Source organism: Phaethon aethereus (genome assembly GCF_964289735.1).
Source record: "Phaethon aethereus genome assembly, chromosome: 3".
NCBI lineage: Eukaryota > Metazoa > Chordata > Aves > Phaethontiformes > Phaethontidae > Phaethon > Phaethon aethereus.
Genome location: NC_138576.1, coordinates 104,308,213 through 104,380,301, shown reverse-complemented (window position 1 = coordinate 104,380,301; position 72,089 = coordinate 104,308,213). Strand labels below are relative to the sequence as shown.

Here is a 72,089-nt window from a genome sequence, read left to right as displayed (position 1 = left end):
AATGATTCATGGATTTGGAAGTTATCCTCTGCTGCTCAGGATTTTGATTTTTTGTGTTCTTAAATATTTCCTCTTTTCATCTGGGCTTCTTTGCTGTGGATATTGAAGTCCACTGTAGCTGAGTGATTTGTGGGGTCCAATGGCTTTACACAGGGGATCATCACTGGCTGAACTTTCTGAAAGCTCAGGCTTTTTGGGTCTTTCACTGGACCAGCCTTTATGAATAACGTAGGCTATCTCCATTTTTTATATTCCTTAATTTGAAACTCGGAATAATGTTCCCCGATTCTCATTTCTGAGCAGTCGTTTTATTTGGGCGACTTGCGACTAGGATGACTTTCTGATGGTCATTCAAATTACATTCAGATGAAGTAGTTTTTCATATCTGCCTCTTAACCATTTTCATTTTACCTCTTAACCTCCTAAATCCAGACTTCAAGTTGTTAAGGTGAGGTGAATCGTTTCTGTGTCATGTATTTACTCTTGTAATGAATTTCTGTGGATACATCCAAGGTAAAGCTTCCCTCCAGAATGCCAGGTTATGTTAAATAATCTAATAAAATTCCCCCTGCTCAGGAATGAGCACAAACCCTTTATCACACTTATGTGCTACTTAGAGCCTCAAAATTAGGCTTCTTTGCAGCTTACGGGATACGTAGGATTTGCAAAGCGTGGTGGATTTAGTTCTTAAGTCCTTGAGGTCCATTTGTGAATCAACACACTTGCAAAGAAAAGCAGTCTGGTGTCAGCAGCGGCTGGTGGAGACCAGCCACCTTCAGACAGTAAGTTCACTCATGAACATAAGCAGAGTTCTCTTGGTTTGTAGTTTCTTATAATTCACACTCTAGTTACTTTTTAAAGCTTAGCTTTCCTTGCAGCAAGGCAATTTTGTTTTGAAATCAGTCCTGAGCCATCTGGCCATTATCATAAATACCAACCCAAACCACTGGTGACCTGCAGCTGGGAGAGTAAGAAGGGCCCAGAAACAGAGAGCCCCATGGTGCCAGCGGCTCAGGAAGGTGCCTTGCACTGTGCTTTAAGGCATGGTCTGTCCGTAAATATCACCAAGTGCAGGTTCCTCTCTCAATGGCCTTAGCAGGACACTGTCGCAGTCTGCACTGCAGACTTTTCTCTCTTCATGTACAATAAAAAGAAAAGGTGGAATTACTGACGATGAAGCCTTTTGCTCTGTGACTTGCTAATTTTGGTTTCCAGACATCTCTGAGGTAGGAAATTAGTCAGATGGTTATTATTTACTCATCTGCTCTGCAGTTTCTGCTGTCTTAATCATTTCAGTTGTAGCTGTGAGTGTTACCTTCAAAATAAAGGCTTGCAAGATGAGCGACTAATTGCAGTCTTCGCTCCTTTGGTTACACAACACCGGTAGGTACAAGGCTGGCAGTCATGTTAATGCCTAGGATGATGTACTTTCCCGCAGTGTTTAGAGGGATCCCCCAACTGTTTAGTCTATAAGGAGAGTTAGAAGAGATGCAGTTAGTAATACAGGGATATCCAACAGCGAAGCCGTAGCCCAAGGCCTCCTACAGCCCCTGTGCATGGATGGACCCCGAGTCCTGCCAGCTTCTGGGCTCATGGGGCTCAGAATGGGTCAGAGCTGGTCCACAGAAGTGCTCCAAAACTTCCATCCTGTCTCCCAAAGCTTAGACAGCCCTGCTGTAATACATCATGTTCCATGATTTGCCTCTTCCTAAGCAAAAGTGAAAAAACCCACCATCCTCTTTTCTGGTCCTTTAATGGTCTCTAATTTTGACAACCAGTCTCCCCCACTGCATGATGTCCCTTGCAGTCTAGTCCCGCTCATGTGAAAATGGAAAGAGTGTCGCAGTGGCAACCATCTATGAAATATTTTCTAACCATGCGTATGTCTGTGGCAGCCATTACTGTGGTATCTGAATACCCTCCAAAACCATTGCCATAAGCTCTATCTACTCACGCTTGCCTAGACATAGGTTTAGAAAGTGTGGTATATTTTGGGGCTCTCTGAAGCTTAAAGTGACTCGCAACAACGCCTGATTTGCTTGTATCATCTTCCTTCTTTATACAGCAGTTTAGTAGCTCAGTGTCTTGTTTGCTGTTGTTATCAAAGCAGCGTGGTAGAGGTACAGGCTTTTCTACAGAGATTTCACACTCACCCACAGCTGCTAGTGCTGTAATTGTTCCTTTGATAACAACTGCTGTGAGTGCCTTGTTTGCTGTCTCTATCACTGTCACATAACTGTACTAGATGTCATATCACTGGACTACTGCCCCTTCTATAAGGAGGTTTTTTCAGTAACCATTAGACTTTCTCACTCCACATCCCTGTACGATTTTTTATTTTACTTTTTTTTATAGCAACAGCTAACGTTCCCAGTGAAATATAGGGGTTGTGGTTTGAATCCAGCATGCAAATCCATAAAAATAAGTTGCCCCTGCCCTAGTTAAACAGCTGACAGTGTAAATAATAAAAAAGGGCAGCTGATGGGAGAAAGTTAAGCCATCTCTGTACTACTACATTTCTGATGCTACTAGCATTTCGCATCCCTCTCAGAATTGTTGGCAGGATCAAGATGCTACAAGGGTGTAGGTGCTGGTTCCAGATAGGCTGAGAAAAGGGGGGAAAAATAAATTCATCAGTTAGCCAGAGAGTTTCTCTTTATAGCAATATGTACACAAACTGTAACCCAAGTATCACACCATCATTAAGTCCTAGCCACTTACCTCCCTCATTAGTTCAAGGATTGTGGTGCCTTTAATCTTTGTGATCTGGGTCATCGCAGGATTCAGGCTAATGTTTGAGTCAATACGGGGCTTCAGTTTCCTGCTCCTACCACTGTGTGCTTTGCAGTCTGTCTGTTCTCACTTGAGTTGAGTAAATATGAAGGAAGTCAGATGTTGCAGCTTGGCTATTTTTTCTTTAAAAGTCACATCGGCTGTATTCTTTCCTTGGTTTGTCACTAGGTTGTTTAAATGACCAATAGGGCAAGAGGAAACGGCCTCAAGTTGCACCGGTGCAGGGTGGGGGTAGATTGGATATTAGGAAAAATGTCTTTACCAAAAGGGTTGTCAAGCCTTGGAACAGGCTGCCCAGGGAGATGGTGGAGTCACCATCCCTGGAGGTATTTAAAAGACGTGTAGATGTGGTGCTTTGGGACATGGTTTAGTGGTGGACTTGGGAGAGCTAGGTTAACGGTTGGACTCGATCTTAAAGGTCTTTTACAACCTAAACGATTCTGTGATTCTGTGAAGTAATCAGGGATCAAAACCCCACTGTACTCATCCCTGTGCAGCCCGTTGCTTCCCCAGCTCCCAGACATACAAGCTTGAAAGTTTCAGGCAAAAGCAAGTTTTCTTGGCTGGGGTTGTAGATTAGTTCCCTGAGCAATGTTTTACAGCAGCCTGGTACCTGCCCCATCTGCAAGAAGGACATCAGTGAAGTGCAGACAGTTCTCCAATGCCCTTCTCATGCTTCCCCTCTCAAAACCCAACTGCTTCTGCAGCTGACACAACCAGCAGAGAATTAATCCTCAAGTGTACCAGTCCAAAGAGTTGCAGGAGATCTCCCTGGACAGTCAGACTGGTAGTAACATAAACAGACTCTTCTTCCTACTCATTTTTAACAGCCTGGGCCCTCGGACTCCTCTTCAAACTGCTGGTGCTGGCCGTGGCATGAAGACGTATACTCAGAGGTGGTGGCTTCGGATGGAAAATTCCCTCCCTTTTTGCCTCCAGCTTGTGGTTGCCTCAGAGAAGGATGTGTTAATGCATGTACAGGGGCTGGGGGGATGCTGAGTCCCTTCAGGAAGCGTGGAGTTGTTCCAGTAGTGATCTTCTGTGGTCGGGAGTAATTATGTCGCTGCTACTAGAGAAGCAGTAGGGAAGATAGATGTACTCACGTAGGTACCTTACCCAGTTTTGTGGGGTGGCTGTTAATTTCTAATTCAAATATCTGATAAATCTGAATGTGCAAGAGCCTCAGAGAGAACTTTCATGGGGAAAAATAAGGTCTGTCCTTAGGGAAACCTCTTTGCAATGGAAAATAGGCTGATGAGGCAGTCTGATGGTAAGAAGAAAAACTATACCTTTCTCAAATTGTATTCATTCCCTGCCTTCCTATATGAAAATGCAGGAATAAGCAGGTAACAGTATTGCCTAACACCCACCTGTCCTGCTGGAATAACTGGGCTCGTGTTTGCCTTCTGCTGCAGCTGGTTTGTTAACCCACCTGATAGGAAAGAAGAGGAAGTGACTGTTAGAAGGAAAACGGGAATATAGATGATCATACCCATTGGTTTGATCTGGAAGTGTTGCAAGAGGATTGGGAGGAGTCCAGCCTGGAATAAAACCTGGGAGGAGGTTTGGAAGCTGTGGAAGCACACACAGAAGCACAGCAGAGAAGGCAAAGGGGAGAGTCATGATAAAAAGATCCCCCCATAAAAACCCTGTAAGAAGTGATAGTGAAATAAGCATGTTCAAGTAAAGGTGACTTTACTTGGGCCTTATACCTAGTTGACACTGAGGTTTTATTAACAAGAATATGATTTTTTTCTGTTGATATATGTATTGCCAGTAAAAACTGCACTCTGCATACAGAGCTATAAAAAAAATTATGCCAGTATACTCTGTTTTGCTGTGTGTAACTGGACTAAACCATACCAGTCAGTATAATTGCTACTATGCCGGAAAGGCATTATGCTGCTCTGTGTTAGCGTAATTAAAGCAGCAGAACTTGTAAGCATAGACGAGTCCTTGAAGACCTTGGAATCTTGTTTGGAGTCAGGCAGAGCTGCTGGTCTCATTTGTATTGCATTGCTTTTAAAAATATTTTTCTGTTTTGGTTTTTGCACAGGAGTATTTCCTTATTGCATTATAATCCCTTTCAGAGTACTGTATGCACTTAACAGCGTATGCTGCTTTGTTTCTGAAAGGTTTCTTTTTAACGTGCGGGACTGCTGAAGCTTTGAGGAGAAATCCTGGATGACTTGTTTAATGAGATGTGGAAAGCAAACTGTAGGAATAAGTGGACTTCGCTGGACTGTAACTTCCCTAGATCCCCGTGGAGTTTTGATTGTCCAAGGTATGTGAGAGTTTGCTGTTAAGAATACCCCAGAAACGTGAAGTTCCTGAAGGAAATAGTAATCATCATCACATGCATCCTAAACCCTAGCAGCTTCTGAGATTTCAAGCATTTACACTGCACCCCTTACTTCAAAGGAAATATGCCTGAAGGGAGTATTTCGATGATTCACAATAAAGTCCATAAATATTATAAGGCAGTAAAAATATGTTCCAAAACAATTAATAACATTAACATTAATAACCTGTCTGAAATACTGTAACTTCAGCAAAATGGGGGAAGATTCTCACCTCCCTCATCCTTTGAGAAAGGCAGAAGCACCCTCCTAAATACTAGGGGAAAAAGTAGCGAAGGATTGTCATGCCTCAGCCCTTGGGAAAGATAAGCTAGATCCAGAAAGTATGAGAGGCATTTCTACACACGTCAGTGCAGAGAGGGGACATACATACATTTCTCTGAAGCACTTGAAATACTTTGTCTGTTTAGGAGGATTTACAGCAAGAGTAATAAATGAGATGCTGGCTAAGAAACTTGTGAAGTAATGGGGAGGGTTTTAGACGGAGCAAAAAAACCTTAGGGGTCGTACATATATGTACAACCATCTTTCTCTGAAGAGACTGAGAAATGGCTTTGTTCTGTGGTCCAAATACTGCTAAAAGCAAATGGACCCTCTGTTTGCTCAAACGAGAAGGATCCTGCTTCTCTAAGCGAGGATATTTGGATCCTGCCTGGGAGGCGCGGGAGGGCTTTGCATGCCCAGCGTCTGCTGAGTGCACAGCTGGATACCTGCGAAACGCGGGGTGACCACAGGCTCATTTCCATGTACACTACAGCATTCCTTCGGGAGGAGAGGCTCTTAATAGGTCTGTTCATAATGGACGTGTAAGCATGCAAGCTTTATTACCTGCCTCTGCCAACTCACCGGGAAAGTATGCCATTCCTGCACCCACGGATATGTAACCAGGGCTGTTAAATTATCATGCGGCTGCGCTGCCAGAAACACTGGCTCGCTCTGTCCTTGGGCTTTTCACTGATACACACAAAGCAGGAGCCTCTTGCTCCTCTGAATTACTACTGGTTTTATTGCAGCCGCTGGAGAAAGGGAAGGGCAGACCAGGAAAGAGTTGGGGCTCTCGGCTTATGAAGAACGTTGAGGAGGCGCTGATTTTAGTGCAAATCTGTGACTTACAAAGTCTGTGCCTGCAACCTGTATGACATCTGAGATATCATAATCCTAAAAAAAACCCCCAACATTTAAAGGACTTTCTGCTAACACCATCTGTTATAGTAGTTTAAATGGTAGGATTTAGACGCGGAGTGTTTTTCTCTGCCCCTTCCCATGCTCGCAAACTAATGGTCTGAGACAGACCCGCAGTGTTGCCATTTCAGTGCCGTGCAGAAGAAGTCTCATTACAGAAACACTATCACGAGCTTGAGAGGCAAAAAAATACAGCAAAAGAAAGTTGAGGGATTAAGAAGGAAAAAAAGAGCACAAACCCCAGCCAAACCAAAGCCACAGGAAATGGAGTCTGAATGTAAGAGCAGGATCTAGACAGAAAGGGATTTGGCAGGAGAGAAATCGTTGCAAGGACTTCAAGGAGAAATATAAGGCCCAGTCCTATAAAACTCGTGCTCATGATAAGTCTTTATGCCTGCAAATGAACCCATTTGCATGATGCTACTACAGCCTGTAGGTCTAGGATGTTAGAAAAATGCTGTCTGCTAAAAAAAGGATAGCAGCACTGAAAAGGGAACAAAAGGCAGGAGCAGTGCAAGGTATAGGGAGGAGGGATTGCTTGCTTTAAGCTCGCTTCGGCTGGGCAGCAAGGCTCATATCCACAGGAACAAGTAGGAACTCTTCCTTTCCAAATGGGTAGGGTGTTTGTTGGGAAAACAGTGCCGCTGGTTGTGACAAAAAGGGGTACATTTCACATATGCTTATTTGCCAGTTCTTCTGTTTTGGTCAGGACACTCCTTGTGATGCTGGATTCCTTCCCAGCTTCCTGTAGATTTTGGAAAGCCTCCCATTCAGCTGCCATGTAGAAGGCTTTGAACTTAAAATGGGAACAGCTGAAATGCACCCAAAGCACAGGGGGGACCCTCGCAACCTTCTCCCCGTCTCTTTCTTCCCCGTCCGGACCACCAGGAAGCTGGCAGGCGCCATGCTGGCACTAGCAGTGCTGACCGCGAGGAAAAGTGGGGTTTGCAGCGCAAGGTGAAAACTTTTGAAGATGGAGGTGTGGATGTTTCATTGGAAGCCAGTGCCTGATTAGTTTTTAGGATGAAATTGAATCTCTCTGTGGAAAGCGAAGCACTAGGCTGCAGGGTCTGATGAACAACCACACCTCTCCCAGAGCCATAAAAGTGTGTGGAAAGGCTGCAGAGAGACGTACTGCATTACTGTGGAAAAAACAGGTAACATTAGGATTTTTTTGTAAAAAATCAACAAACTACTTTCCCTTCAAGGAATAGAAACACTGATGAAGAAAATGCCATCTGTGCATCAGCTCCCCTCTGACTATAAGTGTGTCTTAAGTCAGGAGAGAAAGAACTACAAGCTACTTAGCTGATAAGCACGAGCAATTAATTTAGCTGTGGCATGCAGCAGGTAAGTCTTATATCAGTGTGAGCTGTGTGCAGCTAAATCTGGCTCATAAAACAAACATAACTTTGGGCAGCTACTCGGCAAAGTCCTATCCTGCTTCATCCCGTTTGGAAGCATAGTCATGGCACTGATACATAACGTATTTATTTGTCGATTTGTCTGATGTTTGCATATAGGGTCTGAACTAGAAAGACAAGGAGATACCCTGGGATATAGTTAATGTTGCCCTCAATATCCTTGATACACCCAGTGCTGTGTTTGCCTATCATGGCACGTTTCAGAAGATCTCCTTCTCGCTAGCCTGAGGAGCTGCAGAAAGTCGTTGGTGTGAGAGCACGTGACAACCCACTTTCTTCACTTCCTTCCTTACACTCTTGAGTACAGCTGTGGTCACCAGCATAGGAGCAAAAATAATGCCTACTTTTTTTGTCCTTCTTTTTAATGCCTTTATCAGGCTTCTTCCTTGACGCAACAGAATTAGACTTCAGTTCTGCTGGAGAGACCCTCACGGTTGCATGGACACCGCAGAGCTGCAGCAGCCTGAGCAAAGCATTGCACCTCATGGCTTGGGGAGGTATAGCCGGTCCCATACGTACCCCTCAGTTTCCCTGGGGATGGAGGTTAGAACAGCAGATTTCAGTAGCAATGTAAAAAAACAACCCAGCAGCTTACAGGGATTTCTTGCAACTTCAGAAGTGGCTGCTCAGTAATAAAGTGTGTCTCACTAATGAGGGGTTTGGGGCACGCAGGAAATTTAGACGTCACAGGGCCAAGCACTGCGTTGTTGGTGGGTTTATGGGATTTCAAACATCCAGGATAAGAGCTTTGTTCCTCTACAGAATACATGGGGGAAGAGAGAAACATCTGAGTGAACAAATGGGGCAATTTAAGAATAGTTACTTTTCAAAATTTTACATAAATATAGCTACCCACCCTTTTTTTTCCTCCAGTGTATTTGAGAAATACATTCTTTCAATCTTATTTAAAGATCAGCTTGGTTCTCCTGGTCAGAAAACTGCCTTGTTGCTAAAATGCTAGACCTTGCACAGAGGTAATGGGCTAATTTACGGACAGGAGGTACCGATCTTTAAAAACTCATCCTTAAGAATATATCAAGTTTATTGACACAAGCCCAGCTTAGGGAAATATGCTCTAATCTGTCTTTTCCTTCGATAATATGGAAAGAAAGAGTAGATTTCTGAAATGTTTTATTGTCTCCTTGATGACACCCAGTGGACCCTATCCAAATACCTGAGTAAGGGAAGTAAGTGTATTGCATAACTTGGCCGGTACCAACGCGTTGTCCTGTTTGTATCTCCCACCAGTTCATACATGTTCCTGAAAGAGCGCACATGCTCCTGGCCAGACAACACACCACTGAGCAGACTAACACAAAGCTATCCAGGAGATTCATGGGCCTGTCTCTTACTGATATTTTTGAGGATGCATTTCGCTCCATATCCTTTAGGAAATGTTTAGGTACTTGCTCTACCTCACCCACCCAGAGGAAGCAATTCTGGCATAGCACAGAGGTGCTAAAGCAAGTTGGGAAGGGAATATCCAACTCAAAGCAATCAAATTCAACAGATTATTCTTGGATTTTTTTCCTCTGGGATCTCCTCTGCTGGTCACTTGTATTTATGTATGTATACAGCATCCAGGAGGAGAAAAAACTCTCCGCTGAAGAGGTTTCTGAACGAGAAGAGCAGGCAGGATGATTCACTAGGAGCAACCACTGACAGAAGTTGCAATGTAGTACTCGAGCTTACTGTATTTAACTGCATGGGCCGAGTCCTGATAACTGTAAGGATATCTTTGCTGCTACACCAAACTGGGAACTGTTTGAGTCAGCAGCATTGGTTACGTTCAATATAAACACAGTAATATCACCCAATATGTCATGAGGGAGAGGATAGTTTATTGAAGTAAATGATGCAACAGGAATATTTTTGTGCTATTACCCAAAGAGAAGAGCCAAGCTGTTGCTCTCTGTGGACAGATGTGTCAGAAGTGCCCTTTGCTCTTCCAGCACATCTGCCCAGGAGACAGCCATCACGCCATAGGCCAGCTAACCTCACCCCCTCTCAAGGCTTTGTCTTAAAAACAAGTATTAGTCATGTGAGAGGTTTGAATACTTTTATTGGAAAAAGTGCATAATTAAGGACTTTCTAAAGCATGCAGTATATCCCTTTCAGACTACAAAGCATGTGAAAGATCCATGGTCAGGGATTTATGAAATGATTTACTGTGTCAGTGACCACTTAGATATACTTCATATCAATGGATTATTTTTCTCTGTCACAGGAAGAACATTTGTTTTTATCTAGGGCCAAAACCTGGAGTCATTATTCATTTTATTACTTAGGCAAAATTCTCATTAAAGACTTAAGTGTTTGGCTCAAGGCTCAATATTTCAAAGGAGAACATATTTAGAACAGAAAACAGCAGAAAGATCTTTATAAACATCCGAATGTCTCTTTAAACTCACTCTACAAACACATTAAATCCATAGCGATGCAAACAGAGAAAGTTAATTCAGCTGTAATTCCCACCCTTCTTCCGTGTCAAAAGCGGGACCTGTTTACTCCTCGTGAAGATATCTTTGTTTATGCTCTCCCAAGCTAGCCTCAGCACCTCTCCTCTTCCCACCTTCATCGGAGGTGAGCCCTGCTAGCCTGCTTTACAAGCCTGCTGTGATGCTTATTGCTTTGGCATCCAAAAAGATCTTGGATAGCCTGTAAGTAAAAACAAACGAGAACGATAGAGCCTTTCAAGTGCGCTGTCAGTGAACAAACGATGTGGTCACTGAGGGAGCCTAAAATGAAAATAGAGAGCGTACAGATTTCAAAATGGCCTGAGGGCCCCCGGAGAGGTATTGAAGGAAAATAGTGCAAACCTATCAGCAAGCATCGCTGATGTGCACTGGACATACATATTCTCGCCTAACTCAATTAGGGAAGTTCTAACTGTATAAATGCAAAGTGCCAGATGATTCTGCAGGTATGTTTTCAAGTTTAATTAGATACTTTTAGAATATGGAAGTGGCCTACCCTTTCATCAGTCTTTAACTAGATTTGACAATTCCTTAGGGCAGGAATTATCTTTGGTTGTGGTGCCCATATAGATGACAATTAAAAATTTAGTAACCTATGTGAGAACTGGAAACGACTGTAATTTGCTTTGTTTTTCTGGAGTCTTTAAACTTGCTTCTGCACACTGAGACTACAGTAGCAATACATTCGTACAGTGGCGAGCTATAAGATTTCAGAAGTTAGTTTTCAGTGTTAGAGTTTCCTCATCTAAATTATACCACCTTATATTCTGAAAACACATTTTTCCTCTTCATCCGTATGTATAAAAGCGTAAGGATGACATTATTCTCTGAATTCTCAAAATTAAAGTCATGAACAGGAGCAATTTAAGGAAGGAGTGACTTAAGTTCCAGCTTCCTGATGGCAAAGACAGAGAACGGTTTTCTTGAGTATCTAAACCAGCATGAGAATGAAGCAGCCTAATTCACCTTCACTTGGTACAGCTTTAAGATTTTGAATTCACATCGTCCCAGGTGATCTGTTGCCCAATAGCGCAGAAAGCTGGTTTATTATTCCGTGGTGTATTCCCCCTAGTCAAAACAGCTTCACCTGAAATGACACTCTTGGCTGTTCAACCAGGGATAAATGTGCATAAATACTAATTTAACTCCAACTGCAGGGCGAACCCGAGCAGACCTCAAACACTAGTTAACAGATGTGAGGCAGATTCATCATTCAAATAAAACGTGCATTTTTTAGGTAACCTTCCACTCAGGACTGTGTAAAGGCCATCGGCTATGGTCAGATGAGATCTTTTCCTCTCCCATGTTCCCCAAACAGTTGTTACGCGTATGGACAGTTGATTTGCCCGTAATTTTATTAACCTGGACGACACTTGCACATTTCAGGTATTCCGAAATAGGTCTTTTCTATGCGACCTGGGAAAATGTGTAACAGAGAGAGATTACTGGCCTTCGACATGTGATTGCCATATTCAACATACACCACACATAAAATACTTCATGTCCTTTTACTCCCTTTTTTAAGTTGCAAAGGCAAGTCCTCAGGGCTGTTGAAATGCCAGATTTAAAAAAAACAACCCTGCCTGTGATGCATAATTCTGCCTCTTTGTGCATCTATTAACACAGTCACCAACTGCTAGTTTTTGGCAAGCGATTGGAGCTATTTGCAACTGCCAGACGCATGGAAAGGGATTTTCCTGCTCGAGGCAAGACGAGCCTCGCAGGAAGAGGGCACGTGCTGCCGGGGCCGCACAACCACTGCGTGACGATGCCGGGCTCCCGGCTTCACGTCCCCTGGGAGAGCAAGCGGTAAACCTCTGGATGCAGAAAAGGCACCTGAGTCCAGGGCCTTGCCACCTGGGTTGTGTCCGTACTGAGGACGCACAGGTACGCAGGCAGCCCTCCTTAGAGCTCCTAAGCGTGCGGTGCCTGGCCGCCTGCTTTCTGTCCTCCTTGCCGCCCGAACGTGCGTGGCCTGCGCGAGCACCGCCAGCCTGCCCAGGAGCAAGCATGGCCGGCCTGCTGGGCCACTGGCTGTACCCGAGGTGCTTTTGCAAGCTTGCAGGAGAGATAGTAAGTGAATTTAGTTTCCAGGGCAGCCTCTAGGTCACCCGTAATAGGTCACTCTCAACAAATAGCGTTGACACGGAGCTGGAACGGCGGCGAGTGAATGAAATCTAGCTCTCTCCTATTTGAGCAATGGAATTTATTCCCAGCTCTGACCTTGTGCAAACTCTGTTACCATATTTATCATGCGGAAAGAATGACGGCGGCCGCGGCCGGCAGCGTGGGCAGGAGACCTCCTCAGCAGGAGCCGCTCCCAGCCCGACCCGCGCGCTGAGGAGCCGAAATGCAGCCGGTGGTGCCGGAGGAAGGCGGGAAGAGGGATGTCCTCTGCTCTCCCACCTGACAGCAGGGACGTCGCAAAAGGCTCCAGAACCCGAACGGCACAGGGGGTGCGGAGCTGCGCAGGACACTGGGCTCTGCTGCTCCCTGGTGTTTCTCTTCCCCCGTCCCCTGGGTGCCTCTGGGTGCAGCAGGGCACTACCCAGAGCTGCCCCTCCAGAAAGGGGTGAGGAGAGCCGGCGCGCCGCGCCGTTCTCTCCCCTGGTGCCATTGCAGCCGAAGGCCGTGGGCCAAGGAGGCTGCAACTTTCCACTCACCCTCACGCCTGAAATCAGCAGCTGCACCTCTGAGACACGGGTTTGAGGTGAGAGATCCTGTGCTTGCTCTGCCAGCTTCTCAAGGGGCCAGAAGGAAGGGGCACTTCTGCATGAAAGAAATCTTCCCTTCAAATCCGTATCTCGTGCTGGCACGGGCTACTTAGCTACTTGTACAGAAAGCTACTTGTACTTAGCTGCTTGCACACTTCAGGACATGGTTTAGTGGGCTTGGTGGTGTGGGGTTGGTGGTTGCACTTGATGATCTTAAAGGTCTTTTCCAACATTAATGATTCTGTGATTCTGTGAAACTGCCCATTCCTGCGCTCCCTTCTCTCCCGAGTGCCCTTCTCTGCTGGGAACATACTTTGCCAGAAACAGCGACTGACCTCCGCGAGCACACAGGGAGCATCACGCTAAAAAAAGAAAGCAGATCATGCGAACAGAGCTAAACTTCCCACAAGGTGTCATTTTTCTCCCTTTGTTACTTTTAAATGCAAATACATCACAACAGAAAGATACAGAGAAGGTCTAAGAGAGCAGGGGAAGGAGCCCTTGGGACCCGTCTGCTTTGCATTCAGACATCCCGAGCCTAAAGGGACATTTGTGCTAAAGGTTATTTCAAAGCAGCTCAAAGGAGAGGCTTATTCTTACTTAAGGATTTTTGGTCATCAGCTGTGACGCATCTCAAATCATTCACCTCTGGGCTTTATCTGAAATAAGTCCGTGTTTTTCCATGCTGCTGCGCTGGAGGAAGGAAACCTCCTATTTTGGTCGAAGCGTAGGTTCTGGTAACAGCAGTGAGAATAAAAGCAAAGCGCTCACACCGCTGCTTGGCAACCCGCAGGGACCCTGCCGGAGCCAGGCATCCTCCCGGGAGCACTGGGACAGGATTTGCTGTGGACGAGGGCTGCGGGGAGGGATTCCCTGGCCCAAGCCCGCTTTTTTGGGTGGCTTACGGCAGCACTGCAAGAACACGCAAAGAGCAAGATGGTTTTTTTAGTGATTAAGCACTTGCTCGTTTGGGCCATATGACTTTTTCTGCATAGCTTCAGCAAACCTGAACCAGTATAATAAAATGTCACCATAAAGAAATCATACTGTGAAGCGAACTCCTTTTTATTGTCTTAGGATGTTGATTGGGTGAAATATTATTTAAAGACCCTACTGTAGTGATCCTTCACTGGATTTCCCCTCACTCACAGAGAGATCCCAGAAAGGAGAGTTCGCCATGAAGCATTTTTTTTGGCATCCCCAGCTCTGAGACAGGAAGCCTGTCGTTACATCAACTCTTTCGATTTGGGAGGCAATATACTTTCTCTTTGTTCCACCAGCTACCCTGGAGCTGTACACTGCATCTCCATAGATGTCCCTCTGTGCAGTGATTTTAAAGCATTTTGCAGGTGGGAGATGCCACCAGCATTAGATGAAATAGAGAGGAATAACCTCATTACAAAGGAGGAGAAACAAGGACAAAAATGTCAAATAACCTGCAGAGAACTTGCTGCCAGCAAGAATGGGTTCAACTCAAGCCTCTTGTCCTGTGGACATCCGCAGGTATGTGGCCACCCCGCTTGGAGCCTTGGCTCCTCGAGGTGTGCCTGGCATGAGTACCAGTATATACCAGTACATGGTGCTTGAGCTGGTGGATGTGATGACTCAGGTGCAGGCTTGCTAAGCAAAAATCACTATCTGTGATAGGTCTGAACGCAGACCGCAGACCATAACTTCCTGCTATACGTGATAGGTACAGAAATGTAAGAGGCTAACAACAAACTGCAACCATGGTAGAGGATAATTTCATTTTATACTATGGCCCGATGAGCAAACCTTTTCTTTTTCTGTGGGTGTTTCGGTCTTTCTGTTTCAAGGTGGGGCTGGGTGGTCCTGCAAACTGCGCTTCCCAGCCAGCCATTTGCATCATGATTGTGTCAAAACCGGCCAGAGAAAGTAGAATTGCAGCTGAGATACAGCTGAGCAAGATTAAACTGCTCTTTTTGTTTGCACTGTTTATCTTTTCCCTTGCCAATGCACTTCCCCACATTCCTCTGGTGCACTTTAGAACAAGTAAGCCTTTTGAAATGATTCTTCTAGCACACAGAGAAACCACCTCAGGCAGTCATCAAAAAGCCAGGCTCAGTTTAAGTGAGGCATACTGGCAAGAAAGAACAAAGGTGAAGCTTTTTGCCTTGAAAAGTGTGAAGCTGACTGTTGCAGTGTGCTGCAGAGGAGATTTTATTTAGCAACACACACACAAATACGGTCATGTAAAATACCGTAGAAGACGTTCAAACCCTACTGGCAGCACTTTCTTGCTAATGATGTGGTACAAATGGTTTGAGGCTTAAATGGGACAAGAATAATATAAGAAAATTCGTCTGCTGCTTTTCTGCCTTTCTGCTGGCTTCACACAACACCGTCTTCATCACTCCTTTTGGCATTAATTCCCCTCTCCATAACATGGGCCTTCTACTTCCCCCATGCTCTGGCCCTTCAAAAAGCTTTAATAAGAACTGCTGCAGGTCTCTTATATTTAAAGATGAATATTGATTGTAGAGCTATAAAAAATATATTGGTATTTACAGTTGAGCTGGAAAAGTATGCTTCTAAGGTATCATTATTTTGCCATGATACGATGCTGCAGAGACTTACATATTAATGTTTGATTTACCACAGCATGACTTCAGTGGTGGAAAATGAGCAATGTGCAGGTGCGTCAACACAGGTCACTGAGAAAGTAGCAAATGTTTTCATGCATTCATCTGTCTGATGATTCGATAAGTCAGTAAGTTCTGCCTTTAAAATAACATAGAAGAGTTTCAGAGGCTTCAATTTGAAGATGCTAGTCTTTTCAGAGGTGAGATTTTTGTTCTCATTAACTCAGCCTTGATAGTTTCCTTCGGTCAAAAAAGTTTCCGGTTTAATGACAACAATACCCGGACTGGACGCCCGGCCAGGAAGGCAGGTGAGAGCGGTGGAAACCTAGCTACAGTTATGCTAGGAACTGCCATCAGTGGTACCTGGGCTTACAAAGACCCTACGAAAAAATTATTGTTCTGTGTGCTGAAGCTGTTTGGAAATAAGTGTATGGAAAATAAACAGCTTTGGTTGTGCCCAGTTTGGTTAGGAGTGCTTCCCCTTTCAAGAGCTATTCAAATGCCAATCTATTTTTAGCATTCCAAATATTTTTACAGCACAGTTTTGGCATGCATTTTCATACTGTAATTTGGAAGGACTAAGTTAGAGTTTTGCTTTTACTTTTTAAAGTGAAACCAGAGGCATAATGCAATGCCCTTTTCAGACAAGAGCCTGCCAATGAGTGTGATTTGCCTTGTAGTGGGAGAGAGTGTGAGTATAAATTAGAATCTAACACGTGAATTACAGTGGGCAACACCTTCCATTAGTATAAACGAGCAGAGCTGCAGTGTCGCTGGATCCATATCTGCAGGAGTGATATGGACATCCTTTGTCTGTGCAACCCACATTGGCCATGGCTGGCAGGTCCCAAAATAGCCTAATTTTCTGCTCCTGGAGAGAGACTTTCCCCTGGCTGCCCCATGGGACTCAGTGGATACATCCTGCAGACCCAGAGCTAACCCATCAGGGGAGTGCTTTCCTCTTTTGCCTAGCAAAAAGTTCCTAGTGGGTCACCTTCACATGAAAAATTGCTTGTCTCTGCGAGTCTGTGCAGGGCGAGGTCCCGATTTTGGCTCCCTACAACTACCCCTGCTCTACTTAGTGAATCAGGCCTTAATGTTGAAATGTTCACTGGTACTAAACGTCCGTGGAAGACAAACTCCTGCTTTCAAATATCACTGGAGAGCCTGCCTGAAAGCTCAGGGGATGAAGGCTCCTCAAGGACTCAGGCGCTCCTGTAGATGAGTGGGAAGATGGGAACCAAAAGCTCCAATTTCTGATTCCATCACGTCCTGCCCACATTGCAGTGGCTGATGTTCCCCTACTTTATTCAGTGGTAATGCTATCATTTTGGGTTTTTTAAATTCACCAGGATACAATGTGAAACAGAGGTGATCTGGATTGTGAGCTGTCAGTGGGCTGCCCGTCAGTCACGATGGATGTCTTGTGCCTTGGTCGCCGTCAGTTGGTATTGCAGGAGCAATTGTAAAGGTTTATTTGTGCTGTATCACAGCAGCTCAACCCAAAATGGGAGACTCTGTTCTGGTGTTGACAAGTTTGGCGAGCCACAATATTTTGATGGTAACTCTTAACGCCTGGTCAATGCAAGATTGCATTAATCTTGCTATGGTAGTGGGGTTTGCAGTGCCCAAGTGTTGCTGAGCAGTGGAAGAACTGGCAGATGTCAGAGCAGAAAGGGGCTTTTCTACAAAGGATAAATCATTAGCAGCGTTATAGCAGATTTGGTAAATGGAATGAGAAGTTGAAGCAAAGCTAAAATACCGCTATGCAACCAGAGGTGTTCAGGAAACCGTTGCGTGCTCTAGCTTTGTATAATTAAACAGCAGCCCTGTTTTGACCCAGAGATGGTTAATCTTCAGCAGCAGATGAGCCACTTTGTTTATAATAGGCAAAGGCAGCCTGCAAGGGGCTTTGGTTAGATGCAGAAATCATACTGTCAACAAGAATAATACTTAATTACTAAGAGCTGGAGTCCTTGGCCAGGAACAACACATCTTCACGTTTACGCCCTTGTGATCAGAAGTTTTTTAGGAAGTTTTTTAGTTTTTTAGGAAGAATAACTGGAAAAGCAGTTAGTGAGCAGCTGAGACTGCATTCTGCTGAGCACCGATGGTGAAAGGACATATTATCTATCACAGTCCCCAGCACTTTAATCATTGAGTGGAATACACAAAAATAGCCAGGAAAGTTGCAGGCTGTGCTGAATGGGTTGAAAGGTTATGGGAACATGTTCTGGCACACCCTCATGCTGTGGTGAGACACACGACGAGGGGGAAAGGGAGGGAGCATTTTGTCAGGCCCAGGCAAAGGGTAATACACTCTTGTTTCTATATAAACCCTCTTCTTTCTTTCACTCAGCATCATTTTGCTTCCTGGAGCAGAAAGAATTTCCATTAGTCATTTAGGGTAACACTTTTCTAATGCATATAACGTGGAGATGTCTCAGCTGCAAATCCACGGTTCCGTTCAAACACTGGGAAAAAGCTTTAGTATATTACACAATGAAGTATTTATAAACACAGATGACTTGAGTTTAAGAGGAACTTTGGCCGGCTGAAAAATAAACCAATACAAGATTACAACACGACAACAAATGAGCCAGGCAAGGAACCTGCCTGTGGCTCTTAATAAACCACCACCATTGCAAGAAAAACCCAAGGCCCATCGCGGGAGTGGGTAGGCGAGCCGGTATCGCGAGGAAATTAGGGTGAAGAGCCACTTGGTTGGCTACCTGTGCTATACATTAAGAAAACAGCCCATAAACCCCAGTCATTGTGCCACAGTTAATATCGAGTTAGCTGCCTTGCTGCCAGACCAGCCAAGACATGAATACTAACGCTGCCCTCAGCTGCCATAGAAATCGTCTCTTTGCATACGAGCAACGAAGACCTTTCGTCCTTAACTCACTTGTGCCGGGACTAAGCCAGGAGCTCCAGCTGCAGCTGCAGTCAGGCAAGCTCTGCTCAGCAGCACCGAGCTCGCAGCGTTATGTTTAAAACTCGCTCTTCTCCGCCTCCCAGGGAGAAAATGAAACAGGAGGCCGCAGGTTCGTTCTTTGGTAGGGGTGGCCCCAAGGCGGCCATCCCTGCTGGGTGCGCAGCCAGGACGTGCTTTGCTGAGCGCTACAGCTGTTCGAGCGCAGCGGGGGACCCACAGGCCCTCCCCGAGGGGCCGCAGGGCAGCGACGGGGACGGAAGGTGGTGGGAGGCGGCACGGGCGGTGGCACGGGCTGTGCTGCGGCTGGCGGGGCACGGGGAGGCAGGCACAGCCTGAGAGACGTGCTGGAGCCGGCCACGCGGCGTCTGCGGGAAATACCCCCCATTACCGTGGGCCTGCGTGCGGTGGGAAAGTGGAACAGCACAATTTTGTACAAATTCGGAAGCGAGCGGAAGTCCTTCTCACTCGACAGGAAGGCAAGGGCTCTGCCACCAGGCAGCAGCAGCAGTTCCTTCAGCCTCGGACGGGCAGCAGCATGTCAATAGCCACACCACGGGTTGTGTTACGCACCGCTGGAGCCCTTCTTAATGTCACTCTTTTCTACCTGGTACGGCCGGGGATGCCAAGACAAGAAAATTAAGAAATTCATTTTTGTGCAGAGAAGTTTTCCTGCTGCCTGCATGCATGAGAGTTTCCTTGGTTTTCTGCCATACCACTCACCCAGCCGTCTCGCATCAGGATATCTGGAAGGATCGCCTACGTGGTGGAGTTACTGCAGAGCTGGTACCTCAGATTAGCCATTTCCGAACAACTCTGTGCAAAACCAGGCTTATTCTCTTTGGTCAGCTGAAAAACTTACTCTGGTTGATCTTAACGCTCTGGCAAAACTGACTTCTTGCCAAGAGTGGATTAGGTTGAAGCAGACCAGGGGGAAGAAGAGTACCTACACACAGAAGGATGAGGAACAGCCTTCAAACTCACACCCTCTCTTAATCAGGGTGAACGGCAAGCGTGGATAACTGTGCCATTGCACAGAGGAAAACAACTAGAGTATAGAGATGGGAGTCCGATACGAAGGCGCAGCATGGGCCTCCCAAGCCTTACTCTTCTAAGTACGTAACAATTGGCCGAAGATTAATTTCTCCTGTTGGTTGCATTTCTTATGCAATGTACTTTGTTCTTTTAGTTTTATTCTTATGTTGATTATTTTTCCCCTGCTAACTTCTGCAAGCATCAGCTTTCTCTTTATCACTCCAGTCCTTCTTCTTAAAACAGTTGCGTGTGTACAAACAGCTGATGCCTTATGTTGCAACACTTCTGATTTTCACCCAACCACCTTGCCGTCAACTACCTGCAGCAAATCCGAGTCTATTCAAGCAAATCAGAGCTCGTTGCATTTATGTCAGTCACATGTTGTTTTCAAGAATCCAGCGGATCTCTTGATCTCACACGATACACACTGTCACTTCCTCCATCAGTAAATCCATGAAAACTAGCAGAACAAAAATAATGGCGACACTGAATAATTCAGTAATACACTCCGACAATATCTGCTGAGCTCCTGTCAACACAGCCTACTTTGTTGTCGCTGCAGCACACAGTGGAATTGGCTTTACAGTCTTATGGACTATTATTGGTCTGGGTTTTGGATACTTAACACCTTTTGCCAGAACAATAACAGAACAATAAACTTAAGTTTTTGTCATTATGATGTTACAACTAGAAGGATAGAACCCCAACCAAACAAGAGTATACTGATACTTTCTCACAGTGATAGGTAAGTCGATGTAAGAACAATCAGCTCTACTCGTTCAGTTTAGTCTTTGCTGCTTGGATTTGTCTCCATCTCCTCCTCTGCCATGCTCACAACACCACGATGTGAAAGCACACTTTCGAGGCAACCGGGGAGTTACATAATTTATGACCCAAATAAAAAAATCCAGGCATGGTACAGAGTGGATGGTTAATGGTACAGAAGTGGAAGATAATTTACCTAATGATTCAGCCATTCTTCTTGGGATGGGAGAAGTAAATCATAAAGCTGCATCCTTGAGGTGAAGGAAGACACAGAACGGCTCTGTGTTATTACAAGTGGAACTACTCCTGTGGCACCTTAATGTGAAGGAATGAAGTACTTCCTTCGCTGTTTTACTCAAGTGTGAGAAATATTTTGGGTTTTATATGTAGAATCTATTTAGCTCATGAAGGAGGAGAACAAGAGGTGGCTCAGTCTCAGGTCTGGGCTTCCTACATACTGGATAAAAGATCTATGTAGTAGAAATATCTTCAGCCCAGACCAAAAAGTGAATAATGTGAGCTAACAGGTGAAGGCAAAGCTAAACAAATTCAAAATGTCAGTCAGTCAGAATCTTTTCACAGTATTTCACCTCTAGAATAATTTATGTACAACTGTAATGGACCTGTCATCTCTTGAAGCCTTTAAATCAAGACTGAGCAACTTCAAAAATAAGAACTGCCGTAGCTTAAACAGAGTTAAAGATACGATGTTGAAATTATTACAACAGCATATTTGGACTTCATTATACATAATTCTTTCTGGTCTTTAGGTCTATGTCTAGTTGCACAAGCCTGGAGTAATGGGTCTTCCTGTTGTAATCTAGCTGTACTTTTAGTCCCTGGAATTTTTCCATCATGCGCAAATTAAGATGGAAAGTTACTTATTCTGATTAAAAAATATATATAATTCAAATTGAGGCTTAAAAATGAAAGGTAATCATCGGTTATAATATTGCTTTTGCCCTTCTGGGTTCATGCTCTCCTCGTATCATTGTGCATATTTCTATAAAAAAATTGACATGAAATGTTTCTCCTTAAGTTATTTTAAAAGAAATTATGTATGAGCTCCTCCATGTTTGCTTTCTCCTCTTCCTTGCTCTTCATCATATTTGGCATTTTGTGCAGTGCAGATGGAAAGAACTTGGTTATGGTCAAAGCTGTTCTTTGAAGGATGACAAATGGACACTATATAGTAGCAGAATGTATTTATTTTGTTTATTGTAGACTGGGCCATACACGAATCAGAGAGGAAAAAACGCAAACCATTGGGCTCTGTTTTTCTGCGTAGAGGAACAGAAGGTGATAATTTCCACTCACTTGGAAAACTGTTTTGGTCAGCTTCAGGTGGGAAAGAATGAAATTTGATTGTAATGGACCTGAAAATGAACACTATTTCCCATTTACTGCCAGACCAGTATTGGCTATGAAAAACTCTTAATATTTGACCTTGAGGAACCTCTTTAAGAGGCATTCTGGATGCATGGACTACACATAAACCCTTGAATATGGTGACACCTCTAGCCAGCTACCAAATGCTTTTGGCAAATCCCTGGCTGGAAAGCATCTATTTCTAAACAAAACTTGTTAAGAAATTATAAACCACATACAGATAGCACCTAGAACATTTTTGCAATGCCACAACAGCGTGTTTTTCTTTAACCTCTGTAGGTCAGCTTACAGGGTGGTGTGGACACTCAAAGGTACTATGGACCATCCAGGAGATTTCAGCCATGGTCAATGGCTGCAGAAACAACGGTGCCAAAGGAAGACTTTAGTGCTCCCTTATCCACAAGAAGCTACCAACTTGACACATCAAGAGATAGTTGACAGAACAGTCCACTCGGTGGCAATGCTGTCCCCACACCCTCACTTCTGTCCCCTTAATGGTTTTGGTATAAGTAGCTGCTGAGTCAGGGAACTGAGGAAATTATATTTTTGGTTTTCTTTGTAGTTAGCTTCCCTAAGGGATTCTTAAGTCAGTGCTGTTACCAGAAAAAATGCTTGCCAAGACTTGCTGACCATGCACCTGTACAGATCCTGGGAGTGCCTCTTCAGTTTTGACAAGCCAGGTTAGCTCAAGTCACTGTCAAACTGCTATTAAACTAAACTGGTTGACTGCTCATAGCTGAGTGAGAGGCATAACTTCCAATAAAGCAGTAGTAATAACTATTGGAAGTAGTACCATCATAACCTGCCGTGGTCATTCCCAAACCCCACTTGGCAATTAGAGAGTAAACACGGAGGACAGAGACAAGACATCGGTAAGCAATATCATCTGCATGGAAAAACCTGCAAGATACATAAGGTGGGATTTACATACACACATAGGATTTGGGAATAATATCTCAAAAGGCTTAATTTGATTATAAAACATGGAGCACAGAGTTTTTGGAAATCCTTCAGAAGGAAAGGTAATTCAGAGGTATGCTTAGTTCAGCAAGCATCTCAGGTAAAGACAGCACTGGTTACCTTAAATCACTTGACATATGATTTATATCAGCAATTCTTCTATGCTTTTGCAATCATGATTTTATCATGATAAGGTCAAGGCAGCTGGACATAGAAGAATGTAAGTTTCAGTTAATTTTCCTAGGCTCTGAACCACGTCGACATCAGCCTAAGATGAAAGAAATTATGCCTGGTGCTCCATAAAACCAGTTGTTCCACTAAACATGTACTATTTCAACGGAGAAAACCTCACATCCCCACACAAATATTATTCATCTAAGTGATAACCCATTAGTGTAAATCATCTCTAGGTAGCCATTTACAAGATATAGGAGATAATGGTTTGGCTGCAGAACATTTCTGGAGAAGAAAAATATTGTGAAAGAAGTGGAGGAACATGAAATCCTATTGTTGAAATGTCTGACAATTCTCATGTCCTTCAATAGGGTCCACATCTCCTTATTCTGCAACCTGTTATTTACAAACTACATGAAATCCTGCATGAAAAACTGGCTGTAGGCAAGGCAGGTTGTACCCTACACAGTTGGGCTAATAATTAAAATTAAGACAGAATTTAATCCCAAACCTACTTATTTTAGGTTCTGTTTCTATTATTTCCATCTACCTCAATATCCAGAAGTAGGTTAAAATTAAACTAACAAATTTTTTATATTCTTATTTTGCTCAAGAGACTAGATCTATTCAGATAACCACTTTTTTAAAATACAATTTTTTTAAACAAGAGTTATTAAAAAATGCCTGAAGCACTACATTACCTTTCCCATTTGCCTAATGGCATCTCCTCAAAGCTCATGGGGTGATGGCCTGTAATTCAGTAAACAGGAGAAAGTTGTTCTGGCCACTGTAGGTACTGGAGTGCTCCTGCTAAAAGATGCAACTTGGTGATGACTATTTTTCTTTTTTAGAAAAAGAACACCACATATTTACTTTGCTTTGTAGCTGTAAGAGACCTTTCACAAAAGCCAGTTTCTCTCAAGTAATTTATTTCCTCACAAAATACAATCTACAACATAAAATACAAACCAGCATGTTTTCCTCTAACCCCTTTCAGCTACCATACTATTCAATGCTACTGTAAAGTAGGTGTGAAAATTTCAGATGGAAAACGTGAGTTAGTTGGATCACAGCCCCTTCAAATACCTCAATTCTTTTGCTATAGAAAAACTTAATAGGGATTCAAAGGTTTGTTGTTTGTTTGTTTGTTTTTTAAAGTTCATAGGAACTATTATGCCAGGAGACAGAGTAAGTGATCCAATGTAAGATAACGATCTTCTAGTAGCTCCCCCTGGGGAGAGCATGACTGCGGAGTTAGTATCATTAGCCAGCAGGACAGTGATCTCATTTCAGTGACCTCGTTCTATCAGCATCAGTGACGACTTACAATGGCAAGGCATTTAATATTAATATGAAAACTCTGTCAAGTGCTTTCTAAAATGTCAAGTGCCCCTCCCCCAATTTACAAGCTATTATTTTATAGATACTGTATTATAAAAGTGTTAGGAAGTTATATTATAAGCAGTTATTAATGCCTTTGCTACAGGCTGAATCTGTAAGAGGTGACCGAGCAACTGGCTGTTACGGGACACCTATTGGGATAGATCAAACTAACTTTTCTAACGCACTTTGCCAGTATTTAATTTCAGAGAAGTGACAAGCTGCTGGCCTCAACAGCTGCAGTGCTGATGGTTCAAGAGCCATCCGAGTCAGTAAACACAGAAGTTTTTAAGACTGGGAGAAGAAAGGGGATGGCAAGAGGAGTACAGGCATTACATACTTGATTATACTTTGTCTCCTCTTCGACTATAATCACCATTGGATGGACACAGGGTGTTTAAAAGCCTTTTATATTTACTTAACACATTCATAACTTCCCTGCTGGAAGTGGGTAGTCATTGCAGTACTAGAGGAATAAATGTAGAAATGCCGTTCAACACAAAGGGGCTCAGATCTGCTTCCAATAAGCTTCTCTACACACATTCCAACACTTGCTTTTCAGGAGGGTGTAATGGTTTACACGTTATTCTTAAGCAGAGGAAGTTTCAACGGCAGATTAGTAACATAAACTGACAAGCTATATGTGCCTGTCAACAATGCACAGCAGAGCTGTTGCTGTCTTTGGACTATAACAGTTGCCGTGTAAAAAATACTCCACTTTATCAAAAAAAATTCCATCATCTGAAGTCAGTAAGAGTAAGTATTGTGCAGATTTTCCACACTCAGTTGACTTCAACTGTTAACAGCTTTAGAAACAGAAGAATAAACCATCAAGTTAATGAATGTCTGACAACAAACTGTGTAATCCCGGCGCATCGTTGTCAGCGTTGCTAAATCTTGTCTTGATACCACAGTGTCAACATCCATCAGGTGCAACTGCCACATGCTGCTTCAGTCATTCTGTGGCTTTCTATGGAAGTATGTGCAGATCTTCCTCATGGAAACTGAAGTGGTTGCAGCCTAGGAAGAAAAAAACCCAAAACTAACAAGAAACGTTTCTAGATTAATAGTTCATATGCTGCAGGAGTCTTAACATCTCCCCTCCATCATTGCTCCAGTTTGTTTAGCTTCCCAAGTAAGATAGTAAATTAAAGGTTCTTTACTATAATCTGTTTGTCTCACAGATAAGAGGCTTACTACTTAGAGGAAACACTGGCTAAAACCTGGGTTTGTCTTACTGCCATAAGAAAAGCACTCTGGCTGCAGTTTCAGCTTCCCCACAGCAGATAAGAGAGCTGCAGCTTTCCAAGGTGTAGCAGTTCAACAAATGCTGCTGGTATTCCAGGCACCTCCTCAGGCTTTGAGTACAACACAGGAGCATCCCAAAATCTGAACTAAGAGCATTCTGGGCAGGAAAGGTAATTGTCTTATCCTAATCTCTCTCCAGGGCAAATCTTTCTGTCCCATGTTTAAACATGTACAGCATAAAGCACAAGTAGTTGTAGGTTTCCTATAACCAAGATTTCTTGGTACAACCACAATATGAAGAGTTCAGCTGCTATGGATAACTTAAGGAGTGGTGGCTTGCCCACTTTGTATCTGACAGAAGTGCTGGAAGAGGTGAAATTGGGTAAGAAATGAGATACCAAAATAAGCCTTAATGATGCCAACAACTTCCAGCATCAGATATTCAACTGAGAGTACAAATAAAATTTGACAATTGAAAATTTACCTAACAGTTACTGAAATAAGGCTCAGTCAAAGACACTGTAGGGCTTGGAGTCCAGTTTCAGAGATGAGTCAAGTTTGGTTTGTTTCAAAAAACATAATTATAATTTCTCAGCTTGCATGTTAAACACTGATGCCCTCATGGCAACTTTTTTAGCTGCTTTATAAGCTTAACATTCAGATCCTAGGATGATCTCTGTGCCCGGCTTCTCGTACATCAGAAGTAGGATTTTGTAGGTCAAATCCTGCCCTCTGACTCTTCTACAATTCCTTTGTTTTCTGCTAGTTTTCAGTTGAAGGAACTGAAGGCATTATTTAGATCTACGGTTTTAGCACGGGTAACAAATTCTTTTGCTACCTGAGCTAGAGTAGAATTTAGCTCTTTCTCCCAATGCTAAAGTGGCTTTCCAGTAACATAAACAGGCAGATGTGACAGTAAACACATAAATTGTAAAGCTGCCAGGAAAGGTGCTGTCATTATTGTGCTCCTCAGAGTAGAGCTGTATTTCAGATACTTCAGATCCTTCTAACATCCAGCTGAGGACTGTGAGGATCTCTGAGCTCCTGTGTGCTCTAAGTCCCTTTAAAATGAGGGACATCACCATCCTAAAAATTCTCTTCTTGCATGGAGGGGATTAGCAGATAACAGCATTACTGTATCTGGCTTATTAGGCCAGAAATTATCCCTTTTGGCCATAATCAAAGGAATCAGATAATTCTTTGAATGCCTGAGCAGGAGAGAACAAACAAGGGGAGAGTGGCAGCTAGGGATAATTTCTTTCATGACCACTGTCACTGACCATCCTACTTACAGTTTTCGGCGAAGTGGCTGCTGCTACAGCCTCTTGTCGTTTGGCACTGGGACTGCAAGACGACGAGGGGCTCTTTGACGTGGTCTGGCTGCCAGCTCTGCCAGTCCGTAGCTTCTCTCCCAGAGCAGACAACCAATTTTTTCTTTCAGGTGAACTATTCTCCTTATCTACTACCTCAGTGTCTTTCCCACACGGAGATCTGAAAAGATGGGGAGGAGTTTGAATGCCTGATGGATTAATACGGCTTCCAGGAAAGGAAGGCTCTTTTGGGCTGCAGCTGGAGCCTTCACAGTCGTTATCCAAGTTAGCCAGGCTGAGAGAGCCTTCATCACAAGCTTTTTGGTCTGCAGCCAAGTGGCATAAATTCAGCTTGGATTTCTTAGCCACATGGTCCAGTTCAGTCACACAGCTACAGGCCTGCAGACACTTCTGTCCCGCATTGCCCTCCTTGCTGCAGTCAAGCCTTCTCTTTGCACGCTTTTCAAACTGCGAGTGTGGGGCTTTAGAAGGGCAAGCTGCTTCCAGGAGACCTTGGGTGACTTCTGCCAGGGCTTTTCTAGGAGAAGGAACCTTTTTCCCCACTTCTGGAGGAGAAGAGCATGGAGTCCTTGTAACCCAATGTTTAATGGACATTTTGGAAGAAGGGATCAGTTTGGGAGAAGCGCATGGGCTGGCTCCACTCCGCTTGGCTGGGGTGCAGGCTGTGGCTGTCTGGGTTTTGAGAGCGCCCGTCAGAGTATTTGTAGACAGGGGAAGGTCTCCAGAATAAATGGGAGCACAGGCAGCCGGCCGTGGCGAGGAAATGCACGGGCTGCCCGCTGTGAAGGCCTTGGCAGGAGTACTCTGCGGGCTAGCTGGCGGCCCTGACAGGGGAGAAATAAGTAGTCTTATGAGGCACACAGAACAGCAGATTAAAGACAGCCCTTTTATAAACATCCCTTCCAACTGGGAGATGCATTCAGCAATGACCCTGCTTCTCAGACATACCCTTTTGAATTAAGAGGTTGCATAAATCCCTCTAATTTTGGTTAAACTGGTACAAGTCCTATGTAAAATCCTGTATCATATTCATAAGTATAATACAGTACGTTTGTGTAATGTCTGACGTCTATTCCTTCTGTAACAAGCACTCTTACATGAGCTACAAGCTGAGGGACCGGTGGACAGGCAAAACAGATCTTGAATCTTCCAAGTTTATCTAGCCTTGCTGGAAGCCTTGCAGTGGCTCGGTGCAGACAGCTCTGTACTGAGACGCTGCCTGAGAGCAAGGCTGGTCCGCACCTGCACTACCATCTTTAACGGCTGCAAAACTCAGTGGAGGGACAAAGGTACTGTAAGCAGGTCCCATGGCTAATCACAATACCAAGCCTCACTCTCTAATGCCTTAGCGTATGGGTAATGCTCCTAGTCAGGCAGTAATAGGTGCATATTTTAAAGATGAGGAAAAAAAAAGAGTGACAATAGGAAAGGACATACTTTCATTCTCTTGCCTTTTTGCTGGAGGATTTTCTGCGATGTTATGTTAGTGTGAAGATGGTAGTTATTTACCACACCCAGGGACATGTGAGAAACTCTTCACCTCCTGAACAAGGACTTAAATTCCAAAGAAAATAAAATCTGCCGCTGTAGCAAGTTATTTCTTTAAAACAAATGATTCCCAAACAGATATTTCACAGTGGCTTTTGAGCTCACTAGACAAGATGTAAACCCGCCTGCTTTTAAAAAAGAGGTTCTGAATACCCAGCTTCTTAAAACAGCAGTCATAGGTAGGGGTATAAGGACCTCACTGGTAACAGTGGGAATCATACATAGCAAAGATCTTGGTCTACAGCAATATTAGAGGCCTTTTTTTAATTTATTTTTTTTTTTTAAATTTTTTTTTTAATTTCTGGCCCCCTCCAACAGAGAACACGTTAGCGGGTTTGTTAGATGCCTGCTTTCTCATTCAGCTAACTTGTGGTGATGCAATTAAATAGGATAGCACCGTAGTTACTCTATTCATTTCCACTGCTGAGCACAAGAGCACTGAACATTTTCCATATAATGGGGGTTTAATCTGAACTCCTAATTCTCAACATTAGCACCATACTATAAAGCACTTAACTAAAACAACAAGAAGTCTAGTGTGAATAACCTGACATTTTCTTTAGGATGCTGGGCTGCCTCACAAATAACATGTGGAGTGACCATCTACATGATTCTTTGATTATATACTGTACTAAGCCTCTTTCAAACCTCCCTTTTACTGTATTATCTAGTTTCCAATATACAGATACTGGTGCATCGGAGCAAAACTAAATAGGTTCCCATATTAACAGATCCCACTACAAATCACTCTAACACATAAACCAGAGTTAAAGGCTCCTTTCCTGATAAAATATGCTATTTCATAACAACTTGCTTCAATCTGGACTAGGAGAAAGTAACAGCCAAGATTAGTTCTCCTAATCTTTACTTTAGTGAGCACTTACAAGACAATAGTATCTCAGCTGAGGAATTATTTGCACTTAAAAATCTAAGCTCCTAGAGGTAGAAGAGAAGTAGCAAGCTTGGCAGCTTTTGATCTCTAATGACCATCTACAAATTCATACAGCAGAAATATTACATGACTAGCTGGGTAAGAGCACTCTCAATCCCAAACCAGTCTGAAAGTTATACTGTGGAGACACTGGGTAGGAGGGAAAAAGCTATCCTGAGAGTTGGATGGGTGTCACGGCAAGAAGCAAACCCAAACCTGAGGAAAAATCCCCAGACTTGAGGTAAAGAATATGAAGATCAGGATTTTTGGTAAGACTGCATGCATTATTCAGGCTTCTACTAAGCCAGTTCCAAGCCGTTTCCATTTATGCTGCCACTGCACGTAGTACAAAACTATAGATACCTGCAGTCAACCCACATAACAGCAAAGCAGGTTATTTCAGATGTTTCCTACCTTCCCAGCTACAAATCTTCTAGAGTGATATTAGCAATCTCCAGGTTTAAGAGTCACAACATGTCCAGAAATTTGGTTACACAAAAACATAGAGAACATAGTGCAACTTAGGGAAACCACAAAAATAATTGCCAAAAAAAGGAAGCTGTGCTTGCTACACTTGACGATACAGGTCAACAGTCAATCCACAACCTCAGTCTCACAATTTGTTCCACGTAAATGGGTGGGGAACTACCTAGATCTCATCTCAGCAGGTCTGAAATAGTACTTTGCTTGCCAGCTCTGAATCAGTCTCTGCAGATAACTCCTATATTCTAATAGCACGTGCTTTGTGTTCAAGAGCCAAGGTCAGCAGGAAGCCTGCTGTTGTGTTTGCAGTGTCTGTGTACTTCCTCTTCCCTCCTGTGTTACTTTGATGCAGCAAGAGCAATGACAAATAAGTTAATTTTCTAATATAATTGCCAAAGCTGACTTGTAAAGTTTTAGTGTACAAGCTACTTTAGGTTTCAGGCTTCTGGACTAGACCTATGCTTACTTCTGTTTTGCTGAAATTAGTACACAAAGAGATTTTTGTGCCCTCCCTGAAGCAGAGTGTGTGCACACACAAACCATTTACCATCTACGGAGCAGAGCTGGCACTCTCCCTGCTATTGTCCTGCAAACTTCCTGCAAGACTGTTACTCACTGGCAAAAGGTTAGAGGTAATGTTATCCCATTAGTGGGATTTGGAGACCTTCAGCCTTTATTTGTGTCAGCCAAGGTGAAATTCATTTGGAGGGTGGCTAGAAAAGATAGGTGGAACACAGGAAGTCACACCAGTAGCTGCTGGGAAGCTGTTGTATTCTTTGTTTCAGAGCTACTCTGCAGAGCAGCTCATCTTATTTCACTCTTTGGCGGGCTTATTCTCCTTTCACCTACTCTACTGTAACAAAATGCAACTTGCAGGCAAGTCAAAGCAGTGCTATGATCCAGGGCGCCTTTCTTCTGGTCTAGGGTACTGTCCAGTGAGTAGCTTCTCTACAAAGCCCAGATCTGCTTGCTAGCTGAGAGAGCACACTGCATAGCTCAGCTGATCACCTAGGCTTTGTAGAAAGCCTGGTTAACTAGCCTTAAGCATTGGTTAACTACCCCTAACATGTGAATAGATGAACGCTACTGATTAATTCTGGAATTATGATCGCATCTTGATTGGCTACGTGGATTTTTGAAGTACTTTCGCTATGTGGCATTTGTATAGACAATCAGTAGCACTATATGAAGCTCAAGAAAGAGATGTAATATTGGTAGCAGCAGCAAAGACATCTGTGCAGAATTCAACTCCTGGGCAGGAGGAAACTCTTCAGAGTTCCAAGGCTGTATATGTGCCATCAGCCCTTTACTGGGTAAACTAGCAAACTGGAAAAAGCATATGACCTTCCTGCTCTCAGTTATTATTTGATATTAAAAAAAAGCATGACTTGTTGCTACAGTGCATGCACACATGACATCTGCTTTGGCTGTTCAGATATTGAACTCTGCTGATACCCACTGAGGAGATGGCAGCCCAACAAGCTGCATGAATGAATATTTGCTTTGCAGTCTGGTCATACAGACTTCGGCATACCTGTGAGCTATTTCAGCCAGCTTGTCTTACTGGTGGCAGAAGTATTTATAAGTAGAAGTGTTTGTCTGGCTATATGAATTATTGCCTAATATGAAAAAAAATAGAAGACTAATAAGATGAGCCAAAGGCTTTTGTTGATAGAGAGAACAATCAAAATTCAGAAGCCATGTTACAGAGCAAGGTATCTCAGCTCAGGGGCCTTACCTGCTCCACGTTGTTCTTCTGGTTTCTTCTGAGCGACCCATCCCACCAAGTTGATTTTGCTGCATGCTGATTTCTCCTCCTCAGGACGACGTCGTAAGCGCCAAATCCTCACAGTGTTGTCATCAGAGCATGTGGCAATCTACAGTATAAATTTGTTTGTTGGAGTAACCAGGACACGTCTTATGGATCACTGGCCAAGTGAACTAGAACAGCTACACCTGACACACCATGCTGATATGAATGAGGGTGAAGCCTGGTTGAGGGGGTACAAGATTTGCCCATAAAACAAACAAAAGAACCCAACTCCTGTTTCATTACTGCACCAGACAGCAGTAGTTGCTTTAAAGAAGGCAAGGCTGACACCTTCATGTCTTTCTGCAAGAGAAATCAGTCACCAGTAACCATTTGCCTCAAGAAGGGCCAGGGCATATTCTGAGATGTCAATCACTCAGTGAAGAAAAGCAGCCATGCTTCCTTTTGCACCTGCATCTAGGTCTGTCTCTGTTACTCAGGACCTTTTCTGCTTGGGGACAACCATTTGCAACACACTGAGAAGGTGACATTGGAAGGCTGTTGCACTAGCCTTAAGCACTATGTCTTTAGAGTCAGATGCCAGCAGTACCTGGCAGAAAAACCAACTCTGCTAGAAACACTGATCTAGATTCCTGCCACAGCATCACACGCTCCAAAAGGATCCGCGGAATCTCATCTGAAGCAGCAGCAGAACCCACTCAGCCCACATTTTATGGCTCTCTTCAGACAGATTAACTGGTGACTCACATGGGAATCAGCAGCAAAAAAAAGGAAATGCTGTGGCCAAAGTTCATAGTAACCTGGATGGGAAAGTGCCTCTACTCTGACCTCTGTGACACCAATATTGACCCTATAGAAAGCAACTTTGCCTCTCAAATCACTCCAAGCAGCTTCCTGACCTGTCTTAGCACCGCATTTTCTACTTTTCTTCATGCTTCGGCATCTGTACAATGGCTGACTATTTCTTACCTGTGTCAGTAACGATTTTAAAAGCTGTATTGGTCTGCATTTCCAACATGTCACAATCAGGATGCTGGGCTACCTCTAGATCACAAATTTCATCTAAAATGCCAATTCTCATATTTTTTTGGATCTTACACAACTAGAACAATTCCTCCTGTTTGCCTGCAAGACTCCCACCCTCCTACAGTGCAACGCTTTTCGGAAGACCTGGTCCTATAGTGCAAGCTAGGGAAAGTGGCTGACTTTGCTTAATACTGTGGGGTGAAAGAAACTCTGGCTATTATTAGGACATTGCCTAGGATTTTTCAGGGTTTTTTCTCATTTTGAGCTAGGCTAATCATCGGACCCAATCTCCTACTGCAGTTCTCTCTCGTACGAGGAAAGGCTGAGAGACCTGGGGCTGTTTAGCCTGGAGAAGAGAAGGCGGAGGGGGGACCTTATCAATGTCTATAAATATCTGAAGGGTGGCTGTCACGAGGATGGAGCCAGTCTCTTTTCAGAAGTGCCCAGTGACAGGACAAGGGGCAATGGGCATAAACTTCAGCACAGGAAGATCCACCTCAACATGAGGAAAAACTTCTTTACTGTGAGGGTGACTGAACACTGGGACAGGCTGCCCAGAGAGGTTGTGGAGTCTCCTTCTCTGGTGACCTTCAAAACCCAACTGGACACGTTCCTGTGCAACCTGCCCTGGGTGATCCTGCCTTGGCAGGGGGGTTGGACCAGATGATCTTCAGAGGTTCCTTCCAACCCCTACCATTCTGTGATTCTGAGATTCTTCTTTATAGTGGTGCCTGGTGCATAACTACTGACCCAATTTCACTGTAGGTTTTTGGGTGTACAAGAAAATATGTCACAAAACCAGCTCAGATTTCGAAAAAAGGTCACAATGAAAAGAGTCCACATGTTTTTTAAAGGGCATTCAAAACTTCTTGCTGCTCTGTACTAGACTAGCAGATGTATCAATGGTCACACAGGTAAGGAAGCTGTACGTGTGGAACGACAAAACAAGCTTTTGTCTTACGAAAGCCCTAATTAAATGGCTTCACAGTTTTGTCTCTTACAGGTAGCGTCTCATCAGGTGAGGTCTTTGTTCATTTACAATTTCCTAGATCTTATCAAATAGCCTAAATTATTTGAAAATAATGAAAAAGTTCTGATACATTGTACTCATGTGACAAGCTTGGTTTACTGCCTCCCCAAAATGAACAATTTTGGAAATTATTGATGAAAAATTTCCTCCCAAATAAACAAATACTGCTGCAATTTTGAAAAACAGATGTTGCCACATCACATCTGTTGTTTCACAGAAAACAAACCTTAGTGAAGTCTGAAGGACACCAAGCAATGGAGGTAACTTCTTGAGAGTGACCAATGAGTATCCGTGGAGGAAGGCTGGGCTCAGAAACCTTAAAAATTCCATAGAAAAACAAGGACACAATCAGAAGCCCTGCAGCCTAATATACATCACTAAGAAAAGACCCCACAGCCCACCTGTGAAGCATGTGAATACTTTCCATCTTTCCTATATGAGATGGATAAATGAAATGCTCTCAGCGTCATGAGGCAACAACTGATGGAGCCCTAAGAATCAGTTCATGTTTCATTTCTAGAGGTGAAGCAGCTGGTCAGGACTGAGATGTACTGACTTGCCTGGAAACACTTGTCCAATTCCTGCGACACGCAGGATTTCTGCCTCCAGAGTTGTTAGCCCAAAACAAGACACAAGCATTTTACTATATTAAGTACCTCTACCTGTTCTATGTAAGATGCTTAAAAGTTTGAGAAGCTCATACTTTGAATCAGGATAGGCAAATATATTCTGCTGCTGTTTTACAAATGTCCCAATCACAAGTCAATGGTTTATTAAAAAAATAAAACCACCACCAACAAAATCCTATAGATGAACCTTCACTAGCTTCAGAATTGGCACTTGTGCAACTGCCAAGTGCCTGTACCTCCTCCAACGAACCAGCTGGACCAGAGACCCTCTTAAGAGTTCACAGAAAAGCTCCCTAAATTACTCATGCTCATTAAACTTATCTCTGTTTCTCTTAGATGCTTCACAAAAACCCTTCTCCTGTTCCACAGTATGACTATTAATCTATGATTACAGCTCATGTAAGTGACAGATACAGCTGAAGTTAGCATTAAGTGGCCTAAGGAAGAAAACACACACACAGATTATATCCATGTTTTGCGTGCTTTCAGAAGGCAATCCTTTCTGAAGCTATGAGTCACCACTATTGATGTGACATTATAAGGGTTACTTATCAAGGGGATTTGCATAAATGACTAAGTGAATGAACAGATCCTTTACTGTGTGCGAAAAGGACTAGACATTGCATATAGATTTCAAAGGAAGATGCAAGACATCGGGGAAGGCTTCTGATTTACACACAAGTTTTTCTCTTGTGGATCACCTCCTACAACAGCCTGCAGAACCGCAGTTGAACATCCAGCTTCAGATCTTAAAGTTGTTCTGATACAAACAGGTTCATCTTAACAGGCCGCTTTTTTTTTCCTGGCATAGCAGAGGCAATCACTTGACTAAATATCCACTAAATGCCTTGGTCAGAGTATTCCCCTCACTGCCGAAACATGCAATACCATGGAAACTAAATCCTTATTTAGGGAATAAACAACAGGAGATCTCAGTGCAGAGAACACCTTCATTTACATTTACTAGCAATCTTGCTCTACATACATAACAGACACAATAGCGGTCCAGTAGCCACTGATTGCTGAAAGGAAAGCAGAGGAAGAGAATTACTCTTGCTGGGACACACTGGTTTTACACTATACTAGTGTAAATTAAACCAACTACACCCAACTTATATTACCGTAAACTAAAGGAGGACGCATATTTATAGCTGTGTCCACTGTGTTTGGCAGAAGACAGTCGGCCAGTCTGCGCGTGTTAAGTCAGGATTAGCCATTGAACATGCTGCTTTTTGCCTGATCTGACACAATATTGGTGGGGAAGTTAAAGCTATTATGGAAACGTTAAAAAAAGAAACCTAGGAAATGAGACTTCATTAGTTACTCTACTCACTGAAACAGCCCTTGTATCCATCTTCAAGATTAAGCATAAAATGGTGTATATAGTTTTATGCATCATACGATACAGAAGCACTTAAATTCCAATGCTGGGATAGACCAAAAGGTAACTTAATAAGCTCACCTCAAAGTGGTCCATACCAAATGACTCGAAGGACAATGGAAGTATATGTCTATAAAGGTCATTTTTTAATTACCGGGATGGTATCTCAGCTAGGGACCATCTTTGCTGAGAGAAACCTCTCTGGTCTCTCATTTTTATAGTCTTAGAGTTGTTCAAGAGTCAGTTCATTAATCAATGGACTAGTAATTTAAAAAAAAAACAACCAACCCAACACAATAAAGCAAGCGTTCATTGCCTGGAAGTGATTTATATATGGAAACAGACTGAAACAGCATCCTTGTCAGCAATAACTTCTAGCCACAGTGTTCCTTGGGAATTGCTGACCCAAACACAACTTAGCACTGCTGCAAAAGTTTCTCAAAGAAATGAACTGGATGGACAAGGTCTTGGTCTGCCTTTCACTCCTCTCTAGATATGGAAAGCTAGCACTCTTCATTAAGTTCTTTGCAACATTTCCTGTTAATTGCTCATGCAATATCTAACCGTGTTTTTTTCACAGCATAGTAAGTCCTCATCCCAGGACAAGATACATATGTTTCAGAGTCAGTAAAATCTGCCAACATTGAAAACAAATTAAGAAGGTCTGGGTATGACAGATCTCAAAAGAGGCAGTTTCGCTGGAAATCCCACTTTCTAACAGGACTATGGGATTAAAATAAAAGTGATCATCTGATGATTTGTTTAATAAATATGCAATACAATCTGTCACTCACATGTGATAGCAAAAGAAGACTTCTGTACACAAATGCATTTTAAATGTGCTTGAATGCATAAACTTTGAGATGTAATGACATCCTTGAATGCTCTCAACCCAGTCCCAGCCTGTGTTCCAAGAATGTACCAAAACACACAAACGCAGGATGCACAACTCAAGTTTGCACAGGCATTTTTGCTGAACTTGCACAGAACATAAGGAAGGTTAAAATTACATCACTTGGCATGGGAGTAGCCATGCTACCGCACTCCTGCTACTACTGAGTAAGCAACCTAACTGCTTACAAGTGTTCTGCAAATCAAAGAGACTACATGCTCAAACCACAACCTCAGCAGGCTGACCCTCTGCTCTGAAAGGTTTGTATTTTACTTTCAAACTCATCACAAAAGGGGTAAACAAGTCAGCATTCCCTAAAAATTACCCCAAACCTGAAATATGCAGTCACCTTGTGATTTGTCTGTTCTACTTCAATGTCTACTCTGTTCCTATATGGCTGTCAAGTATGGAGAACAGAACTTGAAGCACACCTTATTCTGAGATCCCTGCTATTAACTTTGTGACATTTGCATTTCCTACATGTCAGTGCAAGATGCCAAGTGACAAAGCCTCTCGGCTGTCAGACGGTGATTTGGAATTTTGCTGAAGGCTCTGGCTGAGCCCTTGCTGTAATACAAAGGCTTTAACTACTGTAAATTAAACATGAGAAAAAGCTATGTCTGAAGGAAGAACTGGAAAAAGGGGAGGTGGGGGGAAAGAGTGCCCTTTAAAACAATTTAATTGTTAGGTTTCTGCAAATGTGCTCCATTGCTAAATATGAACCGAGAACTGTCTGTCTACTTGTCATAGCTGGATGAATCAACAGGATTGAAAGAGGATTTTAACGCTCATTAAAACCAGATTAAGATCAGCAACTTGCAATAAGCAGCAGTGATGAGAGATGTATTGATGGCAGGAGGTTAGCTCTGTTTTGCATTAAACAGTTACATCTAGCCTTGACAGCAACAAACACACTCTGGGCACAACATGCCAGGAGCTAACGCCACGCTGCTTTGAGTAGGAGTGGGAGGTAGGGAATGTCCTACATGGACATGAAAAGCAAATGAAATGAAAGAGCGGAGCAACTCCGGGTTGCATGGTTGGGTCTCTCCCAATTGCCTCACCTTCCAGATGTATGCGTTGCAGTCACTCGAGCCACTGACCAGGAACTGGTCATCTGGGCTGGTGCTGGATTTGATGTAAAAGGTCGAATTCTGATGCCCGCTGAAAACGGACACTGTGAAGAGAAAAGCAAAAAAAAGAGAATAAAAGCCCCACTCAATGCACAGCCATGGAGTCCGTTGCGCAAGGAGGGCTGATCTTACAGGCTTTTCCTGCCTAGCCACATATCCTCTGGAGAAAGTGGTTGCACTGTTCCCTGCTCTGGGGCTCTGGCAGCAGGAAGTTTTTATTATTCAACTGGAGCCCTTCAGGCTTCCCAAATGAAGCAACAGCTCTCTCCACAGCATTAGGCAGCAGTGGCAGTTTCATTAAAGCTTTAGCTTGACCCATACCACAAGCAGGCTGAGACATCACCTGGGCTGCCCCACTACTCTTGTTAAGGTTTCTTGTCTCTTCCTCCCTCAGCCGCCGTCACCAGCCCCGCTACATTAACAAGGGCAGTCGCACAGAAAACGTAGCCTTCTTCTACCTAGGTGGCAACAAAGGTGCTTGCTGCTCCTTCCTTCTGCTGCCAGCATCTTTATTTCGTCAACAAAACTTGCATCGTGTCAGCCACGCTCGCCAGCTGCCTGCGCCTAACACCTCAGTGGTGTTCGCTAAAGCCTTGAAATCATCGCCCTGAACGGCTGCCATTCCCCCTATTGCGAGGGCCTGAAGAGCCAGCAGCTGGCAGAGGAGCTGAGTGTGGATCTAGAGCATTTGGCCACACCATGTCCCATCCTCTCCTTGGGGCAGAAAGGGCAAGTTTCTTGATGTAGCACTAGGCAGGGCTGGCATCCCCTCTACCAGCCCTGTTTGAATAGTAGTTTTGGCAAAGGAGGCAACCCACTGACCAGAGGACACGTGGCTGCCTTTGGTGGTCTTCAAAAAGTTGCAAGACCCCAAAACATCTCTCGTTACCCACAGCTCTCTCAGCGCAGCGGTTACCAGACAGCATGCCCCTTCCTAAGCCAGACCCACCAGCAAGTCCTGTTACGGCGAGGCCTCCTCACATCCCCCTGCAAACTAAAGCTGCCTCAAGACTAGGTAAGAGGAGCTGCAACCAGAAGAAAAGCCGGCAAGCGAGCAGAGAGGCACCAACCCGTGGGCGGGCGCTGCCCTCTGCGGGAACAGCGGCACACAGAGAAGCCGCACGTTTCACCCAGCTGGATGGATCGAGATTGCTCGCCGGCTTTTATCGGCTGCACACAGAAGGCAAGAGCTCCATGAAGAGGCCAAGAGTGGGATGCCCTGTGCTTCAGAGAGAGCTTGCTCCTGCGGGGAGACAGGCCGGTGAGTGTATTTCCACAGCTCAGTGGTGGCACCCGGAGTTAACCTCAACAACTGACCTATTAATATTTACTACTTGCACTACTTCGCGACTCTGGAAGCATTCCCACCCACTAGACTTTCTTCCTGAAGAGCAGACAGAAGGACACATTGTTCATTTAATTTCAAATAACTGAGAGACTGAGAAAAGGCAGTGGAAACCAAATCACGTGTCTGGCTGGAATGCAGCTAATAAGTTTTGCTGCTTTCTGAGAAGCGGTCACTTGCCTATGACAAAGCAGCTCAGTGCACCAAAGGCTGTGGGCCATCTTGTCAACGTAAAGGTCACAGATGCAGAGCTGAAGGAATCTAAAAAGCTAAAGCATCTCCACAATTTCTCGGGATGTTTTCTCCCAGAAACTGTAGTAGAAGCTAAACTTAAAAGACACCTTCAAATATCTGAATACAATATATCAAGTGATCATTTTACATGTATTCATACGTAAGAGTTTGAAAAATCAGTCACTGCTAGTAAGCAGACGATTCAAACGTGCTTCAGGTGGGTAGCAACTGGACACTAGCCATTCCTCACCAAATAACTAGAGTCAACATGCGAACTACCATTAGTTTCTGTCTGGGTGAACGAGTATCTGCACTTCTGTAAGTTTTTGTGCTATTAATTTTATGTGGATAGCTTAACACAAAGTATGAACAGCCCTTAACACGTGCCTTCTCTCCCGGGTGGCTTTAGACATAAGAGCCCAATGGAATAGGTTTCCTACATGTTCAAGCTGGTCTCTCTCTAAGTCATAGGGAGAAACTTGCTTTTCTATGCTCTGTAACACGTATTTTTCACAGCTATTTCCACAGATATCGTGCTTACCTGGAGTGGCCCTTAAACTTGTCATACTGAACATGTAGATTCTGTCATCAGTGCAGTTAGCAAACAGATTAGCACCGGCGGAATCCAAAACCAGGCTAGAATATCCTATAGGCAAAGATAAAAGTTCTTCATAAGAAAGAACTCCACAAAAAACATTTTGGAAAACAGGCATTCTGAAAGAAATGCCTAGAGAGGGAAATTTGGAAAGGATCTCTATCATGTATGAGATTGTCATTGGCAAGTTTGTTTGTTTGACAGAGCACTTGCTTGAGAAGGAAAGTTTCTAGAACAACATCTACATTCTCTCGTGAGGATTCAGAGTGATATATAGAGAGGAATCCCACCTTCAGAGCTGGCAAGTGATTTATTTGATAGTTCCAAATGGATAACAGGAACAACCAATTGTAGAAGCAGAGATTAAAAATAAATAGAAACCCTCATGTTTTGGTAGGACAAGTCATCCTCTGATTTGCTAGTCATTTAGGTTCAAGAAAAATCTTCCCCTGCAAGCAAATTATTTCACAATCAGCTCCTCGAGGATTTCCCTCATGTTCTTGGGACTGACGCTGACCATCACCACGTCAGGATAGTTGATTAGACAAGTCATCGGGAATTACTGTGTTGCATCAGAGCATTGTAAGGCGTTAAGATACAAAGAAGCACAGAGCAACATGAACAAGAGTGCTATTGTTTTTGATAACAAACAGCTGCAAGTATCGTCTGACTCTGGAAGGTTATAATGTAAAAACCTAGACCGGTCCGTTGTCTTTGCAAGGTGCAATGCAAAGAAAGAGTTCAATCTGACTTCTACTCATGCATCAGAATGACTAGCTAAATTCTACCTCAAGAGCTCTATTATTCCCTCATCTCCACTTCTGAAAATGTAAGTTTTTATAATATTTTTTATACTTTTTATTTTTTTTATACTTTATCATTTTTATCATTTAGCACTTTCACTCTTCAACTTGAAAATTTGCTATCGGCAATCAAAATAGCCTGCTGAGCCTGTAAGTCTCATCTATAATTGGCTAAAAAGATAAGATACAGCACTGTCAGTACTTCTTAAATTCACTTTGCACATTTAACAAATACATCCTTCAATAATTTACCAAGTTTGCGAGTACTGGTCCCAGGGTAGCAAAAAGACTTGAAAGGCACCGGGTCCTGACGGTAAGTGGCATAGTTCTTGCGCAAGTCCCATACCTTGATCACACTGGAATAGAAAAGCACAAGTGTCTTCAACTTAACAATTTCTTTTGCAATGCTGATAGGGCCTTCTAAGAGCACAGGAAGACAGGTTGCTCCTCCCTGAGGAGTGCCCAGTGCTAAGGAGCACAACTGAGCAGAAGCAGAGAAGAAACATGGTGAAAGCAAAAGAGTTGCTCTGCTGGGTATGGATGAGGAACCAGCACTGTCTTCTGTAAATAGCACAAGATACAACAAGAGCCTCCAAGTCACCTTTCTTCAACTAGTAAAAGGAAATACAAGGATGCCTTTATACTCCTGACTTGTAGTTTTAAAAATGAAGTCCTTCAAGTTTTTCTCTTGCTCTCCAGGAGCAAGCCTCTCTCACGAGCCATAGGCAGGAGACTCAATCTTATCTGCCTCAGAAAGGCTCTGACCACATCGAGTCCTGAGAGGGTAATCTCCATGCTAATCACTGAGCCAGTTTGCTTGAGCTCCACGATGCTGCAATGGATCTGGCACCTGAAAGAATGCATCTTTTGTAACTCAAGGCAACATTTTCTCAAGCACGCCTACACATATCCAGGCACTAACCACGCACTTGCATCCCAAAACTGTTCACTGTTTAACAATAGTCTGTTTATGTGTGGTCCCATAGGTCCACAAGAAGAGAGAGAGATGATAAGAACTGCTCTCGTTCTGCCCCATAGCTAAGACACTAAAACGAGCCTCTACCACATATGCACCATCTGTCCCAGTGCTGTGATCTCCCGTAAGGAAGAAAAGCAACATTCAGCTTTGCCAACACAAGCTGGCAGCATAGCTCTGCTGATGTTACCTAATAGTAACTCTAGCCTTGTGGGCCACTGAGTGATCTTAGAAAAAAAATCTCCCAATGTTTTTGTGCCACTAAGAAGAACAGACAGAACAGACAGAAAAGCAGGCATCCGTCCTCCTTACCCATCAACAGCTCCTGCAGAGATAAGAGTATGCTTGTCCTGAAGTAGCACCACAGTTACACTCTGCTGGAAATCCTTAAAAAGAAAAGAAAAAAACCCAAACTTCATTTCCTCTCAAGTTCAGCAAGATCTTCCTGCTTAGTTCAAGGCCAAATGAATACCAAGAAAACCTCCTCCTAGCCAGGCAGGAGAACCTGGAAATACCAGATACTATTTAGGACACAACAATCCTTCGAACACTCCCACCAGTGAAGCTGCTGCTGAGCAGTAAGTGTTTGGGGCAGCAGTTTGAGATTATACCTTATACCTCTGATTATAATCAGAGGTAAGAGAGCTGCCTTCATCACAAGATTTAATAGATTAAATAAGACCAGGCCTTACTCTAGTAAGGCAGTAATTTGAGTGATCAAATTAGGGGGGAAAAAAAGGAAAGAAAAAAATCACAACCCTCCCTACCTCCCCCATCAAAAATGGAATGCTGGCCACTCCTTTCCTCTCTGGAAAAAAAAGATGTATTTTCACATGGCATTTGCACAAAGATGGCTTTGACAGCACGTGGGTTGTTAGACAACTAAGCAATGTCTAAAATTAGCCATAGCAAGTGACCATGACAGAAAACCCTACCTCTGCAAAGATAAATGGAAGCATTTACCACATTCAAGCCAAATACTTCTCACAATAGTTACTTTGGAAGACTTCTATGAATAACATTGTCCTCAGAAGAGAGACCTACATTTTGTTTGTTCCCCAGATACCTACCACCAAGGGAGCAAGTCCTCTTAGGGTCTGCCTCTTCTTCTTCGGTTTGGAAGGAGGCTGCTTGTCAATCACATTGTGTGCTCCACTGATTTGATTCACCTGCCTATAAAATCCATCTGAAAGAAATCAAAGACATCTCAATTCATAGTTTCTATGCAATTTTGCTATCACTTTATTAAAACAGGCATCAGCTTGGAATAAGTCCTAAAAAATAGCTGAGACTCACCTTTAAAATCTTTAATATATTCTGAAAACAAAAATTGTTAGTTACACACAAAACTGGTGAGAAGAACAGAGCAGAAAACAGGAGCACATATTGCAAAATATTACAGAGGTCAATGTAGTGTGGGCATTGAAACTAAAACTGGCCTAGGCACACTGCCTTTGGAAATCATTACCCCTTGGTCTGGTCTTCAGCATGCATCCTGGAGCATTCAACCCATCTCATCCCAAGCAGAATTGCACTCACCGGAAGCTTTCCAGTGCTTTTCCACTCTATTTCATAATTTTCTATTTAGCCTTTGTCTGCTGCTTCTCACTTTATGAAACCTACTGCTTTGCTAGAGTAAAGCAACTTTTTTACTTTTTTCCTATACCTTCCATTTTAATCACGTGGAGCCTCTCTTTTTCCTGACTTGCCAGTTTGAAAAGCCAGGGAACCTGGGACGGATGGAAGCGTGAGACACGTTCTGGCAGCACAGGCCAGGAAACTGCTGGGACAGAGCAGGGAACGGGGAAGAGGCACAAAAGCATGATCTGACTGGGGAAGGAAAAGCTCCAGGAAACAGAAAGAGAGGAGCAGAATGGGCTCACCCTGCATTTTGTAGGTGTTCCCACAATATATTCAGTTGCTCCCAGCACTCACAAGCTCCTTTGCTCCTGCACTTTCTGCCTGCCTTCCTGCTCTGGCAGGAGCCTTCCAGCTTTGCTTCATACCTCTGTATGGCTCTGACATGAGCACTCTCACCCAGCCCACCTATTTGCATGCTGTTCCAAACAGGGATGTATTCTGTACCCCCTTATCTCCTTACCAATACACAGGCTATTATCAAGACAGCTGCAAATCTGAGACTGTTACAAAGTGGAAAAATGTATTGTACATAGAAGAAATACCTAGTCCATCCTTTTACTGTACTAAAGCAGTACACTGTTATGTGACAATCCTCCTCTTCTTACTGAAGTGTTGCCTATATTGTAATCAAAAGCATTAGTCCAACAAGTACATGAGTACTATTTTTTACATGAGATACTGCGCTTTTTTGATACATATCTGAAAGTTCCATTACCTTTCTTGTTGCATCTGGTATCCCAAAGCATTATGTTTCCATCTCTGCCTCCAGTACAGAAGACAGCTGAGGGAGAGAAAAAGAGTGCTATTAGTTTTCAAAAGTGTTAATTTAATTAACTGCATGCAGTACAATGCCAGCTATGTGCCTCTGCCTTTTCTGCCCCAACACTTGTGATGCCAGTCCTAGAAATATAAAAATCAGGCCATTGTTCTGCCATGCTTTTTGACTAGTTTCCTTACTCTTCCTATTCTTTTTTTACTACTACTCTAGAAAACCCTGCCTATGAAAAGAGTACGTACACACTAATGTATGGAAGTAGGTATCATATCTTAAAATTGCCCAACATCAGAAATGTGCAGATGTTAGCATCAGGTCACTGTGAAGTTCCAACAAGTTAGTTTTACTTCACTGGCTGAGTCACTGCTCAGTCAGCCTGTGCTATTTGTAACTGTCAGCTTCCAAAGCCCTTTTTTAGCCCCAAAAGTACTGATGTGCCAACGGGAAAAAAGAAGGGAAAAAGAGAAAATATTTACCTTTCTCAAATCTAGAAAAAGCAACTGACTTGAGGCTACACTGGTGACCTTTGCATATGCCAAGAAGCTCACCAGCTCTCACATCCCACACCTTAGCTGTCTGATCGCCCGAAGCAGTGACCTTCAGAGGGAAAAATAAAAAGCTTTAGTCATTTTCTGCACACCGTTGCCAAAGCATTAAAAATAGTTAGTTAGATGGCAAAAGACTGCTTACAATCCTGTGTTCCCCTGGTACCCAGGCAAGGTCAAATACAGCATTTGAGTGAGCCTGCCACTCTAACAAGAAAATAAAAGCCAAGATTAGTTCAGTGCATTGCAGCGTGGCATTCTGCAGCAGACTAAACAACATCAGACACTGAAATCAGAAAACTTGTCAACAGCTTGCCTTAGGCATGACAAATTACACAGAACAATTCACCTACTACTACTGTTGTAAGAGCACACTCACGCTGCTGCTTTGTAAAGAAGACTCAGCAAAATATACGAAAGGATTTAAGCACTGCCCACATTTATGATTAAACGACTTGCAAAAAGCTTTCTTTGATTCCAGTAAATCACGTACTTGTCACATCAAATGATGATCATATTCTATATAACATTTACCCTTAAAGATGAGTTTGCTGGTAATTTGAGCTTCAGTATCATACAGTCTAACAAATCCTTCTTCATTTGCAACTGCCAGTACATGCTCCAAATTCGGGGCTGAAAAGAAATTGAAATGTATTTGTGTATTTGTAGATGATTCATAATCATGTCCCTGCTCTTTGTGAAGGGCCACAGACACTTTAAATAGGGTACACAGCAAATAGATGGCTGTGAAATAAACAGTATTTGCATAGCAATTTAAATGTTCAAAATGCAGAAATATTGGCAAGCATTTTTTCTATATGTTCCATTCAGGAACTACTATACATGGGCAATCGCAGAATCACAGAATCATTAAGGTTGGAAAAGACCTTTAAGATCATCAAGCCCAACTGTCAACCTAACACCACCATGCCCACTAAACCATGTCCTGAAGCGCCACATCCACACGTTTTTTGAACACTTCCAGTGATGATGACTCCACCACCTCCCTGGGCAGCCTGTTCCAATGCCTGACCACCAATCAAATGGCTCCAGGAGTGACTTTTGAGATAATGGCCTCTTTCATCAGCTACAACAGTTCTCCAGTTATAGTTCTCTGTATCTGTAGTACCTATCATCTACAACCCCCAGCGCTTTCTGTGGATCTGAGCTGGAAAAGCAGGAAGCTGCCTTGGAGAAATGTATAAGCTCACACCAAAACTAGAGTACTACAAATGAAAGAGTTTTGCCCTAAAGATCCAGGAGCTTCCACGCTTACTTCGCTCGTCGTGTATTTACCATGGGGAAACGCGACATGTAACAGCCTAGTGACATCCATCCACCTCTTTGATTTCTATGTACTACTCTCCATCCTGTTATATCTTTTATATATTTTGAAGAAAGGCCAATTTTTCAACTGTCTAGCCTAGCACTGTCACCAACCTCGAAACAGGTGAAGCTGAAACAACGAGACACTAAAATAAATGCTTTGTAGCTGCTTCTTTAAGGGAAAACTTTCCACCAGTATACCCAGGAGCACCAGGACCCGATTTATATCACACCTAGGTGCAAGGACACTATTACCAGCTCACTTTAAAACAAGAGGCTCTGAAACCAAATCATGAGACATATTTATAAACAAAAAGCTGACAGCCGGCCCTTAAAAGGGCCTTTCGGAAGGTGACTTTACCTGCAGAGAAGGTGCAGCCGAAAGGAGGGACCGGCATTCCCGTTTCCCCGTAAGACAGGTGGTCATCTTCTTGGCTGCACTGGTAGCTATCCAAGAGATGCTGCAGGGGAAGCGGCGAGGACCGACCTACAACGAGACAGACGGACCGTAACCGCACCGGACACCACAGACTCGGACGCGAGGAGCTCCGAGGCGCCCACAGCGGCCGTTCGGGGGAGGAGGGGGTTAACCCGTGGGGCTCCGAGATCACTGCTAGGGTAGCGGGCGGCCGCGGTACTCACGGGGCGGCGCGGCCGAGGCGCGGCGGAGCAGCGCGCGGCACAGCATGGCCAAGAAGAAACCGGCGCGCGCGGACCCGGCTCGTGGCGCCAACTCCCGCCACCGACCGAACCGCCAAACGCGCCTCGGCCCCTCATTGGGCAGTAGGCGACGGCTGCGCCGCGCCCTCTTCCTCTGATTGGGTGGCGCAGAGGGGCAGGGCCTCCAGACCACACCCACCCCCCAGTGGTTCACTGGGATGCAGCCGCCGCGAGTGTCTGCGGCCGCTATGGCGGCTGGCGCGCGGCTGGCGCGCGCCTGCGCACAAATCAGGCGGCTGTTGGCGGGGCCGCCCTCGGGCGGGGGTGGTGGGAGGGTGACTGCGCATGCGTGGCGGTACCGCGTGGCCGGGTTGGGCAGGGGCGGAGGTGAGGGAGTCGGTATGGCTGCCAGCGCCAAGTCCTTCCTGGCCGATGCGGGCTATGGCGAGCAGGAGCTGGACGCCAACTCCGCCCTCATGGAGCTGGACAAAGGTAAGGCCGGACGGACTCGGGGTTGTCGCCGGCCGGGGGAGCGGGGCTGGGGCTGCCCGCCCCGTGGGGCTGCCCTTAGGGCCGTTGGTGCCCGTTCTCTGCCCGCCGCAGCGCTATGGGGGGCGGGCCCGGCCCGTCCTTCCGTCCCCGGCGGCCGGGAGCTTTGTTTTGTACCGCTTTACCGCGTGGGCGGGGGATGGAGGAATGATCAGGTTTTGAAGGAGAATCGGTTTCGCCCATAACTAATGTCGCCTTGTTTAGGCCTCAGGTCTGGCAAACTCGGGGAGCAGTGCGAAGCCGTCGTTCGTTTTCCCAGGCTCTTCCAGAAATATCCTTTCCCTATTCTTATTAATTCAGCTTTCCTAAAACTAGCTGATGTTTTCCGCGTGGGGTAAGTAGCATCACTCAGTCTCTATCCATTCAAATCTCTGATCCGTAGCAATGCACTGTGTCTTGGAGTGTTGCTGCCTTGGGGCCTGGACAGTTCGTGGGGTTTTTCTGCTTGCCTCATAACACCACAGTGGCACCTACTCTATTGTGCTTGACCGAAGCGTGCTTTCCCGGTCTTCAGTGGGCTTAAGCGGCTGCGAGTGGTAAATAACACAATTCTTTTCCATCTGTCCCTGTTTGAGGATTTGCTTGCTGACTGGTTTAAGTTCAACTGGTGAAAATTCTGCTCCATAGGCACGTTCAAATTCATAATAACGAATGATCATATGTACCAATTCCATCTCTAAGGAACGTTAATAACAAAGCCCAAGGTATAGCTTTTTCAAGTGCCTGATGTCTAAATAATGCATGTGATAGAATTGGAGCTACTTTGCAATGGCTTATGAAGTTATCTGTTGTTGTCGTGGAATCTTCACTGTGGCTCTAGGAAGGAAAAGAAATTCATTCACACCTGGTAATGGCAATTACACTTTTCTTAGGCCTGTCTTAGGCCTAAGTCTTTTTCTTGTCTTAGGCCTGGACATGCTTTTCTAGCAGAATTAGATCCCTGAATGTGCACAAAACAGGCATCTCCTTATGCTCTTTCTCACTGGTGTCAACAGGTTCATTTGCCTGGAATTAGGCCTAAATTTGACACTACTTGTACTAGAAAATAAAACAGTAGTGTATTAATAGTATCTTTTTGATCCGTCTAATTAAATGTTTCTAAAGCATAGACCTTTTCTTATTTTAACTTGCTCTCAGAAGTTTGTTTTAAATGATTTTGTGTTTAAAGTGTTTGAATTTTTATTATAAAACAGCCTGATAAAGAAATGTGTGTGTCTTCTAATAGGAACAACTTCCTGAGGCTGTGTGTGCTGAAAGTTACTCAGCAGAGTGAGAAGCACTTAGAGAAGATCCTAAATGTGGATGAGTTTGTCAAGAGAGTTTTCTCAGTAATTCATAGCAATGATCCAGTTGCTCGGGCTATTACGCTTCGGTATGTATTACATAAATAAACCTAACTTACTTCTTCAAATCTCTAGGTAATTATTAGTATGCTAGTCTGGAATAACAAAATCTGCAATTACCATGAATGAAATGTAGGAGACATCTTATACATTGCTTACAGAGTTAAAGGCGAAGACATCTGTCTCTAAAGGGAGTGAACAATAAGGATCTGTGATCAGAAGAACAAGGTTATTAGCTGTTTATGATGGTGAGAATTTTGTGGGTGGCTCCAGGGGGAACAGAATTTGCAGCACTGAAATTTTGTGTACTTGAGAGAAGAAAAATGAACATGTTGTGTGCATAACCCAGACAGTAGCTGTATGCAATATATCGTACGTTGCCTATGATATATTTAGATGAGGACCAAAAGGAAAGTGCTTCCTTATGTGTCAAAATAATTGTGTTAACTTGTAACCAAAACTTGTTTACGTGAACGTTGTTATGCTTGCACCTATTTTTCATTTATCATTGTCCTAGAAGTTTACTGCTTGTTGGTCTCTGATCAATAACTTCTAAGGAAGTGCCATTGTATTATTGATTGCTTTAGACTTCCTGGGACTCAAATGGGGAAAAAAAAAAATTAAGCTATCTGAATGTCACTGTCCCTGCTGCTTTGGTGTCTGTGTCTCTAACACTATCCAACATGATCATCTTAACTGCATCTTTCAACTCCTGTGCAAGTGAATTCAAATGTGAAGAGAGCACTCTTCTTTCTCCCTTTGTATTATTTTCTTCTGTCCATCTAGAACACTGATTTCACTATTGAAAGATGTGAGGCATTAACAGGTGTTTGTTTGATTAGCTCATACTTCTGTTTCTTTCTTTTGATATTTTGAGATTAGGCTTTCATGAAAAGACACCTTCAGAAGGTGTGTCTCAGAAATCTCTAAATACAGTATACCTACATGTTTTCTTGTACTTCCATGTCAGGACTGGTGTTGAGGGCTATTTTTGCAGACTGCTGAAAGTCCCAGGAATCTGCTCGGTTTGAGAAAACACTTAAAATACTAATCAATTCACAAATCAAGTTAAAGTTTGAAATGTCTGTTGGTTGGCAGTTTCAGATTAAAATCTTCAGTTGATTTGTTTTTGACCTCCTTAAATAGTGCCAGTAAGAAAGAATATGCTAAAAGAAAGATCTGCTAAAACAAAACTTTGTGGAATTTTATTGCTAGATAATTGTGTAAATATTTGCATAAAACTCTTGCTAAAATTACCATCAGTGCAAATCCTGCATTAATTCTTCTTTTAATTGGATTATGCTAAATATGCCTGGAAAGTATCCTTGAGATATTCTTAGTAAAGTATAAATTGATTTGCTCCTTTTTTAGCAGTTATACAAAAGGTATTGTGCTATTCCCAGTAATAACCTTACCTCACATCAGTGAAAGATCTTGGAAACAAATGATGAAAGTCAAGTATTTGTTTGCTTGACATGGTAATACTCTAGAAACTTTGCTTTCTTAGTGTGTGATTAAAATTTATGACTGTTCAGACATTTGTCATTTATTTACTTCTGCATCTTAACTGGGAAGAGGGATAGAAAGGGTGGAAACAGTTCTCTAGATGCCTTTTTTTTTTTTATCCCCCTAGGCTACCACATTTCTGAATTTGTGTCCCATGATGTGTACTTCACGTGTGTCTGAAAATAGCCATGAGTACATTTTAGCATTAAATCTGTTGTACTGATACCAGAGCTTGAATGTAGAAGCATCTTAAACATACTTGTTCCTAGTGCCATAGTGCACTCTTAATTTTAAAAGAATTCTTGGTGAGTTTCTCACTGTGCCCATTTCAAGCCAAAAGGTATCAAAACATAATGAATTTTGTATTAAACCACTAACATAACCCACATGACAAAACTTGTTACCTTTTAATTACATATGTACTTTTAGCATTTGTTTGTTTCTGTAATAGACATGAAAGAGCACATATTTATATAAAAATAATCTTTTAACCAGTCATTTTACATTTCTATTTGGTTTCATCTTGCATTTGTTCATGATCATTGTTCTTTCTGGTTTTGCTGTGATTTATTTCTGTAGGATGTTGGGCAGCATGGCGTCTATTATTCCAGAAAGGAAGAATGCACATCACAGTATTCGTCAGAGTTTGGATTCACATGATAATGTGGAAGTTGAAGCTGCCATATTTGCTGCTGCCAACTTTTCTGCACAATCAAAGTAAGATGTAATTTTTTTTCAGTTTTTCATATTACAGAGAATGGAAACACCATGGACATTGGCAGTTGCAAACCTTAATATTTCCTTCTGTAGTGCTAACCATGTCACAACAAAACATTTAATCATGTGTGATAACAGTATTGTACTCAGATTTCTTTACAAGTTTAAGAGACTTTTCTTTTTCTAAAAAGGTAATGGAAAGCTCATAAATATGGGAATGCAAAGTGGAATAGCAGCTTTAATCAATGATTATTTTACAGAAATTATATTAGGAAACAAAATGTAGTGCTGCTTGTCACTTTGACATGTTTTTGAAAGTTTCCATTTTATCGTTTGATCATGCCCATGTGCAGGGGTTCTAAAACTATTTAGATTTTGGCAAGCACCGTTTTCTGAAAATTTTTATTGTTAAAACACAATGTTTGGTAGTTGAGTTGATTTTTTAATTTTAATTATTTATTTCTTTAATTTCACCTGGTACTTTGTCTTTTCTCTACAGGGATTTTGCTGCCGGAATATGTAATAAAATCAGTGAGATGATTCAAGGTACATATGTATATTGAATGACAAAAGGGAAAAGCTCTGACTTCTCTGAGACTCTTTGTTATCTATATGTAAATATCTGATAACAGAATGCTGTTGCCCTTACCCACAAATGATTCCAGTTTTTAAATTATATTAGTTAATCAATAATCCAATATCTGGCTTTTGTGTCCTCTTAAAATCTACATTCTTAAAATACCTGTTTGGTAAAGAATAATGATGAATAAACTTACATAGATGTATCACAGGTTACTTCACATGAGTTAATATGTGTTACCTGCAATGAAGCAAGGAGCAACCTTCTCGAAGAACCATGAAAGTGCTTGATACTGATGTAGTTATGCTGCTAGCTAGCAGATGAGTTATTTGAAGCTAATGCAGGTGTCTGCACAATCTGCATTCAGCAGTAGTAGCAATGCAGATGTATTGCGTGTTTCAGTACTGCCAAAAGCCGGTGCAAAGGACTAACACTCTGCCTATGTTTCTCTTCTTTGTTGCAGGTTTGGCCACACCTGTGGACTTGAAATTGAAGTTGATCCCTATTTTACAGCACATGCACCATGATGCTAGCCTGGCCTCCAGTTCACGGCAGCTGCTTCAGCAGCTGGTAACATCATATCCGTCTACCAAGATGGTCATTGTTACTCTACACACCTTTACTCTGCTTGCTGCTTCTTCTTTGGTTGACATTCCTAAACAGGTAATTCTTCCTAATTCATTCCTTCTTCTTGAAGTATAAAGTGCATTTTAAAAAACTCAGATTGTAGCTGATGCTGAAAAGAAATCGTGATGGATATGCTAGGATGGTTGCTTGTGTGTGCAATAGAGAAAGAATACCCTGAAAACCGCTGCTGCTTTCATTTTTTTTTTGCCCTCTGGTCCTATTTCCAGACAACCCCATCAAACACAGAAACCCTTTTTAACAGATCATAACCTGTCTGCCTTTAAATCAACTGGGATTGAAATCAGCTAGGATCAATCAGCATTTAGGAAAGCAAACACCCTAGTTTTTTTGAAAACATTTCATCTTACCTGTAGAACCCAGACTTCAGTTCTCACTGCTGTATAGTCTCTTGGGTCATGGGTGTGCCTTTTGCCTTCCTTGCATGCAAGCAAATGAATATTTCAGTAGCATCAAGTGCATTTAAAAATGTATTTCTTGAAGAACTCTGAGGAATTTGAATCTGTTGCTATAATTTAGGACTATAAGCCAAGTTGTGGGAAAGCAGTGATGGAAAAATACAATGCTTTTATGTTCTAGTAATGTGCTTTGTGGATGTGATTTATGTAGCAGGTCTAAAGACAGTGACATTTGAGATTCATCTAACTAATCCTTGCAAAGTAGTCATGGAAATCTATTTGCTTTCTTTCAATCCTGTGCAGCTATGGAAGGCTGACGTCTGTTACTGTTAGACTAATAGCATTGATCTGTCTGGAACGTCTTTTTTGGTATGGCTGATTTCTGTATTTCAGAGGATGCTTTTGATAGTACTGAAACAACATTAGGACACTTTACTACCATTAAAAAGCATATAAGCATGGTGATTTAAGCTGTATTTCTGCAACACAATAGCAAGTACTACTTAAAAGTGATGTAGCCAGGGTGGGGATGGAGAGCACAACCATGACTGGCATGTTCATGCTCTTTCATGTGCTGGCTGGTTCATCTCTAAATTTTTAGGAAATTTTAACAACAAAGGACATGCAGTTAAGTGCCATTTAATTTGAGATAAGTGCTTTGGAGGAGGTGGGTAGGGGTTGATTTTGGTTGGGTTTTTGGCAACTATTGAGACATACAAGGTATGTCTGTGTTGCTATCTGTTCACCGCAGATCATGCAGACACCTGAATTGACATCAAGTGCCCAGAATACTTACTAGTAACATAATCATGATAGTATAAGGTGTTTACTGAGCTGCTCAGGGATGTTTTATGGTATTTCTGAGTGCTGAAACAGGTCTCAAGGCTTTTCATGTCTGCAGAGTGATGCAGAGAAGTGTGCATGAACAAGGAGAGCAGGATGGTAGAAATCAGCTGCCAGAGTGTTTTAGCTTGCCATGGCATCACAGTCTGAGTAGGGGCTTTTCCACATGGCTAGCAATTAGACAGATGCGGCAAGTTTAGTTTTGGATGGGTATGCTCAAAATTTTTTCTCAAGTACTTTGGAAAAGACTTCCAGTAGTATCTCTCTCTAAACAGTGAATTTACTTGGTTGCAGATCCAGCTTTTGTTGCAGTACTTGAAGAATGACCCCAGAAAGGCTGTGAAGAGGCTTGCAATCCAAGATTTGAAGTTGTTGGCCAACAAGACACCACATACATGGAGCAGAGAAAATATTCAGGTTTATAAATTTTTAAGCTAAAGTTTATCATGAAACTTTGCAATTAGTTGTAAAATTCTTTCTGGAAGAACTGCCTGGTGGAAAAGGACCTGGGGGTGCTGGTTGACAAGCTGGCTGAACATGAGCCGGCAGTGTGCCCAGGTGGCCAAGGCGGCCAACAGCATCCTGGCCTGTATCAGAAATAGTGTGGCCAGCAGGAGTAGGGAAGTGATTGTACTCCGTACTCGGCACTGGTGAGGCCGCACCTTGAATCCTGTGTTCAGTTTTGGGCCCCTCACTACCAGAAGGATGCTGAGGTACTGGAGCATGTCCAAAGAAGGGCAGCAAAGCTGATGAGGGGTCTGGAGCACAAGTCTTCTGAGGAGCGGCTGAGGGAACTGGGGTTGTTTAGTCTGGAGAAGAGGAGGCTGAGAGGGGACCTTATCGCTCTCTACAACTACCTGAACGGGGGTTGTGGCGACGTGGATGTTGGCCTCTTCTCCCAAGCAACTAGTGATAGGACGAGAGGAAATGGCCTCAAGTTGTGCCAGAGGAGGTTTAGATTGGATACTAGGAAAAATTTTTTGACCGAGAGGGTGGTCAAGCCTTGGAACAGGCTGCCCAGGAAGGTGGTGGAGTTGCCATCAGTGGAAGTGTTCAAAAAAATGTGTGGATGTGGTGCTTCGGGACATGGTTTAGGGGGCATGGTGGTGTTGGGTTAATGGTTGGACTTGTGATCCTGAAGGTCTTTTCCAACCTTAATGATTCTGTGATTTGGGAGGTAAAGGAAAAAAGAACATCTCCATATCCTTAAGTTAGGTTACTCTGCCAAGCAGAGTAGCCAAGTATTAATGAACAGTTCATAGAAGATACCGAGTTGGATAAGTTGACCCATAAGGATCAATGTTGAAGTATTATAACTGAGGAAAGGCATGTGTCATAGTAGGCCTTTTTACAGTAAGGAAATAACTTTTCTGTCTGACAAACTCATCTAAGATAATAGACATGAGAGCCGAATATTTACATTAGTCTTATGATACTGAATACATATTAATGCTCTCATGTAATAGAGTCTCTCTGGGATTTGTCAAAGCATGTCATCCAGCAAGATATACATGAAAGGACAAATGTAATTTTGACTTCACTTTTTAGAATTAATGACTCGCTTTCAATAGTATCCTTGACTCCTGTTGCATGAATGAGACCCTAGAACGTATTTGTAGTGCATCTGTGTTATTTGGGGAAACAATTGTTATATTGTAGATAGTATTGCTGCTTGCTTTCAATCACAGTTGTATACGAGCACTTTTTCTCCTTGTTTTTCCCCTTTTCTGGTAGAAGTCACTAGAGAAAACAACTTCAGGTTAGATTAGTGAGAAGGTAAATATTTCAAGAATTTAATGGCACAGGCTTATAGTTCTACTTTTCTTGGTTTTTTTTCTTTGTTTTTGCTACTCTTGGAAGCTACTGTTGCTATATGCTGTTGGAACATTAAGGGAGCTGGGAGGAAAAACTATGCAGATTTTTGTTAATAATCATGTGAGAAATAAAGCATGTTTTCCTTTGTCTCTGATTCTTAGATAAGATGATTTGGAGTGTGCAGAGGTTTTTTTAGTGAACTGCTTTGTTCTTCATAATGGATTAATACCAGAAATTTACTTCCTTTTAGGAATTTTAAGGAGTTGCTTTAATGGTTTATGGATTATTTGCAGTCAAAATGCTACTCTATACCATTATGCCTGGTTGGTAGTTATCTTGATACAAGTGAGAGACATTGATAATATGGCTTTCATCGTTATATAGTATCCTAAAGTAAGTGTCCTGACAGTTGAAATGCGTAGGAAAAAGTTCCACTGATGTCAGAACTAAACCAGTGACTGAGTTAGAACAAAATTAACTGTCTGAAGCTTGTTACTGCTTGCTGTATGGCATGCAGAAGTAATGAGAATTTTTCTGACTTCTGAAATACAAAGCCAACGTTTTGAGTTGGGCGATTGTTTTCCATATATTTAAATGACTTGGTAATGTTTATGCAACCGGGACTGGAACAGACCCTCCTTTTCTCACGGCAAAACCTGCTTCTCATACATTTTTACCAATAAGAGTTTCATCAGTGTCAACTTCTTCAGCATTTTGCGTCGGTCTGTGTAGGTCAGATAGGAGGCTTGGTCTTTGAACTGTGGAGACTTCACTCATTTGTAGACAATAGCTTTAGAAGCTGTTGCTGTTGATGCTTAGAGCAGTCCTACTGACTGTGAAGGTAACAGTCTGTGGTCCAGCCTGCTAATTCTTCTGTGCTCCTGGCATTCTTCATAGTTACTGTTTCAAATATGCTCTGTGAGTGGTGATCTAATAGCACTGGAGTAAAACATCAGTGCCTTAGGAGACATCAAGACTCATTTGCAATCCTACTCATGGTATCTTCTTCTGTCTGTTGATGCCATACTTTTCAGTGGATTAGCAAAACATTACGTTGGTACAAATTACAAATTTTTTTAGAATTTAACCCTTACACTGTACAAGAACTTGGGTATGCCTGATAAGAACACTATTTGGGGTTTTTATTTGTACTGTGGAACTAAGTCTGTGTTGTTGTTTTTCTTCATTCAGTTATTGGATGTTGTCATTCAGCTTTGGCAGTCTCTGGGGCAGAATATACTTATATTTTCCATTTATGTGTCTCGTTGTTTTCTCTCATGTTCACTAAAAAAGCCTCTAAAACCAATGAATGGCTAAGCTGTGGGCATAATGAATCCGAGAACAATATGAATTTTAAGGGTTATTCCAATTTAGATGTGATAAGGCCTGAGGAGGCAAAAGGCACAAAAGTATGACAGGAGCTCTACTATAAATGAGTTAAAATAAAATATGCTTTGAGAAGTTTGCCAAGAAACTTGAACTGTATTCTGTTGAACACCAGGACTGTTAAAGGAAATGACACTTGAAACTGCTCGTCAGAGATGTATTCTTACATAAAACCCTGCAGATTGTTTATAAGGCAAAATAATCAGTATGCCTCAGACTGGAGAAGTGTCTTAAAACTTTTGCAATATTTGATCAATGAGACCTGATAATATTTTTGCCTCTGATTTTTAATTAATAAATGACTTATAATTGCTGTTTCCTAGCATATAAGACCCACTGTCACTTTTCTGCAAGCCATGTCCTCGGTCTGCTAAAACAGATGCTTCAGGACATGACTTCTAACTTTTGACTTCAGTGTAGTATTTTCTGTGGAAAAATCTGGACTCTCAAAATTTTTCACAGACAAGTGTAACTAAACGTTTAATACAGGTAGATCATGGGACTTCCTTCCCTCTGTATCTTTTCTCCTGCTAATCTTTAGGCACTTTGTGAATCTGCTCTTCACACTCCTTATGACAGCTTGAAACTGGGCATGCTCTCTGTTCTTTCCACGTTATCAGGGACCATTGCCATTAAACAATATTTCATCAGTGCTCCAGGTAAGAAAACTAGATTAGATTATTATCTTTGCAATTTGTAATGGATTTGCTATCTACTAATAATCAGTTTAATCTAAAGACTTACTAGCATATTCTTAAACTATTTTTGAACTTCGTAACACTAGCTGAAAGTCAGACTGTGTTCATCGTATGTAAACTTAAAATGGGATACTGTATACCAATGAATAGTCATGGTCTAAGATTTTGTTCTGGATTTTGTGGGTAATATGCTATATGAAAGGTTTCTTTACCTTTGGGTCTTCAACTTTTCTTCTTAAAATGAAGAAATGTAATGTCTCTCAAATGGCTGACCTGCATTTTGCTTAAGGTGCTTTGAAACCATGGATTTGCATAGTTTTTGAGTACTATGGAGGCTTAGTGGTGTGAGAGTGGGCTGGCATGTTACCCTGGCACAGTGAAGCTATGCCACTCTTGTGAGAAGGATCTGCTTCACTACCAGGTGAACCTTTTTGCCTTGTGACTATATTATGAAGAAATAGAGTAGAAATTTAAGTGATTCAAGGTATCTTGTTCTTCAAATTGTGATCGTACTGTTTTCTTTTTTTCTTCTTGAAAGCCGGACTGCCCTAATGAGTGTTATGAGCCCAAGTACATGGGCTGCAGAAATAGAGAAAAATAGTATATCCTCTTCGGTCATTTTGGCATGTCTTAATATGCTCACCAGCTTTTTTTAATCAGATATAATATTTCTTAAGGCAATATTTCTTTGAGTCCTTGAAACATCAGCCTTTAGACCCAAGTAGTATTTCTCATGTATGTCTAACTTGTATAGTGTTCAGGAATGGAGGGAGAGAGAGAAAGATACGTTTTTCATCCTATCCTTTAAACGTAGGGGAAAAAATAACCCGAAGTCAATATAGGTTTTTTCAGAAATGTACTTGAAAAGATCTGTGGTGTAATTATGGATGTGCTGGTTTATGTCCTGTTTGCCTTGTCTTTATTTAGGAACAGCAGCTACAACTGCAAGATCATTTGATTTAGTAAAACTAGCACAGGAGTGCTGTTACCATAATAACCGTGGCATTGCAGCTCATGGTGTGAGAATTCTGACTAATATATCAGCCTCCTGTCAGGAAAAAGGTAAATGAAAGCAAGGACAATGAAATGTGTCTGTTTACAGTCTAGGCTTATGCGCTTAATATGTATTAACTGGTCTTGTCTATGAACCTGTCCAATTCTGTCTGATCCTTCATGCTGGTTAGGGAGAATGGGGATTATAATCTAGTAGGAAATACTCTGTATGATTTTATGAATGGTTGGGAAGATTCCATTTTCATCTAAATTAGAGATAATTACTGGGCACGGTAGAACTCATGCTAAATAAATGCTTGTCTTACCTTTGCTGTAAGACTAGTGAATTATTTGTCAACCTTTGAAAACTCTGTGCACAAAGTCTGTTGCAAAAGAATAACAAGGCATTTAGAAGTCTTAGTCCAGAGATTTATGCACGCTCTACAAATGTCACAGTTGGTGTGACTGCTGAATAGTTACCTGATGCATGGAATGGCAGACTGTTTCTAATCAAAATAAGGTAAGGCAGAAGAAAGGTACTTATCTGTCATGGCTGCAACACCAGTGCAAGTATTACACCAATTATGGTCAGAAAACGTAACAGGGAACTAACTTACTCTGTTTTTATTTTCTTAGATCTTCTGCCTTTGGAGCAAGATGCAGTTTTTGGCTTAGAAGCCCTTCTTGTTCTTTGTAGTCAAGACGACAGTCCAGGAGCTCAGGCAACCTTAAAGGTGACATTACTGTTGTCTTACCCCAGCAGAGCTGTAAGTTATAGTAATAGCCTGTATAAGAGGCAGGCTAGCGTGCACCAGATCCTTTCTGGTGGAAGCATAATGTACTGGAAGGAAATTAAGATTTTTCTATGTTTTGCCCATAATCAGAGTTCAGAGTGGTAGGTAAACTGTGCACCACTATTTTGCAACTCCTCTCAGCTCTAGACTAAGTTGATTGTTATAAGGGAAAATAAAAATGCATTCCCCTCAGAGGAGCAGCTGTAATAAAACATGAACGTGAACATGGGATGGAGATGTCTCCAGAGGATGAAGAGAATCTTGGAGAGAACCTGCATTTTGGAGATGGGGATGCAATGTACATGATTACAACACTTTTATAAACTATTTTTTTTTCTCACTTTATAATCTGCTAACAGTAATTTTATCTAGTTATTTACCTGTACAGGCTAGTGCTGTGAAAAAGATTATTGTTTTTCGAATTTGTGATATGTTTTAGTGCTGTGAGCTCCAGGACAGAGACTTGTGGTCTTAGAAAAATCTCATCTTCTGTAGAGTACATGGTTCTGAAAATACTAGATATTCCATATTTCTGTAGTCATACTTGGACATAGGTGTCTGACTTCTTAATTTTTAAGTAGACATTGTTCTTATTGTACCTGTTGATTGTGTGAGTTGCAGATCACATTAACTTGTATGGTGAAGCTGGTCAAGTGCCGTCCTCACCTGAGCCAGTCAGTAGTTGAATCCCTGCTGACGCAGTTGCACAGTGCCCAGGATGCCGCTAGGATTCTCATGTGCCACTGTCTAGCAGCTATTGCCATGCAACTGCCTGTCCTAGCAGATGGGATGCTAGGAGATCTAATGGACCTCTATAAATTAATTGGACGATCTACCACGGATAAAAAACAGGAACTCTTGGTAAGACATCAATCTGGTGAATAGCCCTTGATGGATAAAGTCTATATAAACTACCGTGGATGGATTTTATTTTAAAAGGCAGCTAAGCCATTTGTTGTGTCCAAGTTGATGTGCCAGTCTATAGCCACTATTTTCAGTTTTGTTTTAACTTTTGATGACCTATGTCAGTGTTCAATGTCAAAATTCTATCTCACAGGTGGAGCTGAACTATGCAGTGTATTCCAGTAGATTTTCCAGCAGATGGCACTGCTTAGACAAACCTAGCTATTTCAATTATTGGGGTATCTGTAAAATAATGCTTACAGAAAAACAAAGTGGCAGTTAGCTCAATTTATGTATGGTATTCTGATGCACATGACTTAATATACTGTAAGAGATAAAAATGTTTTTATCACATCTATTTGGAAATGAATTTGAATTTTAAGAAAGAAATTACAAGCTTCCCATTAATTCATTTGGAGCATTTGAAATATCTCGGTTAAAAGCCATAGTAAAGATTCTTTAAATGAAAGTGACTTTCATCTACAAGAAATACTTGGGTTGCCATAACTGTTTAAAAGATGTATGACTGAGAAAAGTTTCTCAGTTAAAATATATATGTAACCTTCTATATAGTTTTGAGTCTAAAATCAAGCAGATCATTTCTGGTAGTTTAGGAAACAGAATTAGCTTTTTTCTTGTTTTGTTCAGTTCCTGAAATATAATTTTCTTCACCCCTCCACTCTTCATTAGGTTTCTCTTGCCACAGTGATATTTGTTTCCAGTCAGAAGGCTTTGTCTTCAGAAATCAAAACTGTTATCAAACAGCAACTTGAGAATGCCTCCAATGGATGGACAGCCTACAGGATAGCCAGGCAGGCTTCCAGAATGGTAAGTGAAAATACTTGGAGAAAGATGGTTTGGTGTGGTTGGAAGGATGCTAGTGATTTTTTTTTTTTTAAATGAAAAAAGAAAGTAAGGAAAATGGTAGGACTGGGGAGGAGGAGATGAGGGGGGCAAAAAAAAAAACCCCAACATTTTCCCTCAATTCCCTGGAATGCTGATTCAGATTTATGCCATTCAGGGCATTCATTCCATCAGGATGTTTTTTCACTTGTCTCTTTGAAGTATTTGAAGTAAGTAATGATCTGATACTTTCTTGAGCACATGCCTAATCTGCACTGTCTAGCTGTTCTTTAGAAAGTGATATAGGCCATCCTGATGTGTGCTTCTCTTTCTTCCATGTGAAGAAAGGAAGAAAAAGATACTGTTTCCCTTTTTGCTTCAGTAAAGTTACAGCTGGGTTTAGAATTACATAGAAACCTTAGTATGAGATGCTAGAGTGGAAGTAAATGTCAATATTTGTTTCTTGTCTTGTTGAATTATCTTGTGTAAATAAGTACTATAGTTTATACAGGCTGATATTTCCATAAAAGAAGCATTTGTGCTTTATTTATTGTTAGGATTGCCATGATCAAATGATTGGAAGAAGTTTCACTATTTCCATTTTTAAACTAAGAGTAGTTTTGGAGATGTTAACCATTCTCTTATTTGTATTTGTTCTATAGAAACCCACAGCTTTCTTTAATGTCCCCTCTTAGAAACATTCTTGTCATTACAGGGCAACCATGACATGGCCAGAGAACTGTATCAAAGCCTGCTGACTCAAGTGGCTTCAGAACACTTCTACTTCTGGCTGAACAGCTTGAAGGAGTTCTCCCATGCAGAACAGTGTCTGACAGGTTTGCAGGAGGACAGCTACAGCTCAGCACTTTCTTGCATTGCTGAAGCTCTAAAATCCTATCACAAAGGAATAGCATCACTGACGGTTAGCATAGATCTTCTACTTCAGTGATGATGTTTCTGTATACTGCAGTAGGTCTGTTTGGTTTCTGTTCTTAAACCTATGAAAAGTTTTTAAAGACGCCTGACATCTGCGAGATTCTGCTTTTGAGAGGACTGCAGGGAAGAGCCAGTTGTAACACGCTGCATCTTCAGAGAGAAGATCCTGTAGCTCGGCTAAGTGTGATTAACTAGATTTCTCTTTTTTTTCCTTCCCCCTGCCTCACTTCCTGCCTTAATCAAATCATATGATATGTGACAGATCTTTTTTAAAGTTACAGTACTTAAAATTTTCCACTCTTTGTCTTGGCTGAATGAACACTATTGTAATAGTCGAGCCTGGGATTTTGTCTAAATGGGCTTCTCCATATCTTCTTGAGATATGGAGAAGGATTTAATTGTCTTCCTTCCTTCTGCTGAGTTCACATTGCCTTGTATTTGACAACGTGATCCAATGGAATCCTAACAAGGCAACACCAATTTAGTAAGAGGGAGGATCCAATCACATGAAATCAGCAGAATTCAGACAGTACCTGCTTTTATTCAAGTACTTTCTCAGAAGTGGTGAAAACAGCAAGAAGCTCTGTGTGTGGTGTCTGTGAATGTAAACAAAAAAAGCACCAATGAATATGGACCTTCAGTTCTTACTGTGAAGTTACTTCGTAACAAAAGATGATCCATCTCTGCACAATGCTTTCTTTCATATTGTAGTTTCCATGAAGAAATCTTTACATACAGTTTTCTGTATGTTTTTTTGAATGAAACTGCTTTCCCACCTGTTACTGGAACTGTCAGTGTTGTGACAATTCAGATATTAGTGATTAATAAAGTTCAGATATTATGGTTTATTAATAAACTGTCCCTGAATAATCAGGAAGGACATACACTTTAAACCTTTGTTCTCTGAGGGAAGGCTCCATCATTCTTCAAGTATTTGCCTTTAACTTGTTGGCTGAGTGAATAAGGCTTTTAATTCAACATTTCAAGATTTCTCCAGTATCTAGAAGACATTGGGGGGGACCTCATCTAATTAGATGTTAATATTTAATACAGGCAGGAAAATAACTTACTGAATCATAGAATTACCTATTTAATTAGTCTTTCCCTAGAGTTTGGTTTTTTTCTATTGAAGGATTCCTGTCCTCATCTCCTCTGCTGACTTCACTTCCTGTGTTGCACATAGGTATTGCACCCAGAAAAGCACTTCTTTGTGGGTGGTTGTGATCCAGACGAGTAAGCACAGGTTTCAGAGGGCTAGAGAGGAGGAAATAGGGTTTTATTGCTGGCTGTGGCTCACTTGTTGCAATTGTTCTGGACAAATTCTTAACCATGCTTGAGTATATCAGCTCTAAGAGGAGCCACTCACTGTTTTGTGTCATCTGCAGAACTCAGCATCTCAAAGGGGAGCGAAGTACCATAAAGTGCACGATAGTCTTACTGCTGAAGCCTTTTGCTGTTTCTTCCCTCTGACTTGAGCTTTACTGTTGCTGTTGTTTCCGTGAAGAGCATGACTCAGCACTGTTGGTACTGCAGACCATTAGTGTGTATGATGAACCCTGTGTAGCTGTCCACTTCGTAGCTGGAAGATGCTGTGTCAGTAAATCTGTTGCAGAAGTTCAATCAGACCAGTTTAGCAATGATGCAATACTCAGACAGTGTCTGATCTTGTCAGAAAATTTCTCAATTCTTTTCTGATATACATGCAACTGTCTTGCATTGCTGTATGCAAAATGTTCTTTCATGTGAGTTAGTCCACTTGAGGGGGAAAAAAGGTCCCATTACTTTATGGATGAGGGAGGGAGGGCAGCAACTTGTCACAGAGCGTATCGGCCACAGTTCCCATCTGTCTTGCTGAGTACTTGCTTGTATAGTCAGCAAAGGTTATGAATAGGACTTGCTCTTTCTGGCACAGAGCATGTGCCTCATTGGAAGCACTGTGCTTATTTTTCACTGATGGTAATCTAGAGAAGGCACAGAACTTGAACAAAGCACTAATATAACCATTCAGTAGTATTAACTCCAGATATGTTGAAAACAAGTGGTGGTGTTTGTAGAAGTTGGCTAAGCCAAAGAATTTTCTTTTTTTTTTTTTTTTTAAAGAATTGTAACTCATTTATTGCCCACGGCTATATGGGTAGCAGATAACGTAAATTGCAGTATTAATGAGACAAGCTTGTATTGGCATTTACAAGAATCGAGTCCAACTTGTGCTACTAAAAATGTCTGGATTTTCTGATATAAGTACTGGTACTTTACTCTCTATAAAAGCATGTAGTCTCTGTAGAGCAATTACAGTGCAGTGAGATCTCTTCCACAGAGGGTTTTCTGAAACCATCCTTGAAGAATAAACTGAACAGTTTCTATTCAAAAGGGATTTTCTTTTATGCCTTTGGAGAAGAGAAAGCAAAGCAGTAAATAAGAGGGACTGAATGGCTCAAGAGATGAAATAGTCATTTCTTTGTTTGAAATCTAGCTCAACAGTTTAAAGTGGTTGCAGTTGGCTGATGTTTCTTCATTTTAGTCAGTCGTGGGCCAGTTCTCAGATGATGTGATGTTTTGTGAGAAACTAGTTTGCTGCTTATCTGCCAACAAAGAAATGGTTCTTAGTAAGGTTTTGGGATGGGTTATAACTTCTTGGTTCCAGAAGTGACCTTTCCTATTGAGGAGTAAGAAGCACTGGGGAAGACATGCATGAGTTTAACATACATCCATTCTCTGAGTAAGAGAAGGTCCCAGTGCTTAGTTTTGCAGATGGCTTCTTTCCCCCTAAAGAAAAAAGTGTACTCTTCTCAAAATCCAACAGCATAAGAAAAATAAGTAGTGGAATTTTGGCTTAACTAGTATCAAATAGAGTGCTGTGATTTAAGCTCTCCAGAGTGTCCTAAGCTGTCACAGCTGCTTCTACAAGTCAGATAAGTTCTTAGGGAGAAAAGTTTCACAGAACCGTATTTCCTAAATAACAGCAGCATGTCTACCCTCCTGGAGTTCTGTTACTTACTGGTTTTAGTTGTCACTGAACTGTGTATCTGCCTTCATAAATGCAAGCTTCAGTGCCTTAGTAATGTTCCTGTCCACTTCACAGTTCCAAAAAAAGCAAAGGTCATCACTCCTCTTTGTGCAGGTAACTTTAGCCAATTCTTTCTCTTTTGGCTGATGCAGAGAATCACTTTTTCAGTCCTCTGTGTTTCCATTTGCCTTTCAATTCAGTGTGCTGTCCTTTATGGTAAGGACTGTCTGGACTAATGTAATTTGAAGCCTAACGGCTTGGCCTTGGAAAAGGAGGAAATAGGTGCCCTAATAGCATTTTAACAGCTTAAGTCACATTTGTAACAAGGGTGCTAATGCTTGGAATAGGACTTGGTAATTACCTGACTTCTGTGTTTTTTATATTCAGTATGATTTAAATTGGGCAAATCTGTTAAATGTAGTTTTAAAAAGGCAGCTTTTAGAATTGAACTGAAGGGTTCAGTTGCCTGATGAGACAGTTCAGTGACATTGCAAAGTTATTTTATCATGTTTGCTTTTGACCTAGATTGCCAACATCTGTATTACTCTTTCAGGCTGCTAGTACGCCACTTAATCCTCTGAGCTTTCAGTGCGGATTTGTGAAACTCAGGATTGACCTTCTGCAAGCTTTTTCTCAACTTATTTGTACCTGCAACAGCCTAAAAACAAGTCCACCGCCAGCTATTGCCACAACGATTGCTATGACATCAGGAAATGATCTCCAAAGATGTGGACGCATCTCTAACCAGGCATGTGTTCTTATTCCACTCTTGTGCAGTTATGTTTGACTGGTATGAATTTTGCTTCGTGGCAAACGTATCTGACCAAATAAATGAAAAATGGTGGTGAAGAGTTTTGCTAAACAGTGGGCCTTGGTTTTCACTTGTAGCTATAACAATGTCTGCCAGTAGCAGGCCATATTTTGAAGTTGAGCACGTATGTATTTCTCATACATTCACATGTGCAGCTTCCAAGGATATGCATGTAGTAAGCCACTCCGTGTGCTCAAACTTGCAGCAAGACCTCTTGCACCTTCTATTGAAACACCTCAGATACTGTGATTATGCTAAGGAAGAACATATACTTTAGGATTGTACAGTAGCTCCCTTTGGTGAATGATGTCAACTGACTTGATACCAACACCAAGACAGTCTGCTTCTAAAATGCATGTAGTCTGCAAGAAAGAATCAGTGAGTAGTCTGTGAAAGACAGAGCAGTTTGATTTACCAGCAGGGGATGGAGGAAGTGTTTGTGGGGTTTTTTGTTTTGCTTTATTTTTAACCCATGGAGAATATGTTGGTGCTGTGTTACAGGAAGAATATCTGTTTAATGCATGGGTAATAATCTGTCACTTTGACTTCTATCTGTGTGAAGAAGCAAGAACTTTATACATTTTGTCAGAGTACGTTGTCTTATTTCTTCAGTGTTGTATGCCATAGTGTAGTGGTTTTCTGGATGTGTGGGGGTTTGTTTTGCTTTGATTTGATTTTTTGACTAGTAACATTGTCTCTGTAGATGAAACACTCAATGGAGGAATTCCGAAACCTGGCTATGCGGTATGGAGATCTGTATCAGTCATCTTTTGACGCAGACTCAGCAACTCTAAAGAATGTAGAACTGTATCCTTTTAAAATCTTAGAATTTGTCAACTTTCCTTCCCATGTGGACAGTATGAAACTTAACAAAAACTTAGGTACCAATTGCTTAAAACCTATTTGGAAATAAATATTGCTATACTGTTGTTTGGAATTACTCTATGAACAAGTTATGACACAAAAATTGCAACAGCATAAAACTTGGGATTTTCATAGTTCTTGCTTTATGTTTACTAAAGGAGTAATGATCATAGGATTACTTCATAAAAGCTAGAGAAATAAGGAAAGGTGCCAGTAAATACACTGCATTTCTTGGTTTAGGTACCAACTCTGTAAGTCTTTAACTCCTTAGTATCAACATCAGACAACAGCAGAGCTGCCTGTTGATTTCACATGCAATAGAAGCTCTGATTTTGGATCCAGAATCTGCAAGGTAGGTTTGATAATTCATTTTCTGCTTCTCTGCTATTTATTTCAAATCCTTGGGGCTTTAAGCCCAGGAATTCAAAGAGTGTTCAGAAAGTTTCTCAGTAGACCCTTTTAATTCTATTCTGTGCAGGCTTGAGGACCTGTTGCTGCTATGCTATACCTGGCAGCCTAAAGACTGTTTTGGGTTCTGCATTTTATACTGATAGTGCTATCTGGTCCACTTATACTGGACTTGTCTTCAATATAGACTAGCATTAAAATAAAAAACAACTTTTAATCTCTTCTTTAGCCACCTATTTTAACTTGTGTCATTCTGTGTTAGCTCCCATACCTACTGTTTGCGCTTGTTTCCTTCAGAGTCCTGAAAAGATATGCATTAAGTTAGTTCAAACTTTTAATGTAAATCCATTGCCTCTGGCTTTTTTTTAAACAGTGAACTAGAAAATCATGTTGATGTACCTATGGATTGAATCACTCTTTAAAACTCCCATGCTGAGATTGAATGGAAGATAATGTAGATAAATATCTTAAATGTGTGATTTTATAACTGGAAATAAAGTGAACATACTAAGTGACTGTCTTATTAATTATGCATTGCTTAGAGGATGTATTAATCAGACTTGTAAAAAGTATGAAGCTGTGGACTTCAAAACATTAGGTGTCTAGGAGATGGAATTGTATTCAAAACATGAGATTATAAACTTCCAGGTTTAGTCTTAACTCTGACTGGCATTCTTGCTTTTCCTTGAGCTGTGAGTCTTTTAAAGACATTGTAAACACTGCAGGCTTAAACAAAAGCCAGGGGAATTAAGCATGCTGAGTCTGTTTAGACCTATAACTGCTTCAAGTGAGAGAGTGGGGACAGGAAGTGGTACATAAGTTGTACTTAAGAAAGGGTTTCAATGTAAAGGACAAGTCTTATAGTGGAAAAATTATAAAGAAACAGCGTAAACAGCATGAAAGATGTAGTTATTTCTTAATGGATTTAAAATTGTAACAGACGATGGTCTTGTTGGGCCTGTTTGGGAGTTAGCCTCCCAGATTATGATGAGGAAAATATGTTAGACATGATTAAAAGTTGTTTTTTGGTGGGTGTGGTTTTTTTTTTTTAGTTTCCAGGAGTATAGCTCAAATGGAACAGCACATATTGAGAGTGAATATGAAAGAAGAATGATGTCTGTATTTAATCATGTACTGGAAGAAGTGGAATCCCTCAACAGGAAGTATGCTCCTGTGTCTTACTTGGTCAGTAAGAGTTTCAAATTTATATTCTGTAGACAAAAGTTCCAAAAACTCGTCAACTCCATATATCTATGGTGGTCAAGAAACTGAAGATCACACTTGGTTAATTAACATAACCTCTTACTGGCACAAATGGTCACTATGGAGACTCATAACTTCAAAAAAGGCTTTGCTAAGACATCTTTAGACTTACTGATGTGATTAAAAATAACGTTTTAAAAAATTCTGATACTAAGACTATAGCAGATACTGATACGGTATCTAAAAGCGGTGTCACGTCTCTGTCAGATCTCTTGTCACACTCGCATTCAAATACTGAAGTGCATTCTCTTTGTTCATGCTGTTGTCATGAAGGAATTCTTCCCGTACCACACAGTGCTGGAGGGTCCAGCACTAGCCTAGCTTCAGTCGCAGAGCTGTTGGCATTTAATACTGTTTTGTGAGTGTAGCGTTTCTCTTATCAATGCAGGTCATCAGAGAACACAATGTAAAGTGTGCTGAATGCAAACAGTGAGCTGATAACATACTCCTTTACAGGGCTAGTATGGTTTCATCTTTTACTGTTAGTGAACATCATAAAGCTGAAGTGCCTGTTGATGGGAACAAGGTAGTTCATTTGTCATGGCTGGCATCTGTTTGCCTTGTTTCTAAATTCAACAGTGCTTATTGATTTCAAATAGAATAGAAGGAGCTGTGTAAAACATAGCAAAGGTAAACCCTGTAAACTTAGTTGTCGCTGGCTCCATACCAGTGCAGCTCAGTGACTTCAGTAGCGCTGCCTTGGCTCATCTGAGCCTGGAGGACTGTATAGTGCGTTGGGGAAAGGAAGAAGAGACAATTATTGTACCACATTAAGTTGTGGTAGGTGCCAGTCTTGTTTGCTTGGAGGAGAGTTGTTGTTTATTTGAGAGTTTGTGTGTGAGTGTTTCGTGTATGAGTGTTTCAAGCAGATCCTGCTCTGCTAACTCTAACACTAGGACTGAAATGATTTGGATTTTTTTTGTTTTCCTGGCCTCCTTGTTTTTTCCAGAGCAGAATACCTTTTTCATAAAGAGCAGAACATAAACAGGCTTAGTGTAGTCACTGTTATCCTATGACTGTACCAATATATTTCTGGACTTCTAGTGGAAGTTACTGCAGTCTCAGTACCTCAGTTGCATGTCTCTTTCCTATGCTATGTATGATTATTTTTTTTCCCCTCTCATTTGGCTCTGTTTCTTACAGCATACAGCTTGTCTGTGCAATGCTGTCATTGCGTTGTTGAAGGTACCCCTTTCATTTCAAAGGTACTTTTTTCAAAAGCTGCAGTCTACAAGTATTAAGGTAAGTAGTGCTCAACTGTGGCCTAAAATTTCTGTGTAGAGTCTTTACTTAATGAGAAAAGCCTTACTGAAGGCACAAAGCTAAAGCATTTTTAGTGAAGATACTTAACTGCATCTGGGTTTATCTTTAGGAATAACTTTAATAATGTACATATAATTCAGAACCACTAGGCCATGAAGTAGGCAAGTTGGATTCAGTTCTTTGATTGCAAAGCCTTAAAGATAAAAATCTAACTGGAATTTTTGTTGATTCTGAGTCCGCAAAGCTAAATAATGTTCTAGTCCTGGGAAGGTGACTTTTTTATAAACTTGTACTGTTTTACTTTTCCTTTAAAAAGCAATGCTTACTATCTTGGAAGAAAATTGTAGCATTTATCAGTTGACTGAGTAAGAATGGCTATGTGTAACCTTCAGTGGTCATACTTTTTTTTTTTACTCAAGTGCTCCTTTTTTCTGGGAAAAGTGAAAGCCTTAAGATTTTTAATATTTAATAGTAATTATTAATCTTCTTGCATTTTACTTCTTTGTTCAGCTTAATAGACTTAGCTGTGGCTATTTTGTAGAAGACTTTTTCTGCTTCTTTTGAAGTGCAATTAATGGAACTGATATAAAGACCATGTCTGGTATTGCCGATGATGCTTATTAATTATTATAGTAATGAGTCTCAGATGCAAGTTCTGTGTTTCCATTTGCTGGTTTCCCTACCAAACACCTCCATGGACTTTTTTCCTATAAGAAAGTGTTCTGGTTCATCCTTGAATTGTGTTCACTTTTCTAGAGGCTTAAAATTACATTTTTGTTTTTCCTCTGTTTCAGCTTGCTCTATCCCCATCTCCAAGGAACCCAGCAGAACCTATTGCGGTACAGAACAATCAGCAATTGGCCCTAAAGGTGGAAGGAGTGGTTCAGCATGGATCTAAACCAGGCCTTTTCCGAAAAATCCAATCGGTCTGCCTAAATGTCTCTTCAGTGCTGCAGAGCAAATCTGGACAAGACTATAAGGTATGAGTAGAACAGAGCCAGGATGAGTCTTAAGCTTTCTTCCTGTGTTTTCCTGCTTTTTTGTTTGGATCTGGTTAGCAGAATTTTCAGGTTGAAATGAATGGATTCTTCTGTCCTCCTCTCACTCTGGAGAGTTGACATTCAAGCACTGGTGGGAGCTAGGCATAGTGCATGGAAGGCATCTAGGGTTTTTAAGTCTGCTGCATGCTGATATGTTTTAGTAACAGCTTTTCTTCCAAACAGAAGAGGCTTTGTGATGCTCAGAACAAATCATTAGGAATCTGCTTTGAGATCAGGAAAACTCAGCCTAGTTATACATCATATGAAACTCCAAAGGGGAAAAAAGGCAGGCGTAGATAGTTCTATTCCACATAGTCTCTAGAGCTTCTTAATCTTCATTTTAAGTTTTGTTTGTTTGTGGAAATCGGGAGGACAGGCTGTCCAAATTAAATAGCACCTGAGGAGATACATATTAATTCAAGTCAGCAGTTTTATCAAAGATTGCATGTCTGAAGTTTACATTCTGCTAATGTGTGATATTCAGTGAAAGGCCTGTTTTGGTGAGTGAGTTTTTTTGTTATTTGGGTTTTTTGAGGGGGGAAAGAAAAAAGTCAGTTGCTTCTAAAAGAACAGGACTAGGGAGTGTCTAATGTTTGTCCTACCTGTTTTACTCTGGAAAACTAGAACCTCAGGGAGAAAAAGACTTGTTAGCTACCTTGCTTCTGCTAATATAAAAATAACTCATTCATTGATGAAAAAGCATGTCAAGCTGGCTCACACATGCCCATGCATTGGTTAGGAAAATTGAAGACAAAGATTTTTCTCTTTTTTTTTTTTCCCCTCTCCTTCAAATGGAGAGCAGAAAACTTATTTTAACAGGCTTATATAAAATGGCATTTTAACCTTCCATGTGTTCTCAGATTCCTATTGACAACATGACCAATGAAATGGAGCAGAGGGTGGAACCACACAACGACTACTTCAGCACTCAGTTTCTGTTAAACTTTGTGATACTGGGCACCCATAACATCACAGTAGAGTCCTCTGTAATAGATTCAAATGGTATTATCTGGAAAACTGGGCCTAAAACAACTATTTTTGTTAAATCTCTTGAGGATCCATACTCCCAGCAGGTTCGTCTTCAGCAACAGCAAGGACAGCCGCCATCACAGCAGCAACAGCAAAGAACAGCATACTCACGGTTTTAATTCCCAGAAGTGACTCTATCCTGGTCAATGGTATTACAGTTTTTCTTGGACACTTCTTCTTGAAAGACCTACAATTTTAATCTTCTCTTAGAAAGTCTCAGATGCCAATTTGTTGCTTTTTAAATTATCTGGGGTGAATTTGAACTTGATTCAGCAGAGGCAACCCTGTTCAAATTTGGAGTTGTGCTTTTAGTGTAAGAACTTCTACCTGATCACTTCTGTTTACAAACCTGTTGCAGCAAGCTCCACAAACTCTGATAGCAGGGGACACTAAGAGCTCTTTGACTAGTACTTTCTGTATGTTCTTTTTTTTGAAGCATGTAGGTTCTAATGTTAGGGACATTGGGATATCGGTAAACACTTTGGCTACTTAATACAGAACTGAGTATAATACCAAGTCTGTATGTTTTAATGTGAAGGAATTGGCAGGAATACCCAGATTTTTTTTTTTTCTGATGCTTTAATAGCAACTTCCAGTATTTGGCTGGTGAATGTGTTTTATAGCAATTCATCAGCACTATTTAATGCATGCATATGAAAGAAAAAAGGTTGCGGCTCACTTCTCATACCCAGTCATTGTAGAGGGAGGAGACTGCTTGAGGGGTTGCTGTCCGGGGAGTCTTACAAGAGGCAGAATTTTACAGGTGGGAACAATAAATTTCTTAGATGATACAGAAAAGATTACTATGTTGCTTTTAAATCTTAATATATCTGTATTTCTGAAGGATTTGGTTTTGTTGGGTTTTTTGCTTGCTCTTTTAAGAGGAAAATTGACTTGTAAGTTGTCATTTGTTTTAACCACTTCATTTTTTAAAAATGAATTTTATACACCAAAGCTTTGT

The 72,089-nt window shown here is 41.9% G+C and overlaps 2 protein-coding genes across 5 annotated transcripts; one reads left to right on the top strand and one right to left on the bottom strand.

Annotated features, from left to right (window-relative positions):
• Positions 1–25,142: 25,142 nt before the first annotated feature.
• On the bottom strand, positions 25,143–46,522 carry DTL (denticleless E3 ubiquitin protein ligase homolog; the record flags this gene model as incomplete). The annotated part of the gene is made up of 15 exons (XM_081997508.1): positions 25,143–25,211; positions 26,732–27,594; positions 31,471–31,609; positions 33,786–33,875; positions 37,526–37,638; positions 39,715–39,819; positions 40,824–40,927; positions 41,860–41,933; positions 42,618–42,733; positions 43,904–43,969; positions 44,440–44,560; positions 44,654–44,715; positions 45,043–45,141; positions 46,196–46,321; positions 46,477–46,522. The coding sequence occupies 15 exons, from the start codon at positions 46,520–46,522 to the stop codon at positions 25,143–25,145; spliced, it is 2,193 nt and encodes a 730-aa protein (XP_081853634.1).
• A 373-nt stretch (positions 46,523–46,895) lies between these two features.
• INTS7 (integrator complex subunit 7) lies at positions 46,896–71,247 on the top strand (the record flags this gene model as incomplete). 4 transcript variants are annotated; one of them, XM_081997666.1, is made up of 20 exons in its annotated part: positions 46,896–46,986; positions 47,248–47,377; positions 48,269–48,415; positions 50,472–50,609; positions 51,109–51,155; positions 51,653–51,852; positions 53,370–53,492; positions 56,818–56,935; positions 57,902–58,036; positions 58,604–58,701; positions 59,383–59,622; positions 60,355–60,492; positions 61,223–61,429; positions 65,004–65,198; positions 65,965–66,068; positions 66,409–66,477; positions 67,586–67,676; positions 68,940–69,038; positions 69,854–70,039; positions 70,960–71,247. In XM_081997666.1, the coding sequence occupies 20 exons, from the start codon at positions 46,896–46,898 to the stop codon at positions 71,245–71,247; spliced, it is 2,844 nt and encodes a 947-aa protein (XP_081853792.1). The 4 variants fall into 4 exon arrangements, with proteins under 4 accessions (XP_081853792.1, XP_081853793.1, XP_081853791.1 ...); XM_081997667.1 differs by having other exon boundaries at positions 67,586–67,706; positions 68,982–69,038; XM_081997665.1 differs by having other exon boundaries at positions 67,586–67,718.
• Between the last annotated feature and the right edge of the window lie 842 nt (positions 71,248–72,089).